Genomic DNA, 72089 nt, shown 5'->3' on the forward strand with positions numbered 1-72089 from the left:
TAAATACTTATGAATCTATTTTGATTCAAAGTATCCATCCCTTTCAGGCTATTGTAAGAATGGAGCCAAAGACAGGGAAGTTGCCTCCAGCAGATTTACAGAGAGGATTAAAGGGAAGAGTTGTTTATTTGCCTCTAGATTTGAGCAAAAACATTAACACAATTGGAATAGAAAAAGTGGAAGAGGAACCTCTGGTTATCTTGGTTAATGGGGTTCCGACAAAGAATAAGAAAATATGGCAAGATTTAGTGGATGTTAGGAAAGTCAAAAAGGCAACAGTGTATTTGAAGAAAAATAATAAGTACTATGAGAATGTATATGTTGCAGAAGAGGAAGTAAGTGATGAAGAGTATAGCGATTTGTGTGCTGGCCAAATTGAGAAAGTAGAGGCCTCTAAAAGTGAAGAAATATATGAACATTATAGTGTTCATCCTTTGCATTCCAAGGAAGTCATGGGTAATGCTATTGAGTTGTTTCAAATGAAACAAGCCAAAGGGAGTCCCATTAGTGTTTGGGAGGAAAGTTTGGAAGCTCGGTGTTTCCCACAGCTATTTCCCACAGGTCGAGGAGGAAGATATGATGAGCGACCTCATCAAATTCCTGCGTCTGAATACCGGACTTTACGATTGTATGCAGAAGATCCTAGGTTTCGTCAATGCATTCCCTATTTGTTTCATCTCCTGTTTGAAAGCGATCTGTCTGGACTGTCATATGCAGTGAACCACATCTTAAAAAGTGGTATACAGATGCGAAATATCTCGGCAAGGGACTTTATGCATAAAGTCAATGTCCAAGACAGTATTTTGGATTCTCACTTAATTAATCTCATGGCGTGTCAGCGTGGTACTAATGAGTACTGGTACCGTCGTCATGGTGATTTAAAATGTATGCTGAGGAACTTAGGAACTCCGACATGGTTCCTCACTCTCAGCTGTGCCGAGTATGGCTGGGAAGACTTACTTGAATTTCTACGAGAGGCAAATGGAAATATTGAAAACATTGAATTCAAGACACCTGGAGAACTGTGTTCTTTGGATCCTGTGAATGTATGCAGGTACTTCAATCATAGATTTGAAGCTATGATGTCTTTCATCACAAATAAGAAGAATCCACCTCTTGGAGAGGTGTTGGATTTCTTCTGGAGAAAGGAGTACCAAGCAAGAGGTGCTCCTCATATACATATGTTGTTGTGGATCAAGGATGCACCTAAATTTGGAACAGATCCGGATGACTTAGTGATGAATTTCATAGAACAGTATTCTACGTGTGCTGTTCCAAATGCAACAGAGAAGAAAAGCCTAGGAGAACAAGTTCTACGTTTCCAAAGCCATCGTTGTGGAAAGTACTGTCGTCATAAATTCAGAAACAAGGACAAGTTCTACACCAAATGTCGTTCCAACTTTCCACGACCGGTGATTTCTAAAGGAAAAGTGAACAGTTTGATGTCTTCACTGCGACATAATGTGACGAGGAAATCACCCAAAAATACATACAATTTGAAAAGGAACGAAGAGTCCAAGTACTTCAACGACTACAACCCAGTGATTTTGTCCATGTGGAATGCTAACATGGATATACAGTTTGTGGGTGACAACTGTATGGCTGTGGCTCGGTATGTGACATCTTACATCACCAAAAAAGAAAAGACAGACCTGAAGGATATGTGGGAGAACATTTCCCATGAAAAGAGCCTCAGCAAGAAGTTGTACAGTTTCAGTCTGAAGATGTTGTCGCATCGAGAAATCGGAGCTTACGAATGTTCAGATCGATTGTCTTCAGCAAGTCTCTATGCCAAATCCAGGAGTATTGTTTGGGCGAGTCTTGGTCTTGCTGCAACGCGAAATCGGGTTCTAAAACCTGTCCGTGAAATTGAATATTTGGCAGAAAAGGAACCAAACAGTACCGACATTTTGAAGACCAACATGTTGGATACATATTATCCAAATCGAAGCAGTCACCTTGAGAATGTTTGTCTATATGAGGTTCTACAAAATTATATATTCAAGAGGAACATCAAAGAAGATATTGAGAAAGGAGTGTATGCTGTAATTGGAAGTGAGGGATGCCTGGTCAAGCAAAGAAAATGCCAATTAGTAAAACATCGAAAATTGAGTGGCGAATCTTCAGAAAAAAAGGAGTTTTTCTATTTAGCACTTTTGCAACTTTTCAAGCCTTGGCGTGCAGAAGAGGAACTGCTTGGAGATTTCCTCTGTTACGAAGACTCTTTCACTGCTGCTAAGGATAGCATAGAATGTCCTGCTTTTCCCAAATATCAAGAAATGCTAACTTTGGAAATTGAGCAGGAAGCAACGATTGCAGCCGAGATTGCCAGAGACAGTTCTCAGGACAGTCAGAGTTCTGTTTCATTGAGTCAACATCCACTTGGAGGACCTATTATCGAAAATGAAGCTGCCACTGCTATGAATGAAGTGGAAAGAGCCATGGCACATGCTCAGGAGGATTCAGTTAACTTAGAAGACTTGGAAAAACAACTCAACGTTGAGCAGAGGAAAATATATGATGAAGTTACCAAGCAAATTGAGCATGGATTAAGTCATGAGAAGAAAGAGTGCTCATGTACATCATTGAAGCCTGTCCTACTGTATGTGAGTGGAGAAGCAGGAACTGGAAAAAGTTTCCTCATTAAAGCAATTTCATGCTATCTGCAGGAAAGGACTGAGTCATCGCTGTCTTGTGTTGTCACCGCTCCTACTGGACTTGCAGCACATAACATTAAAGGTATTACTTTGCATCGTCTACTGATGCTGCCGGTGGAGCATGACAACAAATTACAATATCACAAGTTATCTGGGGATGCTTGCTGTGAAGTTTCAAGAGTCTTGAGGAAAATGAAACTACTTATCATTGACGAAGTAAGCATGGTTTCCAATGTCATGCTTGCCTTTGTGCATTTGAGAATGCAAGAAGTACTTAAAACTGAATATGATGTGTTATTTGGTGGCAAACACATCATTGTTTTCGGAGATCTTCTGCAGCTGACACCAGTAAAAGGAGAACCTGTGTTCAAAATACTCACGCATGAAGATACCAGGAAGTGCCTAGGGAGCATTGGCAACGTCAATATATGGTTAAACTTCAATTATGCTGAACTGCATGAAAATATGCGTCAGGCAAAAGATGAAGATTACAAGAATATTCTACAAGATATTAGAATTGGAAAAGTGACCGAGCATGGAAAAGAAGCTTTAAATGCACGATTACTTTCAAATTTATATCCCGAACAAGAGATTGTGGCTGAGAATATTTTTCAGAAAATTACTGAGAAGAAATCCGGAATATGTTTGATGCCAACTCTTGCAGAATGTGCCATCTTCAACAACAAAATGTTGAATTTAGAAAAGCAAGAGATTGTGAAACTTGAAGCTATTGACAAAATAGAGCACATGGGATCAACGAGTCTCGGCTGGTATGCCCGAAGCGGCGTAGCCGGGGCGCGCTTTTTTTCCCGCCCTGGAGTGGGCTGGCCTAGACACTGACGCGGCCGGCCACGCCCCTCGGGGAGGCAGGGGCGGGTTTACGCCCGCCCTGAAGACGGATAAAAGGAGCAACAAGCCAAGAAAGCATCCTCTTGTTCCTGTGCTCTGAAGCTGCACCTCCTCGCTGCACGTGAGCTCGAGACGGAACGAAGAGCCAATTTTGAGCGTGGTAATCTTTCTTTTTTGTCTTACAGATACTCTGTCTGAGAATGCCCAAGAAAGCGAGTGACTACCGATCAGATGCTCCGTATGCTCATGAAAGAAGTAACCGATCTGAAGAAGCAGATGGCGGCTAAAGATGGGGAAGGTGGACCGAAACGACCTTTGTCGGGAGCAGCTCCCGGAGGGAAAGGCAAGAGGTCCAGAAGGGGGGCATCTGGGGGGGACAACCCGGTTCCCGATACCCCACTTGAAGAGCCAACTCCAGTGCCGAGGGAGGGGAATCCGATTCCCGTGGTGGTCACTCCTGTGTCCGGGGAGGATATGCCTCCTGAGTTAGCAGCACAATTGGCAGCGTGGTTGGGGAAAGATAGCGAGGGCGCCACGGCTGACGACGCACGGGTGTTAATGAAACAACTGCGTGAAACTAGGGAGGCGGTGACGGCACCAGCGCCAGTTACTCCGCTGTCTCCGGCGGTGGAAAAAGCAACAGGATCAGGTCCAGCGGCAGATGCAGCTTCTGGTTCAGGTAAGCGGCCATTGCCGATTGCGAGGGAGGGGTCTGCACCTTCACGAAGGGAAAAGGTGGGTCAGCATGTTCCTCTGGCAATTAAGGAAAAGATGTGGGCAGATGAGTATGTAAACATTTTCTCTTTGCTTACCGACCATTATGAGATGGAGCATTTTAAGAGCCAAAAGGAGCTCATGCATCCGAGTGTTTGGCGCGCAAAAATGGCCGCCTTTAAGGTTGACGAAAACATTGGCACTTGGGGCAGGGCATGGGGAATCTTTACCTCCATCATGGGCGAACGTAGGCCCGAGTTACTGACCGAATTGCCTATTTATCAGTCACGGATCATGGAGTATTATGGATCATATGGGGGCAATCAGTGGTTCTGTTACAATAATATTTTTAGAAAAGCGAAAGAACACGACAAAAACTTGACTTGGGATTGTTACGACTCTGTTTCGTGGTCAAAAATGGAGAGTACAGGTATGTTGAAGGTACCATTGGTAGGGAGTAGCGGGGGCGAATCCTCCCGCCAATATGCTGGGACACCCTTTCGATCGGGTACAGGTAACGACTACCACTCGAAGCCGAACGGCAACGCAGGTAAAAGGGGGATTTGTTGGAATTTTAACAGGGATAAATGTACGAGGCCCCAGGGGTCATGCAAGTTTAGACACGAATGTGGAGGGTGTGGGCAGCCATCCCATCCTGAGTCCATGTGCAGAGCCAAAACGGGTGATAACGGTGGTAGGGGAAGCGCCAAACAGGTCTGAAATGGTCCGAGGGGCGCCTTTACCTACTCCGATTGATTCCATGGCAATGATTCCTTGGCTCAACGAATACCCAGATCATGCTTCCGCTGGGGTGTTGCGGAACGGGTTTTCATATGGTTTCCGCATCCCAGTGGGGGATTTTCAGGGTGTAGAAAAATGTAAGAACCAACTGTCGGTCTTGCAACATACGACCGTGGTACAGGAAAAGATTGGGAAGGAGGTTACTCGAGGTCGAGTCGCCGGTCCATTTGATGTGCCACCATGTGCTAACTTTGTTTGTTCCCCTTTGGGGGTGGTCCCCAAGAAGGACCCGGGTGAGTTTTGGCTGATACATAATCTATCAGCCCCACGTGGTCTGTCCGTGAATGATGCGATAGACCCGGAAGTGTGTTCGGTGCGGTACGCATCTTTCGATGAGGCCGTTGCCATGTTGAATCGCCTAGGGCCCGGTGCGCTGATGGCAAAATCTGATATTGAGTCAGCGTTCCGGTTGCTCCCGGTACACCCAGACGATCAGCGTCTCCTTGGTTTCATGTTTCAGGGTCATTATTACATGGATAGGTGTATGCCAATGGGATGCTCTATATCTTGTGCCTATTTTGAAAAGTTCAGTTGTTTTCTGCAATGGGTCTTCACAAAGAGGACGGGTTTTCAACATGTTATGCATTATCTCAATGACTTTTTGTTTCTGGGGGCAGCCGGGGATCCAGAATGTGGACAGGCGTTGAATGAATTTTGTGTCTTAATGAAGCATTTTGGTGTGCCATTGGCACCAGGTAAGACTGTGGGTCCCTCGACTTGCCTCGAGTTCCTTGGGATCGAGCTCGATTCAGAGGAAGGTTGTTTTCGATTGCCAAGAGAAAAGGTGTTAAGATTCAGGGCATCCCTGGAAATGTGTATTAGTGAGTCTAAGGTCAAACTGCATCAATTGCAACAATTGGTGGGCCAGCTGAATTTTGCCCTGAGAGTAATGCCGATGGCCCGCCCCTTTTCCCGCTCGATCGCTCAGGCCATGGTCGGCCTGAAGGAGGGTCATCATCGCACGAGGCTATCGGCAGAGGTTCGCCAGGACATGCGCATTTGGTTGGCATTTCTGGCGGAGTTCAATGGCCGAATCATCTGGAATAAACCGGCGGTGTCCTCCGAGGAGCTGGGGCTGTGGACAGATTCGGCTGGGAGCATTGGCTTTGGTGCCATATTCGGCACACAATGGTCGGCTCAAAAATGGCCGTTATGGTGGCATGAGTGTGGGCTGACAAGTAACATTGCCTTTCTTGAACTTTTTCCCATTCTGGTGGCCCTGAGAACTTGGCCTGAGGGATTCAGAGATCACTCTGTGGTGTTTTGGTCTGATAACATGACCGTGGTTGAGTGTATCAATAGCCAGGCAGCACGATGCAAATGGATTCTGAGATTGCTCAAAGAAATTGTGTTATTTTGTATGCAATTGAACGTGCTATTCAGGGCGAGACATGTTCCGGGGGTAAAGAATCAAGCGGCTGATGCGCTTTCTCGTTTTCGTATGCAGGCCTTCTGGGGTTTTCTGCCCACAGCGGACCCGGTGGCGGCACCCTTTCCCGAAGCTCTCTGGTCTCTCGGTGCCCCGAACTACAGAACCTCGTGGGAGAGAGTTTAGCACCCAGGACAAGGAAGGCATATGAAGGGGCGTTCCGATCCTATTGGGCCTTTTTGGGGGCTGCTAGGGGAGAGCTTTGGGGCCAGGAAGAGCTAGTAGTAAAATTTCTGCTGTCTTTACATCAGGCAGGCAAATCAGTGGCTACGGCCCAGAGGCATCGGGCCGCCATTTCCTTTATGGCAAGGGCTCATGGGATCCAGGACCCAACTGCGTCTTTCGTTGTACAAAAAGTGCTACGTGGGTGGCAACGCCTTGAGGGTCGCAGAGTAGATGAAAGGCGCCCGATAGGTCTGGATAGGTTGGCTCTGTTGTTATCTGTACTTCCTGCAACGTGTTCATCCCAGTATGAAACAGTGTTATTCCGAGCCGCTTTTGTGCTAGCATTCCATTGGGCTATGCGGGTAAGCGAACTAGTGGCAAAGAACAAGCAGGATACCATGGGGGGCCTGTGCCGAGAGCACGTTCAGGTCAGGGGGGAGACAATGACTGTCTCGTTTGTCAGGTCCAAGACCGATCAGGGTGCGATTGGGGACTGCATAATCATTCAGAGGATCCCCGGGTCTTCCATGTGCCCTGTGGGGTGCGTAGAGGAATATTTAATGCGAAGGGTGGCATCATGGGGGGGGACCTTGTTGAGACACGCTGACGCCACCCGACTGACGAGGTTTCAGTTTCAGCGGGTGCTTGCGATGTCGATTTCGGCCGCGGGCTTGAACCCCGGCGAGTTTGGGACCCATTCCTTTCGGATAGGGGCTGCTACAGAGGCTACAGCCAGGGGTCTGAATGTTGAACAAGTAAAACGTGTGGGGCGTTGGTCCTCAAACTGTTATAAGAGGTATGTGCGGTTGCACATGTTGTGAAGCTGTAATGATGTACTCACGCTTCTTGTTTTGTTTGGTTTTCAGTTGCGCAAGCCTACGAGGCGGGGCGGACTGTGCAGTCGACCCGACACCGGGGGGCCAACGGTCAGACATCACCGGCTGTGAAAAAGGAGGTGTGGGTCGTGGGCCACTCATATGTGAGGCGTGCCGCGGACGTATTCAAAGCAGGTGACATGATTCACGTGGCTGGGGAATACGGGTACAGTGTGTCCTTCTACGGAAAGGGCGGGCTCTGTATTGACCAGTTTCGATCATTTTTTGAGGATTTGTTAGGGCGGACGAGGTCACCGCCGTCTGTAGTCATAGTACATCTTGGGGGCAATGATTTGGTGACCACTGGTAGACGACTCCTTCTTGAGGCGATGCTTTCCACGGTAAGTTGGTTGGCGAGAAGAGTTCCAGGGTGCACAATTGCATGGTCCCATATGATCCCACGGAAAGTGTGGCGGGGGGCTCTTTCGGTTTCTGCTCTGAACCATTCAGTAAGGAAAATTAATAATAAAGTGAGTAGATTGTTCCGTTCAAGTACACTGCATTCTATTTCGCATGGTTGTATTAAAGGGAACAGTATGTATTTGGGGGATGGTGTTCATTTGTCCCGGATGGGGAACGAGTTACTCATAGGAGACCTGATAGCTTGGCTAAAGACTATATGACATGACCTTTAGGCAGGAGTGTTGTGGGGGGTCCGGATAGCCGGTCAACTATCCGGCCTGTGGCGGTAAGGTCATGATCGGTGAGCAGTAATTGGAAGATCCCTATGGGTGGGCGCCACCCATTACGGATGGGAGCGCTCGGGGGAGGTGGCCATTGGCCCCTCAACGGGGAGGCGGTCCCTTCTAAGGAAGGGCCGCCGAAAGGAAAGGAAAGGCGGTCAAGGCCCCTTCCTGGGTAGGAGGGGCTACAGCCCCCTCCTGGGGAATTTCCCGGGGCCAGGACATCTGCGACGGCAGATGTGGTAAGTTGTGTGGGGTTTGGGAGGGGGTCTACGCTACCTTCTAGATACCTCACACGAGTCCTCGGACGACCTTTAAATGGCGTTGAGTCTATTGGGCCCCCGTCAAGTCAAGGGAAACTGGTAGATGCACTTGAGGTAAACCTCTGTGCGGTCGCCCCTCACAAGTGAGGGGGATATTTCTGGTTAGGGATCTTGACACCGGTTACGACCTTGCCGTTGGCCCTTAAACGTTAGGATGTACAATTTCAAGTTAAAATGTTTTGTAGGATGTTAGTTCGGCTAGGAGAACCTTTGTATTAGAGAATATGTTAAGGTTAGCCAAACATCGCAATGTGGAAATGAAATTGTACATAATATGAAACTGTTATTTTAATGTTTTAATTTTGTTTCATATTTTAATAAATACGGCCGGGAGGGTCACTCCCTCCCGTCTTCCAAAAGTTCAGAACTGTTTCCGGTTTCCCATCCTTGGGGATTGTGTTGAGAGGGGGTGGCGGGTATCTCAGCTATATGGAAAGGGGCGACCATTCAGTCCCCCCGAACGTATGGCGGAGTACCACGATCCCCCCGGGAAGCCATCTTGGGCTGGAGGCGAGTCTCGGCTGGTATGCCCGAAGCAGCGTAGCCGGGGCGCGCTTTTTTCCCGCCCTGGAGTGGGCTGGCCTAGACACTGACGCGGCCGGCCACGCCCCTCGGGCAGGCAGGGGCGGGTTTACGCCCGCCCTGAAGACGGATAAAAGGAGCAACAAGCCAAGAAAGCATCCTCTTGTTCCTGTGCTCTGAAGCTGCACCTCCTCGCTGCACGTGAGCTCGAGACGGAACGAAGAGCCAATTTTGACCCACCCACCAGCCCCTGAGGACAGCAAGTGGTTTTTGAATAAAGTTTGATGTGGTAACGCTAATTCTTGCAGGTTGGGATGATTATCGTGATAACTTTGAATATGCAATAAAGAATGGTCAATTGGTGGTATGTTTTGCAAATAAAGTAATTCTGCACTAGTGTTGATCAGTAATCATGCTTTTTTAGTAATTCGTAAATTGTTACTGTCTTTAGTAATTTAGTCATCTAGTAATTTAGTTAGAATTGTCGTATTTATTTCGGTCGGGCGGTAAGGTCATGATCGGTGAGCAGTAATTGGAAGATCCCTATGGGTGGGCGCCACCCATTACGGATGGGAGCGCTCGGGGGAGGTGGCCATTGGCCCCTCAACGGGGAGGCGGTCCCTTCTAAGGAAGGGCCGCCGAAAGGAAAGGAAAGGCGGTCAAGGCCCCTTCCTGGGTAGGAGGGGCTACAGCCCCCTACTGGGGAATTTCCCGGGGCCAGGACATCTGCGACGGCAGATGTGGTAAGTTGTGTGGGGTTTGGGAGGGGGTCTACGCTACCTTCTAGATATCTCACACGAGTCCTCGGACGACCTTTAAATGGCTTTCGTAATCAAAAAGGGAGGGAAGAGGAAAAGGAGTCCATTCAGTTCCCCTACGTGAGTAACTAGTAATCAAAAGGAGAATGGACACTGGTATCTGCAAAAAACCAAATAGTTTTTTATCGAGAACCCTCATAGACTTCCTGGAATCGTGTCGTAGCGGTATATCTTTTATCCGCCCCCTCAGGAGTCATGGCATAGTCATTGGGTTAACGATTAACGTGCAGGGTGCCTGCCTCACCAGAGGCTACTTCTGGTATTTACAGAAGTGTCCAGAAATAAAAAGTGGGTAGAAAAAACTGTTAAAAATAGTGAGTAGATCAAAAGAGTGAATTTTATTTACAAAGTCTAATCACTAAGCTAAAAAACGATGTGATATTAAGTAGTCGAGTTAATGAACTACTATATCGTATTCAAAAAAGGTGTCGACATGTTTCAGCTCTCGGGGCCCTACAGGGTCAGGGGAGCTTTCGTCAGGACAAGGACAAGAAACAAAATTACAAGGAAATACACACACTATTTGCGTGGTATTGGATGCTGATGGCATGGAATTTCCAAGCTGTATTCAAAGACAAAAAGAACACCAACAAATAGTGAGTTGGGTAGTGTGTGAGGTGCGGCACTGTCGGGCACACATTATGTACAAAGCATCATTAATGCTATTAACAGATTATTCTGGTTGTAGAAATAATCTCAGAAAAGGTTAAAAAAGTGGAGAAAGTTACAGGTACAAGTGAACTTCGGGGAGTGGGAACAGCCAAATCGCCGTCTAGTTTATCAATGTCTTAGAGACGGGTATCATGCAGGAGTCTTTACACGATGACAGGGTGGGAGTAGAGCATGGATTAGTGCATCATATTCATGTCTCTGCTATTAAAGACCCTAGCATACATCCAGCAGTCAGTGTTCGTCATACATGTATCCGAAGGATACCCAATCATTCAGTTAAGTTTACCTTTAAGATTGAGTTTTTTGGCATCAACAGGGACTCGGAGTCGCGCCAGGAGTTTCACTCTGGGGGAGACAACAGCGGGTCTCAGGTTATTAGTAGAGGCGTTCTTACCTTGGTAGCTGTGTGGAACATCAGGAAACGCCATTCTTACCCATGCGGCCCGGATTTCGTGCCTAGTGCTGACTCTGCCCCTGGTTCATGGTAGGTCAGAGCTCACGGCACTTATATGCTGGTTGTAGACACTAAAAAAGGACTACTAATCGGACATGTAATTGACATACCAAGATGGTGGACTCACTGGTAGGGTATCTAGGTGTAATTAGCTGAACTGATGCCAGGGGATATGGTCATTCATACCTATTACATCAGTTCTCAAGCGGTCAACCCATCTCTGTTCCTTGTTAAACAAGACTTGTTCAGCATTGTGATCTTTGAAGTCGAGCATTTCCAAAACTGTCCATTTCAGGTCATCACACGTGTGACCGGCTTCTACAAAATGGGCACATAGTTTGGTCGTGTTCTTTTTCAGTCTCACATTGCTTCGGTGTTCTCCTATACGGAGTTTGACTTTACGGCAGGTCATGCCAATGTATTGTTTTCGGCAGGGACATGTGATCATGTAAATCACATGTGAGGAGTTACAGTTCGTGTGACTCCTTTGGGTCCAGAGCAGATCATCATTTAGTTGGAGGGTTTTTGTACAGGTGGTAAACTTGCAGACCCCGCATGTACCACAAGGGTAATGTCCGGTCACTGGAGTCATGTTGATGTCTCTAATGTTGGACCTTGGCATAGGTTTCCTCGGTCTTGTATGGACCAGAACATCTTTTATATTTTTAGTTCTTCTGTTGGCAAACCTAGGTTTGGGCCAGTTTAGGTTGCCAGAGGTGAGTATTTGCCATTTCTTCTTGATGAGTTTTTGGACTTCATGGGTGGCTGGGCAATAGGTGGTTACGCAGGTTACAAGGTCTTTCACTGGCTCTTTGATCGTGCTTTGTAGTAGACAGTCTCTCGGCTGATATTTCGCACGTTTTGTGCACTTCTTTATTATTGCCGGAGTGTAATCCCTTTTCTTCAGTTTTCGGCTTAGTTCTGCTGCTTGTAGTTTATAATCAGTTATTTTGCTGCAGTTACGTTTATGTCTCAAGAATTGGCTGTACGGGAGATTGTCTTGTAACGGCCGCGGGTGGTAACTGTGGTAAGATAGTAAGCAGTTTTTGGCCGTGGGCTTGGTGTAGGTTTTGGTCTCAAGTTTGCCATTTTCAGAAAAAATGGTTAGATCCAGGAAGTCAATTGTATTTCTGCTGGATGTGAAGGTGAACTTCAGCCAAGGATCTCTGCCATTAAGCCAGTCCATGAAGTTGGTTAGATCTGATTGAGTGTCCCATAGTAGTATGACGTCGTCAATGTAACGTTTCCAATATTTGATATTGGAAAAGTAGGGATTGGTGTTGTTCAGGATGCAGTCCTCTTCCAAACGGCTCACATAGAGTCCTGCTACTGAGGGCGCAAATGCACTCCCCATGGAGGTCCCATGACATTGGAGGAATAATTGCCCATTATACTCAAAATAGTTCTCTTGTAATGCGAGTCTGCAACATTCAAGAATGAAGTGACGTGGGGTCTTGTAGTTCCAATCTTCTTTGAAGAGAAGGTCCTCCAACATTTTGAGCGTGTCTTCTTGCGGTAGACTGGTGTAGAGGGATTCTACATCTAGTCCCACTAGTAGCATGTTATTCTGGTTATATTCCACATTTGATATTTGGCCCAATAAGTCTCGTGTATCCTTGAGATATGTGGGTGTTTTCTGGACCAGGGGTTTTAAGTACTCATCTGCGAACTTTGACAATGGCTCCAAAAGGGACCCTATTCCCGAGACTATCGGGCGTCCAGGAGGAGGGAGTCTGTTTTTGTGGGTTTTTGGCAGGGAGTAAAAGAACGGAGTTTTGGGGTTCTTTGGTGTGAGGTATTCTGCCTCTTTTTTTGATATCCAGTCATTAGTCTCAGCCTCATGTACCATTATGGCTATGGTGTTGGTCAATCTTTCTGTGGGATCGGTGTCAAGGCGTTTGTAGAAAGTCTCATTCCTCAAGAGTGTTTGGCACTGTTCGTCATAGCCTTCTTTAGTGAGGATAACTACCCCACCCCCCTTGTCTGCGGGCTTGATGATGATCTCTTCGTTGTCTCTGAGCTCAGAGAGCGCCTTTTTCTCTCTCTTTGTCATATTTTGATAGACGTTTTCCTTGTAGTTCATTTCGTCTATCCCTTTCATCACGGCTTGTTCGAAAGCCTGGATCTCAATGGGTACTGCTGTAGTTGGTGGGCTGAACTTGGATTTTCTCCTCAAGTTTGTGTCTCCGTTTATCCCTGGGTTTGTGGAGTCTTTAAAGAAAGCTTTCAATTTCAGCGTCCTGCAGAATTCTGAGACTTCACACTTGAGTTTGAACCGGTCTGTTGTAGGAGTGGGGACGAAACCTAAACCTTTGTTGAGGACATTTTTCTGTCCTCCGTCAGGGAAAGGGTAGTCAGATTCACAATCAGTGTGTCATCTTGCTCGTGCTCGGTTGTGCTGACGCCATGCTCCTGGTTTGTACACTGGGCTGTTGGTCCTGCCACCTTAGATTTTTCTTTTTGCCTCTCGAAATGTTTTGGCCTCTCCCTAAAAAAGGCTGTGCCTGGTGTTGGTTCGCATTTCCTGGCATGTGTTGGTTGTCCATTTGGTGTTGCTGGTTACCATTGGGATGGAATGGATTCATCCAACCGGCAAAAGGAGGCATATACGGAGGGTAGTACGGCATTGGGTTGCCATGGTAGAAAGGTGGTCTTTGCCATCTATTTCCGCGTCTCGGGCGTTGGAATCTGAAATTATTCCGACCCCTCCTTGGAGTCGATCCATCAGAGCTTGTGTCTGAGCCGTCTGACGAAGTACCCCCGTTGGAATCTGCGTCAGATCCGTGATTCGTAACCACAAAGTCCTCTTTAGAATAAGGGTGCATTTTTTCTTGACTAAATTTTTTCAGTTCCTTTGCTAGTTTTTGAAGTTTATTTTGTGTCAAGTATTCTTGCATTTCTTCCATTTCTTTTGTGATTTCGTCCAGGCGTTTCTTGTACACTTGGGGATTTATATTCTTTTTTAGCTCGTTTTCGCACTCTTCTATTTCTTGTAGAAGGGCATCAGACAGCCTTTTAGCTGTTTTCACTATTAAGACTAAATAGTCTAGTGTACATTTCCATGAGATGGAAGACCAATCACGACGGAACACTAGGTCGTGTAAAAAGATTCTGGGCGCATTGGTCACCCATAGACCTTTTGGTGCAGATTTAGATCTGAGGTATTCAGTCATTATGATCCCGTGTATAGCTGTCCGGATCTGCTCTCGCTTTTTGTTTGTTAGCGTTTCCCACTCATCGGTTTGTGCTATGGTTTCAATGAATTCTTGGTTTTGTAATAGTGAGTTACCTGCCAGTATTTCATCGATGTCGCTCCCCGAAAAGCTTAAACCCATATTATTCTCCATTTTTAGAAAGTACAGAATCTAGTACGGTACTGTGACTATTTCTGTAGTATTCCCTGCAGCTGTGCGCTGCTTAATACATTCGTAATCAAAAAGGGAGGGAAGAGGAAAAGGAGTCCATTCAGTTCCCCTACGTGAGTAACTAGTAATCAAAAGGAGAATGGACACTGGTATCTGCAAAAAACCAAATAGTTTTTTATCGAGAACCCTCATAGACTTCCTGGAATCGTGTCGTAGCGGTATATCTTTTATCCGCCCCCTCAGGAGTCATGGCATAGTCATTGGGTTAACGATTAACGTGCAGGGTGCCTGCCTCACCAGAGGCTACTTCTGGTATTTACAGAAGTGTCCAGAAATAAAAAGTGGGTAGAAAAAACTGTTAAAAATAGTGAGTAGATCAAAAGAGTGAATTTTATTTACAAAGTCTAATCACTAAGCTAAAAAACGATGTGATATTAAGTAGTCGAGTTAATGAACTACTATATCGTATTCAAAAAAGGTGTCGACATGTTTCAGCTCTCGGGGCCCTACAGGGTCAGGGGAGCTTTCGTCAGGACAAGGACAAGAAACAAAATTACAAGGAAATACACACACTATTTGCGTGGTATTGGATGCTGATGGCATGGAATTTCCAAGCTGTTTTCAAAGACAAAAAGAACACCAACAAATAGTGAGTTGGGTAGTGTGTGAGGTGCGGCACTGTCGGGCACACATTATGTACAAAGCATCATTAATGCTATTAACAGATTATTCTGGCTGCAGAAATAATCTCAGAAAAGGTTAAAAAAGTGGAGAAAGTTACAGGTACAAGTGAACTTCGGGGAGTGGGAACAGCCAAATCGCCGTCTAGTTTATCAATGTCTTAGAGACGGGTATCATGCAGGAGTCTTTACACGATGACAGGGTGGGAGTAGAGCATGGATTAGTGCATCATATTCATGTCTCTGCTATTAAAGACCCTAGCATACATCCAGCAGTCAGTGTTCGTCATACATGTATCCGAAGGATACCCAATCATTCAGTTAAGTTTACCTTTATGATTGAGTTTTTTGGCATCAACAGGGACTCGGAGTCGCGCCAGGAGTTTCACTCTGGGGGAGACAACAGCGGGTCTCAGGTTATTAGTAGAGGCGTTCTTACCTTGGTAGCTGTGTGGAACATCAGGAAACGCCATTCTTACCCATGCGGCCCGGATTTCGTGCCTAGTGCTGACTCTGCCCCTGGTTCATGGTAGGTCAGAGCTCACGGCACTTATATGCTGGTTGTAGACACTAAAAAAGGACTACTAATCGGACATGTAATTGACATACCAAGATGGTGGACTCACTGGTAGGGTATCTAGGTGTAATTAGCTGAACTGATGCCAGGGGATATGGTCATTCATACCTATTACATCAGTTCTCAAGCGGTCAACCCATCTCTGTTCCTTGTTAAACAAGACTTGTTCAGCATTGTGATCTTTGAAGTCGAGCATTTCCAAAACTGTCCATTTCAGGTCATCACACGTGTGACCGGCTTCTACAAAATGGGCACATAGTTTGGTCGTGTTCTTTTTCAGCCTCACATTGCTTCGGTGTTCTCCTATACGGAGTTTGACTTTACGGCAGGTCATGCCAATGTATTGTTTTCGGCAGGGACATGTGATCATGTAAATCACATGTGAGGAGTTACAGTTCGTGTGACTCCTTTGGGTCCAGAGCAGATCATCATTTAGTTGGAGGGTTTTTGTACAGGTGGTAAACTTGCAGACCCCGCATGTACCACAAGGGTAATGTCCGGTCACTGGAGTCATGTTGATGTCTCTAATGTTGGACCTTGGCATAGGTTTCCTCGGTCTTGTATGGACCAGAACATCTTTTATATTTTTAGTTCTTCTGTTGGCAAACCTAGGTTTGGGCCAGTTTAGGTTGCCAGAGGTGAGTATTTGCCATTTCTTCTTGATGAGTTTTTGGACTTCATGGGTGGCTGGGCAATAGGTGGTTACGCAGGTTACAAGGTCTTTCACTGGCTCTTTGATCGTGCTTTGTAGTAGACAGTCTCTCGGCTGATATTTCGCACGTTTTGCGCACTTCTTTATTATTGCCGGAGTGTAATCCCTTTTCTTCAGTTTTCGGCTTAGTTCTGCTGCTTGTAGTTTATAATCAGTTATTTTGCTGCAGTTACGTTTATGTCTCAAGAATTGGCTGTACGGGAGATTGTCTCGTAACGGCCGCGGGTGGTAACTGTGGTAAGATAGTAAGCAGTTTTTGGCCGTGGGCTTGGTGTAGGTTTTGGTCTCAAGTTTGCCATTTTCAGAAAAAATGGTTAGATCCAGGAAGTCAATTGTATTTCTGCTGGATGTGAAGGTGAACTTCAGCCAAGGATCTCTGCCATTAAGCCAGTCCATGAAGTTGGTTAGATCTGATTGAGTGTCCCATAGTAGTATGACGTCGTCAATGTAACGTTTCCAATATTTGATATTGGAAAAGTAGGGATTGGTGTTGTTCAGGATGCAGTCCTCTTCCAAACGGCTCACATAGAGTCCTGCTACTGAGGGCGCAAATGCACTCCCCATGGAGGTCCCATGACATTGGAGGAATAATTGCCCATTATACTCAAAATAGTTCTCTTGTAATGCGAGTCTGCAACATTCAAGAATGAAGTGACGTGGGGTCTTGTAGTTCCAATCTTCTTTGAAGAGAAGGTCCTCCAACATTTTGAGCGTGTCTTCTTGCGGTAGACTGGTGTAGAGGGATTCTACATCTAGTCCCACTAGTAGCATGTTATTTTGGTCATATTCCACATTTGATATTTGGCCCAATAAGTCTCGTGTATCCTTGAGATATGTGGGTGTTTTCTGGACCAGGGGTTTTAAGTACTCATCTGCGAACTTTGACAATGGCTCCAAAAGGGACCCTATTCCCGAGACTATCGGGCGTCCAGGAGGAGGGAGTCTGTTTTTGTGGGTTTTTGGCAGGGAGTAAGAGAACGGAGTTTTGGGGTTCTTTGGTGTGAGGTATTCTGCCTCTTTTTTTGATATCCAGTCATTAGTCTCAGCCTCATGTACCATTATGGCTATGGTGTTGGTCAATCTTTCTGTGGGATCGGTGTCAAGGCGTTTGTAGAAAGTCTCATTCCTCAAGAGTGTTTGGCACTGTTCGTCATAGCCTTCTTTAGTGAGGATAACTACCCCACCCCCCTTGTCTGCGGGCTTGATGATGATCTCTTCGTTGTCTCTGAGCTCAGAGAGCGCCTTTTTCTCTCTCTTTGTCATATTTTGATAGACGTTTTCCTTGTAGTTCATTTCGTCTATCCCTTTCATCACGGCTTGTTCGAAAGCCTGGATCTCAATGGGTACTGCTGTAGTTGGTGGGCTGAACTTGGATTTTCTCCTCAAGTTTGTGTCTCCGTTTATCCCTGGGTTTGTGGAGTCTTTAAAGAAAGCTTTCAATTTCAGCGTCCTGCAGAATTCTGAGACTTCACACTTGAGTTTGAACCGGTCTGTTGTAGGAGTGGGGACGAAACCTAAACCTTTGTTGAGGACATTTTTCTGGTCCTCCGTCAGGGAAAGGGTAGTCAGATTCACAATCAGTGTGTCTTCTTGCTCGTGCTCGGTTGTGCTGACGCCATGCTCCTGGTTTGTACACTGGGCTGTTGGTCCTGCCACCTTAGATTTTTCTTTTTGCCTCTCGAAATGTTTTGGCCTCTCCCTAAAAAAGGCTGTGCCTGGTGTTGGTTTGCATTTCCTGGCATGTGTTGGTTGTCCATTTGGTGTTGCTGGTTACCATTGGGATGGAATGGATTCATCCAACCAGCAAAAGGAGGCATATACGGAGGGTAGTACGGCATTGGGTTGCCATGGTAGAAAGGTGGTCTTTGCCATCTATTTCCGCGTCTCGGGCGTTGGAATCTGAAATTATTCCGACCCCTCCTTGGAGTCGATCCATCAGAGCTTGTGTCTGAGCCGTCTGACGAAGTACCCCCGTTGGAATCTGCGTCAGATCCGTGATTCGTAACCACAAAGTCCTCTTTAGAATAAGGGTGCATTTTTTCTTGACTAAATTTTTTCAGTTCCGTTGTCCTTTGTTGGACAACCAACACATGCCAGGAAATGCGAACCAACACCAGGCACAGCCTTTTTTAGGGAGAGGCCAAAACATTTCGAGAGGCAAAAAGAAAAATCTAAGGTGGCAGGACCAACAGCCCAGTGTACAAACCAGGAGCATGGCGTCAGCACAACCGAGCACGAGCAAGAAGACACACTGATTGTGAATCTGACTACCCTTTCCCTGACGGAGGACCAGAAAAATGTCCTCAACAAAGGTTTAGGTTTCGTCCCCACTCCTACAACAGACCGGTTCAAACTCAAGTGTGAAGTCTCAGAATTCTGCAGGACGCTGAAATTGAAAGCCAAATATCAAACGTGGAATATGACCAAAATAACATGCTACTAGTGGGACTAGATGTAGAATCCCTCTACACCAGTCTACCGCAAGAAGACACGCTCAAAATGTTGGAGGACCTTCTCTTCAAAGAAGATTGGAACTACAAGACCCCACGTCACTTCATTCTTGAATGTTGCAGACTCGCATTACAAGAGAACTATTTTGAGTATAATGGGCAATTATTCCTCCAATGTCATGGGACCTCCATGGGGAGTGCATTTGCGCCCTCAGTAGCAGGACTCTATGTGAGCCGTTTGGAAGAGGACTGCATCCTGAACAACACCATTCCCTACTTTTCCAATATCAAATATTGGAAACGTTACATTGACAACGTCATACTACTATGGGACACTCAATCAGATCTAACCAACTTCATGGACTGGCTTAATGGCAGAGATCCTTGGCTGAAGTTCACCTTCACATCCAGCAGAAATACAATTGACTTCCTGGATCTAACCATTTTTTCTGAAAATGGCAAACTTGAGACCAAAACCTACACCAAGCCCACGGCCAAAAACTGCTTACTATCTTACCACAGTTACCACCTGCGGCCGTTACGAGACAATCTCCCGTACAGCCAATTCTTGAGACATAAACGTAACTGCAGCAAAATAACTGATTATAAACTACAAGCAGCAGAACTAAGCCGAAAACTGAAGAAAAGGGATTACACTCCGGCAATAATAAAGAAGTGCGCAAAACGTGCGAAATATCAGCCGAGAGACTGTCTACTACAAAGCACGATCAAAGAGCCAGTGAAAGACCTTGTAACCTGCGTAACCACCTATTGCCCAGCCACCCATGAAGTCCAAAAACTCATCAAGAAGAAATGGCAAATACTCACCTCTGGCAACCTAAACTGGCCCAAACCTAGGTTTGCCAACAGAAGAACTAAAAATATAAAAGATGTTCTGGTCCATACAAGACCGAGGAAACCTATGCCAAGGTCCAACATTAGAGACATCAACATGACTCCAGTGACCGGACATTATTCTTGTGGTACATGCGGGGTCTGCAAGTTTACCACCTGTACAAAAACCCTCCAACTAAATGATGATCTGCTCTGGACCCAAAGGAGTCACACGAACTGTAACTCCTCACATGTGATTTACATGAGCACATGTCCCTGCCGAAAACAATACATTGGCATGACCTGCCGTAAAGTCAAACTCCGTATAGGAGAACACCGAAGCAATGCGAGGCTGAAAAAGAACACGACCAAACTATGTGCCCATTTTGTAGCAGCCGGTCACACGTGTGATGACCTGAAATGGACAGTTTTGGAAATGCTCGACTTCAAAGATCACAATGCTGAACAAGTCTTGTTTAACAAGGAACAGAGATGGGTTGACCGCTTGAGAACTGATGTAATAGGTATGAATGACCATATCCCCTGGCATCAGTTCAGCTAATTACACCTAGATACCCTACCAGTGAGTCCACCATCTTGGTATGTCAATTACATGTCCGATTAGTAGTCCTTTTTTAGTGTCTACAACCAGCATATAAGTGCCGTGAGCTCTGACCTACCATGAACCAGGGGCAGAGTCAGCACTAGGCACGAAATCCGGGCCGCATGGGTAAGAATGGCGTTTCCTGATGTTCCACACAGCTACCAAGGTAAGAACGCCTCTACTAATAACCTGAGACCCGCTGTTGTCTCCCCCAGAGTGAAACTCCTGGCGCGACTCCGAGTCCCTGTTGATGCCAAAAAACTCAATCTTAAAGGTAAACTTAACTGAATGATTGGGTATCCTTCGGATACATGTATGACGAACACTGACTGCTGGATGTATGCTAGGGTCTTTAATAGCAGAGACATGAATATGATGCACTAATCCATGCTCTACTCCCACCCTGTCATCGTGTAAAGACTCCTGCATGATACCCATCTCTAAGACATTGATAAACTAGACGGCGATTTGGCTGTTCCCACTCCCCGAAGTTCACTTGTACCTGTAACTTTCTCCACTTTTTTAACCTTTTCTGAGATTATTTCTACAACCAGAATAATCTGTTAATAGCATTAATGATGCTTTGTACATAATGTGTGCCCGACAGTGCCGCACCTCACACACTACCCAACTCACTATTTGTTGGTGTTCTTTTTGTCTTTGAATACAGCTTGGAAATTCCATGCCATCAGCATCCAATACCACGCAAATAGTGTGTGTATTTCCTTGTAATTTTGTTTCTTGTCCTTGTCCTGACGAAAGCTCCCCTGACCCTGTAGGGCCCCGAGAGCTGAAACATGTCGACACCTTTTTTGAATACGATATAGTAGTTCATTAACTCGACTACTTAATATCACATCGTTTTTTAGCTTAGTGATTAGACTTTGTAAATAAAATTCACTCTTTTGATCTACTCACTATTTTTAACAGTTTTTTCTACCCACTTTTTATTTCTGGACACTTCTGTAAATACCAGAAGTAGCCTCTGGTGAGGCAGGCACCCTGCACGTTAATCGTTAACCCAATGACTATGCCATGACTCCTGAGGGGGCGGATAAAAGATATACCGCTACGACACGATTCCAGGAAGTCTATGAGGGTTCTCGATAAAAAACTATTTGGTTTTTTGCAGATACCAGTGTCCATTCTCCTTTTGATTACTAGACCTTTAAATGGCGTCGAGTCTATTGGGCCCCCATCAAGTCAAGGGAAATTGGTAGATGCACTTGAGGTACACCTCTGTGCGGTCGCCCCTCACAAGTGAGGGGGATATTTCTGGTTAGGGATCTTGACACCGGTTACGACCTTGCCGTTGGCCCTTAAACGTTAGGATGTACAATTTCAAGTTAAAATGTTTTGTAGGATGTTAGTTCGGCTAGGAGAACCTTTGTATTAGAGAATATGTTAAGGTTAGCCAAACATCGCAATGTGGAAATTAAATTGTACATAATATGAAACTGTTATTTTAATGTTTTAATTTTGTTTCATATTTTAATAAATACGGCCGGGAGGGTCACTCCCTCCCGTCTTCCAAAAGTTCAGAACTGTTTCCGGTTTCCCATCCTTGGGGATTGTGTTGAGAGGGGGTGGCGAGTATCTCAGCTATATTGTAGGGTATCAAGTACTACTAGTGTAGACTCAGAAAGATTTATATATTTAACTTTGCCAGACAGTAAATCAGTCTCCTTTAATAAGCTAGTAAATGCAGCGGATCACAACATGGAGTGTAGCCAATGTAAATCTGAAATGATGTCAACATTATTTATACGTAGATATGGACAGTATGTCATTTTAATGATTCAACGATGTAGGCCTGATGGATCAAAATTGTCAACTTTAATAAAAAAAATTGTGGCTTCTCAGCTTTCAATATCAGGAAGGACTTTTGTAACTGTAGCAATTATCTATCACGATGGTCCTTTAACAACATCAGGACATTATACAGCTTAATTAAAGTCTCGAAACGGCTGGTCATTCTGCAATGATTCCGTTGTAACTTTCAAAAAAAAATTGCCGTGTGACCTTAAAAATTCTTACCTGGTGTTTTTAAAACCAAAATTTTAATGAAAGAATCTCGGGATTTCCTGTGAAGAATTGCAAAAGGTTCATGAAGTAGAGGGAATGTAAGTCTGCAATGCTGTCTAGATTATTGGTCCAAAACTTTTAATTATAATGTCAATTTAAAAATCCAACTATATAAACCTGATGCAAGTAAGTCTGCTTCATAGTAAGCAGTATCAGTGTCATAGGAAAAGGAGAACATGAGTGACAAAGAAGGGTAAGATATTAGTAGTCCAGGATTGTGAAAATAATCTTAAATGTATTCTTTTTGAAAGTTGCGAAAATAGAAAATGTCGGGATTTGATTGGAAGAATTACAAGAGTTGCGAATCGCGGCAACATGATTTGGCCTAGTGGAAACATGTGATAGAATGAGAGAAGTCTTTTCTTCTATGTAACATATTTTTCGTATCGATGGAGGTTTTCTTTCAGAAAGTGGCAGGCTGAAAATATTTATAGCACAACAGAGTGGATGCTGTTCATAGGAGATCCTTCGACGTCATTGAAAGTAAGTTAATTTTAAGGAGTTTTGAAATCAGATTTCTTAGGTTGTATGGGTTTTTTAAACACAGTCATTTTGATTGTGTTTTTTTTCCCCGCTGTTACATGATGAATACCTTCAAGTCACTGATTTAAGTGAAATTTGATACATTCTGAGAACAGCAAAAATAAACCATATAACATGTATAATTAATGTTCTTCTGTTTGTACTTATCATATACATTTAGAAATGTGAGGTAGATATGGAGAAACTGAGTCTTCTGTAAGTGTCAATTTTAATGCTTACAGTGCTGTACTTCTGGGTACTGTTTTATTTAAAAAAAAGGAATAGGCCTCACCTCAAAGAAAGCTCTTCAAAGCACACATCTTATTTGCATCCTGAAACTATCATTTAAAATATTAGACACAATTTTATGATGGCTTTACATCTTTTTTGCGCTGCTATTGCATCACTATTGTGAGACATCAGCAGTGCAAAAGAAGTACCATGTTCCAAAATAGGTCTCAGTTCATCAGCATGAAGACACTGTTTGTTTAAAATATATATCTTTAGGATTGTGTAGGGGACGTAGAGAAGCAGAGGCTTCTGTAAATGTCAAAGTTGTTGAAAAAGTGTTTCTTCTTGAACCTTTTCCCTTTTCTTTTCTAATTTTTAAATACATGTTGTAATATTTTTGGAAATGTTTGTTCTCTCTTTTACAGATTGAAAGTATGAAAAAATATTTTAAAAAGGTAACAAGAATTATAAGGTAAATGTTTTCTACTCTTTTTACCCGCAATGCACTGCTGATGATGTCACTGACCAGGTCATGAATGATGTAATAAGAGGACATGATTTACTTCATTGGTAGGCCTTCACATGCTTTATCTGCTCTGTATTCTTCAACAAGTGTAAAATTGATCTGTAACCCTGAGTAGGTCTCACCTTAAACAAACCTCAGGAGACATCATACCTTATCGTCATCCTGAATTAATAAATAGATCTATTAAACACTATCTCTGATTTACTCCCTATAGCTGTCTTTCTTTTTACATTACTCTCTGTTTACTTCCCTTATACTAACTCTTCTTTTTTTAAAAAAAATATTTTTTTGGCTCGCTTCAAGTTCGCGAACCGGGCAGCGAACTTGAAGCGAACCAAAAGAAATAGAGCTTGCCAGAGTGCTAAACATTCTAGCAATTTTATTTGAAAGGGGAGGTAGTTCTGAAAAGAACTTTTTTATGTTTTTGTATTTTTTTTTTTTTCTGAACATTTTTTGTTTTTTTTGTATTTTTAGAACAGTTTTATGTTTTTTTTGTGTTTTTCATGGAGGGGAAACAACAAAAAAGCAGGCATTTAAAAGGGCTCAACAGGAGCAAAGAAAAAATTACTGCTTGGGTGGGTTAGGGCAGTTATGGTTATCAAACACCAAGTTGATTAAGTTTACGCTCATGTTGCCACATGAGAGCATAGCACCACAATGTATGCACGTAAACTTCATGTGCTTGAAGTTTGGCTGTATGTTTGGCACAGTTTCCTGTGCCTCTCTTGCAGTCAAAGATATATTTGAAGTTGATTTGGCCACAGGAGTTGTCGGGGGATTATCTTGCAGGTCCCTTAACTCTGCCCGGCTGTAATTTAATGGATGCCACCTGACCATATGGCGATGCATAGTATAGTTGCCCATACTATACTTTTTCTCTGTGCCTCGAGATAATCTTTTTTTGCAAATTAGGCAGGTGGCATATTTGGCATTAACCTTCTTCTCCCCTCGAGGAATTGAGAAAAACTGCCAAATAAAACTTGTTTTCCTTCGGGAAACACGGGGCAACTCCTGAATAAATTCAGGTTCATCAGTGTCCTCTTCTTCTAAGTCGTCCTCTTCCTCCTCTCTGTTGGAGATGAATTGTGATGGTGGTCCTCTCTTGTCATGAGGAGGTTGAGGTGGTGGTGGGGGTCCACCAGCTGAAGCAAAGATAGAAGCCATTGCAATCAAAATGGAAAATGGTCTTTCTCTCACCAAGATGAAAGTCAGAGTGAGGAAAGAAGAAGGGGTTTACATGATTAGGGAAAAGCAAAAGTTCTGAACCAATGAAAAGTGTTATTTTTAGGTCACATGACCTAGTCATACATCATTTGGAAACCAAAAGTGAAATGAACCAATGAAAACTTTGATAAACAAGTCACATGACTTGTTCCGCTTACGTTACACGGTGCGCGCCGCGTCCCGCATCGTTTCCGGTTCGCGGTCCCGAGCACTTTCGGGAGCGCTAAAGCGGCGCGTCATAAGACGCATTACGCGACAATGATACGTTGCGCTTCCGCGACGCGTCACAGTTCCGCTAACGTAACGTTTATCGGTTCGCGTACTAGATCGCGGCATCAAGATGAGCTAACGGAAAGCTTCCCGGTTCGCTTACCGGAAGCGAAGAAAAAAAATATTTCAATAAAAATTATCAATAAACATCTAAAATATATTTTGGGTTTTAAAGAAGAATACATTTTACAGCTACAGATGTTAGCTTTTAAAAAACCAATGAAATTCACAGAAAAAACCATAGGTTATAGTCCATATATAGTTAGGAATTTGCATTTACAAAACCTTGAAAATTCAATGAAAAAACCATTGGTTATAGAACATATATAGTTAGGAATTTGCATTTACAAAACCTTATTTTACTCGCATAAAACCATTGAAATTCCATATATAGTTAGATGCGCTAACTATATATCGCGCACCCGCAATCCACTGCTGATGATGTCACATATTACATCATTCATGACATGGTCAGTGACATCACTGATGACATCACTGATGACAACATCCAGTGACTGTATGTTTCTGTAAAGTTAAAATATGTCTTACATATTGAAGAATGAGTGGATGTATAAATGTCTGGATGAAGGATTTAGTAGGTGCATGACTGATTGTATGAGGGAGTGATTAAATGTGTCTCACTGAGTGCATGGGCTAGTGATTAAACTGTATTAATTTGTGCATCATTATATCTGTAGTTCTGTAAACTGCTGCATGTGTTGATCAGTAGCTATATGAGTAACTATATGGGTTATTGATTGGTTGCTCAAGTATTTGTATGGGAGACTGAGTATGTGTGTGAGTGGCTGGGAGGTGTGTGACTCTGTGCATAGATGTGTGAACAGCTGATTCACTAGATGTATGGGTTCAAAACTGCATGTGGAAACAGCTGTATGGGTGGTTGACTGTGTGCATGAGTGTATTGGTGAGTGATTGGATATCTCAATGCTACATGTCAAAGTAAGTATATATGTAAAACACAGTACATGCGAGAGTTGACATATATAAATTACTGTGTTTAAGAGCCAGTGAATGTGTGAGTGGCTGCATGGATCATTGAAAACTTGTATCAGTGATTGTATAAGAGAGTAAATATGTGTTAGAATATGTTTCAATAAGTAAGGTGTGTATAACTGCATAGTTGAGGAATTGGAGGTGTGATTGATTCTTTGCATGACTGTCTAGGTGTATGAGTAACTCCATGGATGAGTGACAATCTGTGAGTGTCTGTTTTCACTGAGTGTATCTAAGGATATATCAGAGTCTGTAGAGGTTCATCGTATTAACACATGAATGATGTCATCTGTGATGTTGTCAGTGATGTCATTTGAGTTGTCATCAGTGATGTCATCAGTGATGTCATTTGAGATGTCATCAGTGATGTCATTTGAGTTGTCATCAGTGATGTCATCAGTGATGTCACTGACCATGTCATGAATGATGTAATATGTGACATCATCAGCAGTGGATTGCGGGTGCGCGATATATAGTTAGCGCATCTAACTATATATGGAATTTCAATGGTTTTATGCAAGTAAAATAAGGTTTTGTAAATGCAAATTCCTAACTATATATGTTCTATAACCAATGGTTTTTTCATTGAATATATATATATTTACTAAAAAACCATAGGTTTCACACATGTTATAGTTAGCTGGACATTTCACTCATACAAAACCATTGAAATTCCCCCATTATAGTTAGTTCAGCTAACTATAACGCGCGCGCCCGCAATGCACTGCTGATGACGTCACATATTACATCACTCATGACATGGTCAGTGACATCACTCATGGCATCAGAGATGAAATCTCAAATGACCTCACTGATGACCTCACTGATGACATCATCCAGTGAATGTGTGTCTTTCTGAAAAATAAATATGTTTTATATATGTATATCTAAAGGTCGATGGAAGAATAAATGTATAAATAAGTGTCTAAATAGATGTTGTTGTTTTTTCTAAAATGATTGTATAACTGACTTATTAAGTGTATCTTAGTGAATACATGTATAATCGAGTAAGGTTTAAATATGTAAATATCTGTATCAGTGTCTCACTTTGTGTATAAGTGGTTGCAAGGGTTAGTGACTAGCTACATGAGTGTCGATATGGGTTATTAGTTGGTTTTTAGAGTATCAGTATGAGTGTCTGTATGGTTTGGTGGGGGGTAGTACTTACCGCATAGATGCATGAATGGGTGACTCACTGTTTGTATGTGTTTTGAAGACAGCATGTGTGCAGGACTGTATGGGTGGATGAGTGTCTGTATGGGTGTGTTAGTGAGTGAATCACTGTCTCAATAGTATCTTTATGAGTAACTACATATGTTTTAAACTAGTATATGTGAGTATTGATGTATATAAGTGAGTAAATGTGAGAGCAAGAGATTGTAAGAGTTCCTGTATAAATAAGTATTTGGTTCTATAAGTGATTGTTTAAGAGCGTAAGTATGTGTACGATTTTGTAGAAGTAAGTGTAGTAGTGGGTGTATAGATGTATATGCAAGTAAATGGATGTTTGATAGTTTATTTGCATGTGCGAGTATGTGTGTGAGTAACTCTACAGATGAGTGTTGGTGTGTAATAAGATCTATAGGTGTATGAGTACATACGATGAGTGAGTACATGTATGAGTGCCTATATAGGACTGTTAGTGTATGACTGGATGTTTATGTAGATTTTGGAATTACTGAATAGTTTGTTCTAACTGGTATTGGAATCTCCATTTGTTTGAAAATTTTTGTTTCTATTTTTGAATGTGTCTATTAAGGGTTATATTACGCTGAGAGGAGGTCTGCCACTCTTTCACAAGGATGATGTCATCAGTGAGGTCATCAGTGATGTCATATGAGATGTCATCAGTGATGTGAACCAAATGGGAGTGTGACTCTGCACTCTCGTGTCTGCGCGATTGTAGTTCGTTTGAACAAGATTTTTGGGAGTGTGATTGGTGCTTGATGTGAGTCCCCTTCTGAGTCACAGGGTCATATATCAATGTCAACACGTGTTTCTTGAGCCTCAAGATTCACTTTCACATCAGCACTCAAGTGTATTTCACACAGAGGTGAAAAAGATTTTCTCAATAGCTTTTGAAAAAATTGTCACAAGTTCATTGATCTGTTCATTTCATTTAATTCTCATGAAATCATCAGTTTTCATATTCTTTAAATTGTTTCAAATTGTCATGATAATGTATCACATTTTATCAATTTTTCATATTGCCAGATGCATTTCGAGCTACACAGCTCTTCCTCAGGGGACTTTTTAATCTGCAAAAAATACGTTTCTTTACTAAAGGTGTACCAGATATAATCAAAGCAAAAGTTCATTCAAATGACATTAAAATAACAATATCGTAATCATCATGCTCCCTCAACATGCGTTGCATGCACAATAACGTATATTTTTGTATCACCTTATAACCCTGCTGTTTGTGGGTTTGTGCGTGATTATATAACCACGTGTGTATTGATACGTGTCTATCTGAGTTTACATCACTAACCTGAACCCTTGTGGCTTTAGGCTGGTTAAGGAGCTGTAACGATAAGCGAAGGTTGTTGTAACTGGTGGACAAGGTTTTTTACCTAAAACATTACCAAAACAAATGCCTCCCACCACCTGGGATGTTCTGTCTATCTCTTACCGTGTTTGAACTTCGTGCGGTTTCCCCGTTCTCGCTGTTTGGCGTGCGACGCTCTATCTGTGTGTATTTCTATGGTTATGTGTGCCGGTCACGTGGTGTTCACGTACTGGGTGAAAACGCGCTGTTTACTTCCTACTTTTCGTTGCGTTTCACTGTTAAACAAGTTACGTATTACGTTGTGACAACCTCTTTTTGTCTAAGTGGATTTATATTTATGATAAACTCGATCAATTTGATGTAGTAATAAAAATGTGTGGCATGAGGTGAATTACAAAAAGGTGATAAATATTTAATAAATACCCAATTTAGCTGGGGAACATGATGTGATATGATGTAATGATTTCGTTGCTGGAGCATGTCATATGAATACATGTTGTATAAAAAACTGCACATATCAAATTGGATCACTATAAATGCATCGCAACCAACTTGGTCAATGCATGTCTAAATAAAATGTTACAGAAAGCAACTCAGTTCAATCCATTCATTTAACCCTTTCGGGTGTAAGGTACACAGAAAATTAATCCAAAATGTTTCTCTCGCTAACAGATGATTGTTATTGTCTCTTCCCGGTAAAATTGCAACTGTTTCCAAAATACAAAATTTCAGTTGGGATGGATTGTGTTTAGCTTCGTTGAAATGCGCTGCCACTGTGGATTTCTGATTTTTTAACCTGATGTTGCTTTTATGTTCAACCAATCTGGTTTTGATTTTTCTCTGGGTCTTCCCCACGTATGACAAACCACACGGACGAATGTCTGACATAATATCGACAGACAGAATATCGAAATGCAAAAATATCGGAGCAAAAATATCGACATCAAAAATATCGGAATCCTATCTTCATAAAGGTAAGTACAAAAATATCGAAAAAATAATATCGTAGTACAAAAATATCGGAATCAAAAATATCGTTTTTTAAAATGTATTAATAATAATGTAAAAATAACTTTAAAATACATATAATTTTACAAATATTAAATAAAAATATTAAAACAAAATTAAAACTAATACATATACATTTAAAATAAATAAAACACTTAATAATTTAATGTAATTTTTTTTAATGTTATTTATTTGATTTAATGTAATATTTTTTTGTTTTTACCCTGTACGCCTGTACCCCAAAAACCCCAAATTGACCCTGAACCCTAAAAATATCCCTGTACCCCAAAAACCCAAAACTGACCCTGAACCCTAAAAATACCCCTTTACCCAAAAACTGAAAACTGACCCTTATCCCTAAAAATACCCCTTTACCCAAAAACTGAAAACTGACCCTGAACCCTAAAAATACCCCTTTACCCAAAAACTGAAAACTGACCCTGAACACTAAAAATACCCCTTTACCCATGAACTGAAAACTGACCCTGAACCCTAAAAATACCCCTTTACCCAAAAACTGAAAACTGACCCTGAACCCTAAAAATACCCCTTTACCCAAAAACTGAAAACTGACCCTGAACACTAAAAATACCCCTTTACCCATGAACTGAAAACTGACCCTGAACCCTAAAAATACCCCTTTACCCAAAAACTGAAAACTGACCCTGAACACTAAAAATACCCCTTTACCCATGAACTGAAAACTGACCCTGAACCCTAAAAATACCCCTTTACCCAAAAACTGAAAACTGACCCAGAACCCTAAAAATACCCCTTTACCCAAAAACTGAAAACTGACCCTGAACCCTAAAAATACTCCTTTACCCAAAATGTATTAATATTATTTAATTACCAATTAATTATTAATTAACAATAACAATAAAGTAAATATATTAGCACATTAGCTGTAATTAACTTAATTTAATAATTAATATTATTTTTCCAAATTAATTAATTAAGAATAACAAAAAATTATATATAAAAAAATTACTATAATTAATGTAATTAAATAATTAATATTAATTATTTACCAACTAATTAATAATTATAAATATGTACAACATTATATTAATTAATTAACTAATTAATATAAATTTATTACCAATTAATTATTAATTAAAATATGTACAAACATATATCAATTAATTAATTATTATTAAATTACTTCCCACCCTATTCCCCTATAAACCCATAACCCGCTACAGAACATATTTATCAATTAATCAATTAATTTAAATTAATTAAAAATTATTTCTCAATTAAATAATTAATAATTCCTACTAATTAATTATTAATTTAACATAATTAAATTACTTCCCACCCTATTCCCCTATAAACCCACAACCCGCTACAGTAGTAAAAGACAATATTTAATTAAATTACATTAAAAATAAATAATAAAACATAATAAATACAATATGATATACACTAAATTTATTTAAAAATTGATATTAGTAACATTGAAGTTATTTATTTCGATATTATTGACATCGATATTTAAAACTTCGATATTACTGATATCATACTAATATCGATATTAAGACTGTCAATATTACTTACCTTCGATATTTTGTCCCATCGATATTTAAACTTCTACTTTTTTTAGTATATCGATATTTAAAAATCAATATTTTGTCTGTGTACCCACACGGACATCTCAATAAGTATACAACATTGCTGGTATCGCATGTACCTGATACTTTAAGTTTGACCGGTGTACCTTTCGTAGGGTGATTGATCACGTTCCCTTTGAGGATTGCTGAACAATTTCCACAATTGTGACAAGGTATAGTTCCTTTGTATGTCTCTGTTTCCTTATGTTGTGGTTTTTTGATTAATTCTTTGAGGTTTTTTGTCCTCTCATATGCAAATATGGGAGGTTTGATAAATGATCCTTTGAAGTCTTCCTCAAGGGCCAATAACGGCCAGTGTTTCATTATTGTTTATTTGATTGAAAAACTTCTAGTTGAAAATTTCGAGACAAACACAGTTCTTTGTTCCTCTAATTTTGCTTGTGTGGATAACAAATGTTGTCTTTGTAATTTGTCAGCTCTTTCTGCAGCTGCTTCCAGAATGGACTCGGGATATCCTCTGTTTTTGAACTTAAGTAAAGTTTCTTGTTTGTGTTTGCTATACAATTCTGTAGTTGATGCTATTCTCTTAATCCTGACCAGTTGTGAAAACGGTAAATGCTTTTTTAGTGATGGCTGATGAAAGCTTTTGTAGTGAAGTAGGTTATTTCTATCTGTGGTTTTTGTGAATACACTGGTGGTTAGTTCTCCTTCATGATTTGAGATGGCTACGTCCAAAAAGGATATTTTGTCTTTGTTGATGGAAAAGGTAAATTGAATTCTTTCGTTAATATCATTGAGTTGTTGCAGGGAGGTTTGTAGAGTGTGTGTTGTGCCTTTCCATAATACGAATATATCATCGATATACCGTTTGTAGAGAATTAGATTATTTTGCCATACTTGTTGGTTCAATATATGATCGAGTTCAAATCTGTGCATGAACGTGTTGGCATACGTGGGCGCTGCACAATTGCCCATCGAAGTTCCAGACGATTGTACGTAGAACTTGTCTTTCCATATGAAGTAACTGTGGAACAAGGTGAAGTGGATAAGCTCCATTATAAATACCTTTAAATCCTCACTCTTTTCTTCATTTACCAAAAAACTCTCAACCGCAGTCATGCCCAAATTGTGCGGTATAGAAGTATACAATGACTTCACATCTACTGTAGCCATGATCATATCTTTGGTGAAATTGATTTTGTGTTCTTCAAGAATGTTCAAAAAGTGGGTGGTGTCTTTGACGTACGTGGTGGATGTTTGAACAATGTTCTGTAAATGTCTGTCAATGAACTTCCCAATAGGCTTGTGTATCGATCCCACTGTGGATACGATTGGTCATAGTGGCGGTTTGGTAGGGTGCTTATGAATTTTGGGTATCATGTAAATATACGGTGTTGAGGGATTTGTTTTCAAGAGGTAGTCTTTTTCTTTTTGGCCTATCACGCCCTTTGTTATTATGTTTTCAATGATGTTGAATAGAATTTTCTCGAATTCCTTGGTGGGATCTGTTTCCATCTCCATGTGTGTCTCTTGGTCTTGAACGTGCTTGTCCACTTGTTGTTCATAGTAATCTGTGTCCATGATGATGAGGGCACTACCTTTATCTGCTTGTCGTATTGTTATTTGTTGATTGTTGGCCAGGTTTTGTAGTGTTTGTTTGTCTTTTTGAGTTAGGTTGGTTTGTTTTGATCTTGGTTTCTTGAAAATGTCTTCTATTTCTTTTGTTAGTACCTTTTCATATGCATTGAGCACTTTATGGCTTACTGGTGGGGTGAATTTGCTTTTTGATCTTAAGCCCATTAATACATTCACTCGAGGTGGTGTAGGTGTCTCCATAACATTTGAAAAGAAATGGCGTAACCTTAGTGATCTAAGGAATTTGTATAAACAAACTTTTGTTTCCAGTAAATTTGAATGGTACGTGGGTACATATGATGATCCTTTTTGTAACGTTTGTATCTCATTAGCTGTCATATTGTACTTATATATGTTAATAACTAAGGTTTCTGGCTCCTGGTATTTTGTGCCACTGATTCTGTGCTTGTTGGTCTTTTTCCCCCGCCGGGTTCTGTTTGAGGTCCAGGGCCTCTCTCTAAAAAGGAACTTGATCCGATATAGCCTGGTTGGTAGATGTACCAGAGGTGCTAGGTGTAGTTAGTTCCGTGATGTTTGTTTGTCCGCCACCTGGGGTGTTTCGTGCTCTTCTGTTGTCAAAGGGTTCACGTCTTTGTTGAGAGTCATCAGAAGATGTTTCATCAGAGGATTTGTCATTATTTGTATGGCTGAGATACCCGCCACCCCCTCTCAACACAATCCCCAAAGGAGGGAAACCGGAAACAGTTCTTGAAGTTTTTGGAAGAGGGAGGGAGTGACCCTCCTGGCCGTATTTATTAAAACAAAATTAAAACATTATATTAATGTACAATTTCATTACCACTTCGCGATGTTTGGCTAACCTTAACAGATTCTCTAATACAGAGGTTCTCCTAGCCGAACTAACATCCTACAAAACATTGACTTGAAATTTTGAAATTGTACATCCTAACGTTTAAGGGCCAACGGCAAGGTCGTAACCGGTGTCAAGATCCCTAACCAGAAATACCCCCCCCACTTGGGAGGGGCGACAGGACTGAGGCGTACCTCAAGTGCAACTACCAATTTCCCTTGACTTGACGGGGGCACCAATAAACTCGACGCCATTTAAAGGTCGTTCGAGGACTCGTGTGAGGTATCTAGAAGGTAGCGTAGACCTCCCCCCAACCCCACACAACTTACCACATCTGCCGTCGCAGACGTCACTGGCCCCGGGAAATTCCCCAGGAGGGGGCTGTAACCCCTCCTACACAGGAAGGGGCCTTGACCGCCTTTCCTTTTCTTTCGGCGACCCATCCTTAGAAGGGACCGCCTCCCCGTTGAGGGGCCAATGGCCACCTCTCCCGAGCGCTCCCATCCGTGTTGGGTGACGCCCACTCATAGGGATCTTCTAATTAGTGCTCACCGATCATGACCTTACCGCCCGACCAAAATAAATACGACAATGCTAACTAAATTATTAATTGACTAACTATAAAAGACAGTAGCAACAACCACTTTATTAAACGCATGCTTACTGATAAACACTAAAGCAGAAATACTTTATTTGCAAAACATAACACAAATTGACCAGACTTTATTGCATACTCAAAGTCATCACGATAATCACCATAACCTGTAAACGAAAAATCAGAGTTATCCATCAAACTTTTATTCAGACATTATTAAAAACCACTTGCTGTCTTCAGGGGCTGGTGGGTGGGTCAAAATTGGCTCTTCGTTCCGTCTCGAGCTCACGTGCAGCGAGGAGGTGCAGCTTCAGAGCACAGGAACAAGAGGATGCCTTCGGGTCTTGCGTCCCCTTTTATCCGTCTTCAGGGCGGGCGTAAACCCGCCCCTGCCTGCCCCGAGGGCGTGGCCAGCCGCGTCAGTGTCTAGGCCAGCCCACTCTAGGGCGGAAAAAAGCGCGCCCCGGCTACGCCGCTTCGGGCATACCAGCCGAGACACGCCTCCCGCCCAAGATGGCTTCCCGGGGGGATCGTGGTACTCCGCCATACGCGCGGGGGGACCGAGTGGTCGCCCCTTTCCATATGGCTGAGATACCCGCCACCCCCTCTCAACACAATCCCCAAAGGAGGGAAACCGGAAACAGTTCTTGAAGTTTTTGGAAGAGGGAGGGAGTGACCCTCCCGGCCGTATTTATTAAAACAAAATTAAAACATTATATTAATGTACAATTTCATTACCACATTGCGATGTTTGGCTAACCTTAACAGATTCTCTAATACAGAGGTTCTCCTAGCCGAACTAACATCCTACAAAACATTGACTTGAAATTTTGAAATTGTACATCCTAACGTTTAAGGGCCAATGGCAAGGTCGTAACCGGTGTCAAGATCCCTAACCAGAAATACCCCCCCCACTTGGGAGGGGCGACAGGACTGAGGCGTACCTCAAGTGCAACTACCAATTTCCCTTGACTTGACGGGGGCACCAATAAACTTGACGCCATTTAAAGGTCGTTCGAGGACTCGTGTGAGGTATCTAGAAGGTAGCGTAGACCTCCCCCCAACCCCACACAACTTACCACATCTGCCGTCGCAGACGTCACTGGCCCCGGGAAATTCCCCAGGAGGGGGCTGTAACCCCTCCTACACAGGAAGGGGCCTTGACCACCTTTCCTTTTCTTTCGGCGACCCATCCTTAGAAGGGACCGCCTCCCCGTTGAGGGGCCAATGGCCACCTCTCCCGAGCGCTCCCATCCGTGTTGGGTGACGCCCACTCATAGGGATCTTCTAATTAGTGCTCACCGATCATGACCTTACCGCCACAGGCCGGATAGTTGACCGGCTATCCGGACCCCCCACAAAGCTCCTACCTAAAGGTCATGTTTTAACGTTTTTAACCATGCTAAGAAGTCTCCTATGAGTAACTCATTCCCCACCCGAGACAAATGCACACCATCCCCCAAATACATACTGTCATCACTAATACAGCCATGCGAAATAGAATGCAATGTCCTGGAACGGAACAACCTACTCACTTTGTTATTAAGCTTTCTAACAGAATGATTCAAAGCAGGAATAGAAATAGCCCCCCGCCACACTTTTCGTGGGATCATATGGGACCACGCAATTATGCACCCCGGAACTCTCCTCGACAACCAACTTACAGTGGAAAGCATTGCCTCCAGGAGAAGTCGTCTACCGGTGGTGACCAAATCATTGCCCCCTAGATGTACTATGACTATAGACGGCGGTGACCTCGTCCGCCCTAACAAACCCTCGAAAAATGCTTGAAACTGGTCAATACAGAGACCGCCTCTTCCGTAGAAGGACACCCGGTACCCGTATTCCCCAGCTACGTGAATCATGTCACCTGCTTTGAATACGTCCGCGGCACGCCTCACGTGTGAGTGGCCCACGACCCACACCTCCTTTTTCACAGCCGGTGATGTCTGACCGCTGGCCTGGTGTTGGGTCGACTGCATAGTCCGCCCCGCCTCGTAGGCTTGCGCAACTGAAAACCAAACAAAAACAAGAGGCGTGAGTACATCATTACAGCTTCACAACATGTGCAACCGCACATACCTCTTATAACAATTGGAGGACCAACGCCCCACTCGTTTCACTTGTTCAACATTAAGACCCCTAGCTGTAGCTTCTGTAGCAGCCCCTATCCGAAAGGAATGGGTCCCAAACTCGCCCGGGTTCAAGCCCGCAGCGGCAATTGACATCGCAAGCACCCGCTGAAACTGAAATTTCGTCAGTGGGGTGGCGTCCGCGTGTCTCAACAAGGTCCCCCCCCATGATGCCACCCTTCGTGCTAGGTATTCTTCTAAACACTTTACCGGACACATGGAGGACCCGGGAATCCTGCGTATGATTATGCAGTCACCCATCCCACCTTGATCGGTCTTGGACCTGACAAAGGAGACAATCATTGTCTCACCTCTGATCTGAACATGTTCCTGGCACAAACCCCCTGTCACATCCTGTTTGTTCCTTGCCACCAGTTCGCTTACCCGCATCGCCCCATGAAATGCCAGCGTAAAAGCGGCTCGGAACAACACTGTCTCAAACTGAGATGAACATGTGGCAGAGAGTGTGGCCAACAACTGGGCCAACCTATCCAAACCTATCGGGCGCCTCTCATCTACTCTGCGACCTTCAAGGCGTTGCCACCCACGCAGCGCTTTCTGTACAACGAAAGACGCTGTCGGGTCCTGGATACCATGAGCCCTGGCAACAAAGGATATGGCAGCACGATGCCTCTGGGCCGTAGCCACCGATTTCCCAGCCCTACGTAAGGACATCAGAAAATTCACTACCCATTCCTCGTGGCCCCACAGCCCCTCTCTATTGGGCCCCAGAAAGGCTAAATAGGACCGAAACGCCCCTTCATATGCCTTCCTCGTCCTTGGTGCTAGACTCTCTCCCACGAGGTGACGAAGTTCGGGGCACCGAGAGACCAGAGAGCTTCGGGAAAGGGTGCCGGCTCTGGGTCCGCTGTGGGAAGGAAACCCGAGAAAGCCTGCATATGAAAATGAGACAGTGCATCAGCCGCCTGATTCATCACCCCCGGGACATGTTTTGCTCTGAATAGCACATTCAGTTGCATACACAGTAAAACAATTTCTTTGAGCAATCTTAAAATCAGTTTACATCGTGCAGCCTGGCTATTGATGCACTCGACCACGGTCATGTTGTCAGACCAAAAGATCACAGAGTGATCTTTGAACCCTTCGGGCCAGGTTCTCAGGGCCACCAAAATGGGGAAAAGTTCAAGGAAAGCAATATTACTTGTCAGACCATTGTCATGCCACCATGTCGGCCACCTTTGTGCCGACCATTTTGTGCCGAAGATGGCACCAAAGCCTATGCTACCTGCTGAATCGGTCCATAGCCCCAGCTCTTCCGAGGACACGGCTGGTTTGTTCCAGACGACTCGACCATTAAAGTCCGCCAGGAATGCTAACCAAATGCGCATGTCCTGGCGGACCTCAGCCGATAGTCTCGTGCGATGATGGCCCTCCTTTAGGCCGACCATAGCTTGGGCAATTGAACGGGAGAAGGGGCGGGCCATTGGTATAACTCTCAGGGCAAAATTCAACTGTCCCACCAACTGCTGTAATTGATGCAGCGTAACTTTAGATCCATTTATACACACTCGCAGAGCTGCCCTGAACCTCAACACTTTGTCAGCTGGCAAACGAAAACAGCCCTCACTGGAGTCTAACTCGATCCCCAGAAACTCGAGGCAAGTCGTAGGACCCACCGTCTTACCTGGTGCCAATGGCACACCAAACTGCTTCATTAACATACAAAATTCGGCCAAGGCCCGGCCACATTCGGGATCCCCGGCTGCCCCAAGGAACAGAAAATCATCAAGGTAATGCATTACATGGTGGAAACCCGTCTTCTTTGTGAAGACCCATTGTAGAAAACTACTGAATTTCTCGAAATAGGCACAAGATATAGAGCACCCCATCGGCATACACTTATCCATGTAATAACAACCCTGAAACATGAAACCCAGGAGACGCTGGTCGTCTGGGTGTACCGGGAGCAATCGGAACGCTGACTCGATATCTGACTTCGCCATCAGCGCCCCGGGCCCCAGGCGATTCAAAATGGCTACGGCCTCATCGAAGGATGCGTACCGCACCGAACATACTTCCGGATCTATTGCATCGTTAACAGAAAGACCACGTGGAGCTGATAAATTATGAATCAATCGGAACTCACCCGGGTCCTTCTTGGGGACCACCCCTAAAGGAGAACAAACAAAATCCTGCACCGGGGGTACACTAAACGGGCCGGCGACCCGACCTCGGGTAACCTCTTTCCGGATCTTATCCTGTACCACGGTCGTATGTTGCAGGACCGAAAGTTGATTTTTACACTTCTCCACACCCTGAAAGTCCCCTACCGGGATGCGGAAACCATACGAAAATCCGTTCCGCAGCACCCCAGCAGAAGTACGATCCGGGTATTCACTGAGCCAGGGAATCATCGCCAAGGTATCAATCGGGGTAGGTAAAGGCGCCCCTCGGACTATGTTAGACCTGTTTGGCGCCTCCTCTCCCCCCGTTATCACCCGTTTTGGCTCTGCACATGGACTCAGGATGGGGCGACCCGCACCCACTACATTCATGTTTAAATTTACACGATCCCTGGGGCCTAGTACATTTACCTCTGTTGAAATTAAAGCACAACCCCCTTTTTCCTGTATTGCCGGCAGGTCTCGACTGATCGTCGGTACCCGTACCTGAACGAAAGGGCGTCCCCCCATATTGGCGGGAGGATTCGCCAACATTACTTCCAACCAATGGCATTTTCAACATACCTGTCTCCTTCATTTTATCCCATGTCAAAGAATCATAACAATCCCAGGTTAAGCTTTTATTATGCTCTTTAGCTTTTCTAAAAAGATTATCGTAGCAAAACCAATGGTTACCCTGGTATGATGTCGAGTACCCCATGATTCGCGACTGATAGGTCGGCAACTCGGAAAGCAACTCGGGCCTACGTTCCCCCAATATCGACGTAAAGATTCCCCATGCATTGCCCCAATTGCCAATATTTTCATTCACTTTAAAGGCGGCCATTTTTGCGCGCCAAACACTCGGATGCATGAGGTCTTTCTGACCCTTAACATGCTCCACTTCATAATGATCAACAAGCAACGAGAAGATGTTCACATATTCCCCCGCCCAAATCTTCTCCTTAATTGCCAAAGGCACATGTTGACCCAACCTTTCTCTATGAGAGGGTGCTGACTCATCCCTCGCAATCGGCAATGGCCGCTTACCTGCACCGGACGCTGCCTCTGCGGTCGCAATCGTCCCTTGTGGCTTGTCAACTACTGCAACCGGCGCGGACACCTTGGCTGCTTCCCGTTTCTCGCGCAATTGCTTCATCAGCGCCTGCGCCTCGGCAGCCGTGGCGCCCTCACTACTTTCGCCCAACCACGCTGCAAGTTGTGCTGCCAGCTCGGGCGGCATATCTTCATTGGACACCGGGGTGACCACCACGGGAATCGGATTCCCCTCCGCCGGTACTGGGGTTGGCGCTTCGAGCGGGGTACAGGGAACCGGGACGTCTCCCCCAGCTGGTCCCCTCCTCGGCCTCTTGGCTCTCCCTCCTGGAGCTGCTCCAGCCGACGGACGTTCCGGCCCCCCTTCCCCGTCTCTCTCCGCCACCCGCTTCTTTAGTTCGGTCATCTCCTTCATGAGGACCCGAACCATCTGTTCGGTCGTCATTCTCTTCCCGCCTTTTTTGGGCATTTCTCCGACAGACAAAAGAAAGATTACAACGCTCAAAATTGGCTCTTCGTTCCGTCTCGAGCTCACGTGCAGCGAGGAGGTGCAGCTTCAGAGCACAGGAACAAGAGGATGCCTTCGGGTCTTGCGTCCCCTTTTATCCGTCTTCAGGGCGGGCGTAAACCCGCCCCTGCCTGCCCCGAGGGCGTGGCCAGCCGCGTCAGTGTCTAGGCCAGCCCACTCTAGGGCGGGAAAAAGCGCGCCCCGGCTACGCCGCTTCGGGCATACCAGCCGAGACACGCCTCCCGCCCAAGATGGCTTCCCGGGGGGATCGTGGTACTCCGCCATACGTGCGGGGGGACCGAGTGGTCGCCCCTTTCCAGTCTTTGCTGTCTCCTTCTAGCATAAATGTCTGCCCATGTATATACCTCTCCTAGGCGATAATCGGTGGTGTCTCTCTTGAATTTCCTAAGTTTGCGGTCATTTATTTCTTTGGTGTATTCCTCCACTTTTTTTATTGGTTTCTATTAGTATCTGATCCCATTCTTCTTTAGTTACCATTTTGTTTAAGTCATCTTTTAGGAGGTTGATTTTCTTAGTCAGATCTTCCAGTACTTTCGCTAATTCCTCCACGATTAACAATATGAGATCCAAAGAGCATTTATTTAATATTGCGTACCATCTCTCGGTGAATCTTGCGTTGTTTTTATATAAGGTTGACTTCAGTGATATCCTTAGACCACGTGGAATTCGCTGCGATTTGTGGTATTTTATTAGTGTACTTGCATACAATTTCTGATTCATGATCTTTTTTGACATGTACAGTAGTTGTTTGATATTTGCTTCCCTTGTTTCGGTACCTGGACGTATTTCCTCAGATTCCTCTATCAATGAGTATATCCTGTTAATATCATCTTCGTTGAACGCTAATGTTTCAGCTCTTTGTGCTGTGGTGTGAGCTATTTCATCAAATTGCATTTTGGCGGTGCCGGGAGTCACTTTATGCTCAGATGCTATATATGTGAACCAAATGGGAGTGTATCTGGTACACCATTAGTAAAGAAACATATTTTTTGCAGATTAAAAAGTCCCCTGAGGAAGAGCTGTGTAGCTCGAAATGCATCGGGCAATATGAAAAATTGATAAAACGTGATACATTATCATGACAATTTGAAACAATTTAAAGAATATGAAAACTGATGATTTCATGACAATTAAATGAAATGAACAGATCAATGTACTTGTGACAATTTTTTCAAAAGCTGTTGAGAAAATCTTTTTCACCTCTGTATGAAATACACTTGAGTGCTGATGTGAAAGTGAACCTTGAGGCTCAAGAAACACGTGTTGACATGTCATCAGTGATGCCATGAGTGATGTCACTGACCATGTCATGAGTGATGTAATATGTGACGTCATCAGCAGTGCATTGCGGGTGCACGAGTTACAGTTAGCTGAACTAACTATAATGGGGGAATTTCACTGGTTTTGTATGAGTGAAATGTCCAGCTAACTATAACATGTGTGAAACCTATGGTTTTTTAGTGAATTTCTAAGGTTTTTTAAATGCTAATTCCTAACTATAACGTGTGTGAAACCTATGGGTTTTTCAGTGAATTTCTAAGGTTTTTAAATGCTAATTCCTAACTATAACGTGGCTGAAACCTATGTTTTTTTTCAGTGAATTTCAAAGGTTTTGTAAATGATAATTGTTAAATGTATTAATTGTTATATTTTTTTATACTGATTTACTACATTATTTTAAATTATTAATTTTTAGATATTTCATTTTTTAAATTACATTACATATTTTTACTATAAATTGTAAAAAACGTTTTTAAAAACATTGAAATTGTAATCTTTTTTTATTTAATATTTTTTTAATTAATATATATTTTATATATCAGGAAATGATATCCCATGGAAGGAAATTCAAGTTACTGGTAAGTACAGTTAAATTTACTTTTCAGGAATAGTAGTGAGCTAGATTGGGGAATTAATTCCTCTTCAATCCTGAGGTACCCTCTGAGCCAACTAGCCCACCAGGTACCTCCAGTATGCCCCAGGCAGCTGTGTTGTAGAGAGGTGTTCAAAGGGCACGCCCCCTTTTTACAACACTGTGCAACACAGCTCCATGACACTTACTGGAGATACCTGTTGGACTAGTTGCCTCCTAGGGGACCTCTGGACTCTGGATTGAACAGGAATTAATTCCCCAACTTAAAATGCGTCTCAGGGCATGTTTGCACTCACATCACCTCAAGCCCCGCCCCTACCTTCACCACTGTGCAAACGCACCCTGTAGAGTGTTCTAAGTTGGCGAATTAAGTCCCCTTTTACACCTCTCTGCAAAGCAGCCCCGGGGCACGTTTGCAGAGGGGGAACTAATTCCCCTTGCATACTGGGGGTCCCTGGGGGCCAACTAGCCCACCAGGAATCTCCAGTATGCACCAGGGGGTTGCATTGCAGAGAGGTGTAATGAGGCCACGCCCCTTTTTACACCTCTCTGTAATGCAGCCCCATGGCGCATTTGCAGAGGGGGAACTAATTGCCCTTGCATTCGGGGGGTCGCTGGGCACCAAGTAGCCCACCTGGTACCTCCAGTATGCGCCAGTGGGCTGCATTGCAGAGAGGTGTAATGAGGCCACGCCCCTTTTTACACATCTCTGCAATACAGCCCACAGGCAAGTTTGCAGAGGGGGAACTAATTCCCCTTGCATACTGGGGGTCCCTGGGGGCCAACTAGCCCACCAGGAACCTCCAGTATGTACCAGGGGGCTGCGTTGCAGAGAGGTGTAATGAGGCCACTCCCCTTTTTACACCTCTCTGCAATGCAGCCCCCTGGCACTTTTTCAGAGGGGGAGCTAATTCCCCTTGCATACTCACCTCTCTGCAATGCAGCCCCCTGGCACTTTTTCAGAGGGGGAGCTAATTCCCCTTGCATACTGGAGTTCCCTGGGGGCCAACTAGCCCACCAGGAGCCTCCAGTTTGCGCCAGGGGGCTGTGTTGCTTTGCCCCGGGGGTGCCGGTCCCTGAGGCAGTGTGGGGGGGATTGGGGCCCCCCTTCACTTCTTTTTCACTATGCCTCTGGGATTTGGTCCCCCGGGGGGGTAATTTAAAAAAAAGCAGACCGGGTTTTTAAACATTTTTTGGGGGGGGCCCTTGTGGGAAAACCTGAGCAGGCCTAGGGGGTCAGGGTGTTTCTACCCTGCCGCCTTTTTGCATTCTACATATATGTTTTTCTGCTTTATTGTGCCTCGGTCTACCGAGCACAAGATGGCTGCCAACACTTCCTGGTTTGGAGTGTTCACAGCCAATGAGCATGCAGCTCGTGCTCGGAAAGGTACGAGTACGTACGCGTACCCCGCAATTTTTGTCCCAAAAAATATTTTTGGGGTGCCTTGGGGGTCCTTGTGGGACACCCTGAACAGGCCTAGGGGGTCAGAGTGTTTCTACCCTGCCCCCTTTTTGAGTTCTACACGTTTGTCTTTCTGCTTTCTTGTGCCTCAGTCTACCAAGGCACAAGATGGCTCCCAACACTTTCTGGTTTGGAGTGTTGACAGACAGTTAACAGCTGATCAGCATGCAGCTCGTGCTCGGAAAGGTAGGCGTACATCCGCGTATGGTACGCGGACCTGTACACGTACGGTACGCGTACGCTAAGCGCCTATAGATATACTTATGATTTTACTTATGATTTTCTCAGGAACTACTGAACGGATTTACACCATTTAACAAAAAGCACGATCTGCGAACCGAACTCTAGCTTTTTGCCAAATTTGGTGTAATTCCATTCAGCCGTTCGGGCTGTAGCCCTGGCTAAAGGTCCTATGGAAAATTGCATTGGGAAAACATGTTTTGGGACTCTCTTTTTTCTCAGCCCCTGCTTCACGAATCACCCCCAAACTTTTAGAGAAGGAGCGGAGCGGAGCAAGCCATTTTCTTGGAGAAATTTGCGAAGATTCGTTCACCGGCGCCAAAGTTATTTCAAATAGAATGTTGCAGATTTCCTATGGAAACTTGGTCCTAACTATAACTACCTACTGGCGACCGCCAGTAGGTAATATATATATATATATAACTGGCGGTCGCCAGTAGGTAGTTATAGTTAGAACCTAGTTTCCATAGGAAATCCACAACATTCTATTTGGAATAACTTTGGCGCCGGTGGACGAATCTTCGTGAATTTCTTCAAGAAAATGGCCTGCTCGGTTCCTCTCCTTCCATGAAAGTTTGGTGGTGATTCGTCAAGCCGGCCGTGAAAAAAGGGGGTTCCCAAAACGTGTTTTCCCCATGCAATTTTCCATAGGGACCTTTAGCCAGGGCTACAGCCCGAACGGCTGAACGGAATTACACGAAATTTGGCAGAGAGGTAGAGCTCAGTGCGCAGATTGTGCTTTTTGTTAAATGGTGTAAATCCGTTCAGTAGTAGTAGGCAGCCATCTTGTTAATCGCTAGAAGCGAGTCAATCAATCAATCAATCAATCAATCAATCATATCATTTGTAAAGCGCACTACTCACCCGTGAGGGTCTCAAGGCACTGGGGTGGGGAATGCTGCTACTGCTCGAAAAGCCAGGTCTTGAGGAGTTTTCTGAAGGTCAGCAGGTCTTGAGTCTGCCGTAGGTGGATGGGGAGGGTGTTCCAGGTCTTTGCGGCGAGGTGGGAGAACGATCTGCCGCCTGAGGTCGCTCTTCGGAAGCGGAGGACTGTAGTGAGGGCGAGGTCGGCGGAGCGGAGCTAGCGGGTGGGGGTGTAGAAGCTGAATCATCTGTTGAGGTACGTTGGTCCGGTGTTGTGGAGTGCCTTGTGTGCATGGGTGAGGAGTTGAAAGGTTGTCCTCTCATTGACTGGGAGCCAGTGCAGGTCTCTCAGGTGGGGTGTGATGTGGCTGCAGCGAAGGATGTCGTGCAGAGGCGTTCTGGATGCGTTGGAGCCGTCTCATGAGTTTGGCCGAGGCTCCAACGTAGAGTCACAAGAAAACAGTAAAACAAAGTTGCGAAGTAAGGGTAGGGGGCAGGCTAGAAACATTCTGACCCTCTAGGCTTGCTCAGGGGGTCGTACATGGATGTTTAGGCTCTTTTATTTATTTATTTTTTTTAAAGAAAAAGCGTGACAATCACGTACGGAAATCTGTGGAATTACGAGCAAGAGCTGCATGCTGATTGGCTGTCATCTGTCTGTCAGCACTCTAAACCAGGAAGTGTTGGCAGCATCATTTATTTTGAAGTATGCAGGGGGTCTCGGGTCTCCTACATTCTCCAGGGACCGCCACCTTCCTGGGGCAGTAATATTTAAAATAGGGGGTCTGTGATGAAACGGATTTCCCAGCTCGGGGACTTCCACTTGTCCGGACTTTTAAATGTTGGGAGAGGGTCGCGCTGCCTCCTTACTGGAACCCTTTATGGCCCTGGGGACCATCATTTCCCAGGGTCGGCTATTGCAGTGGCTCGGGGTGCCTGTCCCCGGGACACTGCTGTTTGCTATGGTCAAGCGAGAGCGCCACGTCTCCCACTTTAGCACAGCAAAACGGTTTCCTATTTGAAAGAGAGAGCAAGTTAATCTGCTATGTCTATCAAGTAGGAAAGCAGATTGCTTTTCATTACAGAGAGCAGCATGTAAGCTGTTCTTTCTGAGAAAACAATGCCTGCTCTCGAAGGATGCGGGGAGCCGGCTCCGACTGTGGGGGCATTGGCGTTCTCTCCACGGTCCCCAATGTTATTTTTGAGTCCCTGGGGATGGGGTCCCTTTGCAGCTCCTTAAACATTTGTTGATATAACTTTTCCAAAATCTTTTTTTGTGTTGGGGAACAGAGTATTACTCCAGTGACTTTGTCATCCATGTATCTTTTTTACTTTTTATTTATTTGAATTCCGCTTTATTTACAGTATGTTTCTACCTCTCTTCAGAATGAGTTCCACAGCGTAGCGTCCGTTGCACTGTTGTTAGCTTTTTTGTTCTTTTGCCTACTTACCAGTTTGTGTTCAAGATTCGGGGTCCTATTTGTGTAGCTTTCCTCTGTGTACCTTTTGTGCAGCCTTCTTTTGTGTATGTGTTTTTAATCTGACTTTGTTTATTCAGTGCTTCATCCAGTGTTCTGAATATAGCAGTACATCTGTAGACATGTACTCCTTTTCTTTGCCTCCCTCCACCCTAATTGACAACGTAATGGGGTGAGTCAAACTAAGGCAGTGCTGTCGTTAAGTTTGCAAAACAGTAGGTAGTATAAATAAATAAATAAAGCACTTGACACAATGCAGAGTGACACTGTATTTATTGTATTTAATTTTAGAATATTTTGAAAATAATATGCACTCATGTACAAAATATTGGTTTAATTGTAAGATATTTTATATAAATCATCAAATATGCTGATATTACCGTGAAGATAAAATTAAGTGTTTATGTTTTTGTACAAGGACCTATAACATAAGAAATTCAGTATGGAAAATCAACAAAATTTGAAAGACGGCTTCAACATTAGTAACAGTGTCATAGAAGAGCTAAACATAATTTTTATAAGTAGGGAGAATGAAGAGGAAGATATAAGTGCTGTAGATATCAGGTGTGATTTTCTAAACTAAACTTTAGATGCTGATTTTGTGGAAGTATTAGATGAGATCGAGTATAATCATATGAATTTGTGTAATCAAGAAATTGAAGTAAATCATCTCAAGCATAGTCAGCAGAGCTTAGCGTAAGGAACTATGTAGGAGTTTCTAAGTTCCTTAGCATACATTTTTGTTGTCCATGACAACAGTACCAGTACTCATTACTACAACGCTGACATGCCATGAGATTAATGAGGTGAGATTCCAAAACATTATCTTTCTGCTGTCCTTTATGCATAAATTTGTTTGCTAAAACATTTTGCAGATGTACACGTGTTTTCAATGCATTGTTTTGTACATAGGAATTCCAGATAAATCACTCTCAAACAAAAGATGGAACAAATATGAAATACATCATTGAAATCTTGGATTTTCTGCATATAACATTTATGTCTGGTATTCATATGCAGGAATCTGCACAGGTCAGTCATCATATCATCCTCATTTTCGTGTGGGAAGGAACTGAGGGAAAGAACGAACTTCCAAGAATTTTTCGCATACAATAATGGGACTTCCCTTTGCTTCTTTCATTCAATAACTCTATAGTATTCTCCATCACTTCTTTAGAATTAAGTGGATGAATACTGTAATGTTTGTAGATTTCTTCAGTTATGGAAACATGCAGTTTTTAAATTTGTCCAGATGGGAAGACAGTATCTTCTACTGTTATTTGTTTTTTTTCCCACAAACACATTTTTGTGATATACATTTTTTTATAGCAGATAGAACAGAACGTTGCCTTTTTTACCTTTCTAATATCTGGTAATTTTTGCCATATTTTCTTACTCTTAGTAGGAACGCCATTGACAAGAATAACTAAATGTTCATACTGTAAATTTTCTACACCAATTGTCTGTGTTCTAAGTAAATCAAGATTGTATTGAATGATTTCTGTAGTGCTAGCGTTCTTGGTGTCTAGTTGTGAACTGTACTGAAGGCACTTCTAAGCGCACATAGTGAAGAGAAATTTACATTGAAAGCTTAATTAAAGTTGTGAACTCCGCTGTGTGTAATGTGTGTAATGTAGATCAAAGGTACTAAATGATACAAATGTTAACGAATGCTATTTTGTACTGTTAGCAGAATCTGAGGACAGAGTACAATTGTCTCTATGTTAAGTAGCAAGGGTAGATGTAATGCTGTACTTACTGTACAAGGAAAGCTGAATTGAAGTTGTGAATCTGGCTGTCTGCAGTGTACATTTAATGGTGGACTGTATCATCTGTAATCATGATTGAAATGAAAGATAGAACATGTATGGAATGCATTGTCAAAATGCGTATGTTTCAGGGACATAATAGTTCAAATTGTGACCTGTGTTGTTTGTAGTGTAGACTGTCATTCAGTGTTCTTTTGGACTTGTAGGACGAAGTTTGATATTGTACTAAACCTATAACTGATATAAATCAAGTTCATGAAATGCAAAAATAATTGATAACCTAAGCCAAATAAGATAGCAAGTGTGCACATTTTTAACTGTGTTTGGGTGGGGTAGTAGCTACATCAAAAAGGTTCGATAATGGGCCTCGAGTTTGAATCAGAATATGAAATTGAAGAATAGTTGATAATCACAGTGAAAAAAGGCATGAAGTAGGTTTGTGTATGTGTGGATGATATGTTGATTGAGTGAAAGATGAATAAGGTGAAAAATAAGAATTGCTGAAGAAGTGCAAGCTATCCATTTCCTTGTAAGGGAAGTGGGTGTGCTAGTTTTCCAGTCCATTACACAGACAGGGTATTGGATTCTGCAGTGGGAGCCTGAGAAATGGGTACCATATATAAGGAGGCAAGCTAGTGCAGAAAGTACACACACTGTGCGGTAGAAAGGACGCAAGAAAGGACGCGAGTGTGCAAATTACCCACTCCTATTTATGTGTAGTAGTTACCAAGAAGGGTCAATGAAGGGCCTGTAGTTTGAATTTCAATTTCAAGAAGAATAATTGATAACTCTAGTGTAGAAAGGCTGCAAATGTGGAAACTTCTACAGAAAAAGGTTTATTAAAGGGCCATGACTTTGAATCAGCATATGAAATTGAATAATAATTGATAATCCTAGTCAAGGAAGGCAGCAAGTGTTCACTTTTAGTACAATAAATATATTAGTAGATAGTGCTGAAAGCTTTACTATTTTTCAATAATAAATGTATTTTATTATTATCTCATAATTTAAGAGACATTTCAATGCAACTTCATCAGATATGTCATTCGGATAAATTTCCTCGTCAGCAGTTTCGGTTTTAATTTGTACTAAAATGTAAACATAATTTAAAACTTTCAGAAAATCTTCATCAAAGCTTTTGTCTTCAAAATCACAATTCATGTCTGCAGCACTAATTTCTCCATCTTCACTCTCATTGCCTGTGACAGATACGATTAATTCTTCAATTATACTCAAACTAATATCCAAAATCTCCTGAGTATGAGGCTCAATAAAGAGCCTATAGTTTGAATTTCAATAAGAAACAGAAGATTTGATAAGCTTAGACTATACTGGCTCTTTTTTAATATTGTTAGACTTTTAAGCTTTTGTTTATACATGAATGGCAGGAAGTACGCAAATTACCCACTGCCATTCACGAGTAATAGTTACCAAGAAGGTCAATAAAGGGCCTGCACTTTGAATTTGTATTACAAGAAGGACAATTGACAACCCCAGCCAAGAAAGGCAGCAAGTGTGCAAATTTCCCATTGCTTTCGGCCGGGGTAGTAGGTACATCAAAAAGGCTCAATAAAGGGCCTCGAGTTTGAATCAGATTATGAAATTGAAGAATAGTTGATAACCACAGCCAAGAAAGGCAGCAAGTAGGTTTGTGTATGTCTGGACGATATGTTGATTGAGTGGAAGATGAATAAGGTGAAAAATAAGAATTGCTGAAGATGTGCAAGCTAATCATTTCCTTGTAAGGGAAGTGGGTGTTTTGATTTTCCAGTCCATTACACCGATGGGGTGTTGGATTCTGAAGTGGGAGCATGAGAAATGGGTACCATATATAAGGAGGCAAGCTAGTGCAGAAACTACACACACTGTGCAATAGAAAGAACGCAAGAGAGGAAGCAAGTGTGCAAATTAGCCACTGCTATTCTTAAGTAGTTAACAAGAAGAGTCAATGAAGGGCCTATAGTTTGAATTTTAATTTCAAGAAGAATAATTGATAACTCTAGTGAAGAACGGCTGCACATGTAGAAACTTCTACACCAATAAAGGTTTAATGAAGGGCCTTGACTTTGAATCAGAATATGAAATTGAGGAATAATTGATAATCCCAGCGAAGAAAGGACACAAGTGTGCATCTAAAGCAACAAAGTTCTGTGGAGTGTGTGATGATGTGTGGTGCAAGCAGCACGGATTGGTAGGAAAATCTTTAAAATCCAGTTTTCTAATAAATATTGGTTGTCTATTCACAGAAGTAAGTTGAAGTATATTTTCAAAAAGTATGATGGATTTTTTTCTAAATAAGTCATCTCATTCAATATGGTGACATGGTGATGATTTGTGATGCACTGAGTTAGTAATACCTTTGGCGCTGAGCTTGAATGTACCCTGTGATGATGTGTGGTCGGGGTAAGGTACAGTAATTGAAGTAATGTCTTTTGGTGATTAAATTCTGCATCAATTCTATTTAAAAGGGACAGTGTGCCTCACTGTTACATAAAAGGGTTCACTCTTGTTTGTGAATATTTATGGTGCGCTGAGTAAGTAGTATCTTTGGCGGTGAGCTTGTATGTTACCTCTGCAGTGTGGATTGAAGGCAGTTGTTAACAGACATTTATGAATGTTTTTGTCACTTATTTAAACAAAATGTGAAACACATATAGTAGAATTTTGTCTGCATTAAATGAATGAAGGTTGAATTTCCTAGTGTTCAAAGTTTATGAAAATGTGAGGATATTGTGCAATGGTCTGTGTTTTATGTAAATCAAGATTGTATTGAATGTTTTCTGTAGTGCTGGCACTCTTGGTATCTAGTTGTGAACTCTACTGAGTGCAGAATGGAAAGGGGCGACCACTCGGTCCCCCCGAATGTATGGTTGGGGGCCCGGATCCCCCCCGGGAAACATTTTGGGCGGGGGGCGTGTCACGGCTGGTATGCCCGAAGCGGCGTAGCCGGGGCGCGCCTTTTCCCGCCCAAGAGGGGTTGTCCTAGACACCTACACCGTCGGCCACGCCCAGTAGGCGTACCGGAGGAGGGTACACGCCCTCCCGAAGAGGAATAAAGAGAGCAGAAATCCGAAGAAGCATCCTCTTGTTCCTGTGCTTGGAAGCTGCACCCACTCGTTGCACGTGAGCCCTCGACGGAACAAGGAGCAATTTTGAGAACTTGTAATTCTTGTGTTTCTCTTTCAGCGACTTCGAGCCTACAGATCCAGGACCGTGTTGAGCAACCGGGATCGATTTCCAATAACAATGCCTGGCAGGAAGGCGGGAAAGAAGTCCGGGACTGACCAGATGCTTCGCATGCTGATAAAAGATATGGCGAGCATGAAGAAGCAGATGGCAGCGATGAACAATACTGGTAAACCGAAGAAAGTTATAGGCCCGGCATTGCCGGGAGTTGTCCCCGCAGGGAGGGGTAAAAGGGTCAGAATAGGATGGCAGGGGGGGAGGTCCCGGTTCCCGAGTTACCCCCGGCAAGCCCGGTCATTCCAGTCGAGACCCCGGTACCGATCCCGGACGCGGGCCAACCGATTCCGGTTGTTGTTACGCCTGCCAGCGAGGAGGACATGCCTCCGGAATTAGCCGCCCAGTTGGCCGCATGGCTTGGCAGAAAAACAGGGGGTGTTACGGCACCGGGAGACACGGCCGAAGAGGCCAAGTTACTAATGCAGCAGTTGCGGCAGTCGCGAGATGCCGCGAATCTCCCTCTTGTCCCCCCACAGGTGACCTCGGAAGGACTGGCAGCTGGCGTGGAAAAAACAGCGGGAGCAGCAATGGAGCCGGGTAAGCAAGCATTGCCAATGGCAAGGGAGGGGTCTTTGCCCTCAAGACGGGAAAAGGTGGTCCAACATATACCGTTGGCCACGAAAGAATTAATATGGGCTGATAAGTATGTGAATATGTTTTCTCTACTGACTGACCATCGCGAGATGGAGTATGTTAAGACACAGAAGGATTTGTGGCACCCGAGTGTATGGAGAGCCAAAATGGTGGGTTTCAGGGTTGATGAGACAATCTCAAATTGGGCCAAGGCCTTTGCGATGTTTACTGCAATTATTGGGGAACGTAAGCCCGAGGTTTTGCCCGAATTGGCCTGCTATCAGGCACGAATAATGGATTTTTACGAAACGTATGAGGGCAATGAGTGGATGGGTTACGATATGAAGTTTCGTAAGGCCAAAGAGTTCCATTCATCTCTGACGTGGGATTGTCTCGACTCGATCTCGCAGAAGCAGCTCCTGCCGGGCGCGACGAAGTCGTCCTCGCTAGGCGGGAATGGGTCGGGGCCTTCCCGCCAACAGCCTGCGGCACCCTTTCGAGCGGGCCCCACTGCCGACCACCAACCAAGGAATGGTGGGAATGGGGGTAAGAAAGGGGTCTGTTGGAATTTTAACAGGGGCAATTGTACAAGGCCACAAGGGACATGTAAGTTCAGACATGTGTGTGCAGGTTGCGGAAATTCTGCACACCCCGAGAGTTCGTGCAGATCCAGGAATAATGATACGGGGGTAGAGGGGGGGCCAAACAGGTCTGAGGAGGACCATTGTGTATCGCTACCTACCCCCGTTGATATCATGGCAATGATCCCCTGGCTAAACGAATACCCTGATCATGTCTCCGCTGGGTTGTTGAGGAACGGCTTCTTATATGGTTTCCACATCCCGGCGGGGGATTTTCGAGGGGAACCACTTTGTAGAAACCAACTGTCGGCTCAGCATAATCCAGCGGTGGTTGAGAGGAAGATTGCAAATGAGGTTGCCCTTGGCCGGGTTGCTGGCCCATATGGGCACCCGCCAGTAACTAATTTCATCTGTTCCCCGTTGGGAGTGGTTCCCAAGAAGGACCCGGAGGAATTTAGGCTGATCCATAACTTGTCAGCTCCGAGGGGTCTTTCGGTGAACGATGCGATTGACCCAGGAGTTTGTTCGGTGCGGTACGCATCCTTTCGATGAGGCCGTCACCATGTTGAATCGCCTGGGGCCCGGAGCGCTGATGGCGAAGTCAGATATCGAGTCAGCGTTCCGGTTGCTCCTGGTACACCCACGGGATCAGCGTATGTTAGGCTTTGTGTTCCAGGGCCATTACTACATGGATAGATGTATGCCAATGGGTTGCTCCATCTCTTGCGCCTATTTTGAGAAATTCAGCTGTTTTCTGGAATGGGCATTCACAAAAGCCACTGGCCATAGCCATGTTATGCATTACCTGGATGATTTTTTGTTTTTGGGGGCAGCCGGCGACACAAAATGTGCGCAGGCCTTACATGAATTTTGCACTCTCATGAAGGAATTCGGGGTGCCATTGGCACCAGGTAAGACGGTTGGACCATCTACTTCACTCGAGTTTCTGGGAATTGAGCTCGATTCTGTGGAGGGATGTTTCCGTTTGCCAGTGGGGAAAGTAGCGAAATTCAGGGCTTCCCTGGAACTGTGCATTAGCAAAGAGAAAGTTACTCTCCATCAGTTACAACAAGCAGTGGGTCAGCTTAACTTTGCCCTAAGAGTGATACCAATGGCCCGCCCCTTTTCCCGCTCCATTGCACAAGCCATGGTTGGTCTCAAGGAAGGGCACCACTGCACGAGACTGTCGGCAGAGGTTCGCCAGGACATGCGCATATGGTTGGCGTTTCTGGCGGACTTCAACGGTTGAGTGGTGTGGAACAAGCCGCCAGCGTCTTCGGACGAGCTGGGTTTGTGGACCGACTCTTCGGGGAGCGTGGGATTTGGCGCCATCTTTGGTAATCGATGGTCGGCACAGACATGGCCGACGTGGTGGCACACCAGCGGTCTCACAGGTAACATCGGGTTTCTCGAGTTGTTCCCCATTTTTGTGGCTCTGAAGGCATGGCCGGATGAGTTCGGAGATCGCTCTGTGGTGTTTTGGTCCGATAACATGACTGTGGTTGAATGTATAAATAATCAGGCAGCACGCTTCAAGTGGATATTAAGATTACTGAAAGAAATTGTACTACTTTGCATGAGACTGAACGTGCAATTCAGGGCGAAGCATGTGCCAGGTGTACTGAACCAGGCGGCTGATGCACTCTCTCGTTCACACATGCAGGCTTTCAGGGGTTATCTACCTTCCGCGGACTTAGCGGCGGCACCATTTCCCGAAGCACTCTGGCTACTCGGTGCCCCGGATTACAGGACCTGGTGGCAGCAAGCTTACCCCCCAGGACAAGGAAGGCATACGAAGGAGCGTTTTGTTCCTATTGTGCATTTTTGGGTCCGGCAGGGGGGACAATTGGGGTCAGGAAGACTATGTCCTGAAGTTTCTAGTAGCACTGCACAGGGAAGGCCGATCAGCGGCAACGGCCAATAGGCACCGTGCCGCCATTTCATTCATGGCGCAAGCGCATGGCATCAAGGACCCGACATCGTCCTTTTTGGTAAAGAAAGCCCTTCGTGGTTGGCAACGCCTTGAGGGTCGTACAGTAGACGAGAGGTGCCCGATTGGGTTAGACAAGTTGTCCCTGCTGATGTCGATACTCCCCACGACATGTTCCTCCCAGTTCGAGGCAGTGCTGTTCCGGGCCGCTTTTGCATTAGCGTTCCATGGGGCTATGCGGGTGAGCGAGCTGGTGGCAAGAAATAAGAAAGATGTGGAGGGAGGTCTGTGTCGGGATCACAATCTGATTAAGGGTGATTCAATGGTGGTCACAATAGCCAGGTCCAAGACTGACCAGAGTGCTATGGGAGACAGTATTGTTGTCCAGCGCATACGAGGGTCCCCCATGTGCCCGGTGAAGTGCGTTGAGGAATATTTGGCGCGAAAGGGCGGACACATGGGGGGAAGCCTGCTGAGACACATCGACACCACCCCACTGACGAGGTTTCAGTTTCAGAGGGTGCTAACAATGGCAATCGCAGCGGGGGGCTTGGACCCGGGCGATTTTGGGACCCATTCCTTTAGGATAGGGGCTGCTACAGAGGCTACAGCCAGGGGTCAGAGTGTTGAGAAGGTGAAACAACTGGGACGATGGTCCTCGAACTGTTATAAAAGGTATGTGCGGTTGCACATGTTGTGAAGTCAATGTCATGCACTCACGCTTCTTGTCTTCTGTTTGGTTTACAGTTTTGCAAGCATGCTATGTGGGGCGGACTGTGCAGTCGACCCGGCACCTGGGGACCAGCGGTCAGAGATCACCGGCTGAGGAGAGAGTGGTGTGGGTCGTGGGCCACTCATACGTGAGGCGGGCCGGGGACGTATTCAAAGCAGGTGACGTGACTCACGCAGCTGGGGAATACGGGTAGAGAGTGACCTTCCACGGAAGGGGCGGGCTCTGTATTGAACAGTTTCAATGTTTTGTCGAGGAACTGTTAGGGCGGCAGAGGTCACCGCCATCTGTAATCATAGTACATCTGGGGGGCAATGACTTGGTGACACTCGGTCGTCGAGTACTACTCGAGCGAGTTTTATCTACTGTTAGCTGGCTGGCGAGAAGGATCCCGGGGTGCACGATAGCATGGTCCCACATGATTCCCAGGAAGGTGTGGCGGGGGGGCCTCTCGGTGTCAGCACTGAACCATTCAGTGAAAAAGGTCAATAACAAACTTGGTAAGTTGTTTCGCACGGCGCAGTTGCACTGTATTCCGCATGGATGTATTCGGGGGGATCACATGTATCTCGATGATGGGGTCCATTTGTCCCGGGAGGGGAATGTCTTACTCATAGGAGACTTCATAGCATGGTTAAGGGGTTTGTAAAAGCATGACCTTTAGTAGGAGTTTGTGGGGGGGCCGGATAGCCGGTCAACTATCCGGCCTGTGGCGGTATGGTCATGATCGGTGAGCAGTAATTTCAAGGTCCCTAGAGAGGGGCGCCACCCACTAGGGATGGGAGTGCCCGGGGGGGAGGCGGCCATTGGCCCCTCCCATGGGGAGGCGGCCATTGGCCCCTCCCACGGGGAGGCGGCACCCACTAAGTATGGGTCGCCTAAGTGAAGACGGCCATAGGCCCCTTCCAGGGGAGGAGGCGGCTAGATGCCCCTCCTACGAATTTCCCGGGGCCCGGATATCCGCGACGGCGGATGTGATAGACAGTGTGGGGTGGGACGGGGGTCCACGCTGCCTTCTTACAGACACCCCACACGGGTCCTCGGACGACCTTTAAGATGGTGTCGAGTTAAAATGGGGGCCCCCGCAAGACAAGGGAAATTGGAGTTAGCACAGAGGGTACAGTCCTTCTGCACGACCGCCCTCACACCGTGAGGGGGAGAGTTCTGGTAGTAGGGATCTGACACCGGTTGCGACCTTGCCGTTGGCCCGTAATGCTAGGATGTACAATTTTAATTTAGAAAGTATGCATTTGCAGGATGTTAGACTCGGCTAGGAAAACCTTTGTACTAGAGATTTGTTAAGGTTAGCCAAAGAACATGTCTTCATCAAAATGTAATAAATGAAAATTGTACATGATATGAAACTGTTATTTTAATGTTTTAATTTTGTTTCATATTTTAATAAATACGGCCGGGAGGGTAACTCCCTCCCGCCTTCCAAAAGTTCAGAACTGTGTCCGTCTTCCCATCCTTGGGGATTGTGTTGGGAGGGGGTGACAGGCATCCCGGCCATATTGATTGAAGGCAGTTCTCAGGACACATAGTGAAGAGAAATGTACATGGAAACGGGAATTGAAGTTGTGAACCCTGCTGCCTGTAATGTAGATCGAAGGTACTAATTGATAGAAACATTGATGAATGGTATTTTGTACAGTTAACAGAATCTTTGGACAGAGTAGAATTATATCTGCGTTAAGGAAAACAATGTTGAATGTAATGCTTTTTTTAATGTAGAAGGAAAGCTACATTGAAGGTCTGAATGCAGTTGTCCGCAGTATAGATTGAAGGCATATGTTGACACAAAGATTGATGAATGGCATTTTGTACAGTTAACAGAATGTGAGGACTCAGTATAATTGTCTCTGCCTTAAGGAAAGGAAGGCCAACTGCATTGTTGTCCTTTATGTAGAAGGAAAGCTGATTTGAGGTTGTGAACCCAGCTGTCTGGAGTGTAGATTGAAGGTTGTTGTTGACAGAAAGATCTGTCAATGCAAGTTGTCCAAGTTAAGAGTACCTGAGGACCCAGTATAATTGTGTCTGTCTTAAGGAAAGTAAAGCTCAATACAATGGTGTCTTTAATGCAGAAGGGAAGCTGAATTGAAGTTGTGAACCAGGCTGTCTGCAGTGTAGATTGAACGCAGTTGTTGAGACAAAGATCGAAGAATGCTATTTAGTCACAGATAACAGAATCTAAGGACACAGTATAATTGTCTCTGCCTTGAGGAAAGCAAGGAAGAATACAATGCTGTCCTCAATGTAGAAGGTAAGCTGAATTCAAGTTGTGAACCCAGCTGTCCGCAGTGTAGATTGAAGGTAGTTGTTGACAGAAAGATCTATCAAGGCAAGTTGTACAAGTTTACAGTATCTGTGGACGCAGTATAATTGTGTCTGTCTTAAGGAAAGTAAAGCTCAATACAATGGTGTCCTTAATGTAGAAGGAAAGCTGAGTTCAAGTTGTGAACCCAGCTGTCTGCAGTGTAGATTGAAGGCAGTTGTTGACACAAAGATCGATGAAAGCTATTTTGTCACTGTTTGCATAACCTGAGGACACAGTATAATTGTCTCTGCCTTAAGGAAAGCAAGGCTGAATACAATGCTGTCCAAATGTAGAAGGAAAGCTGAATTGAAGTTGTGAACCCAGCTGTCCGCAGTGTGGATTGAAGGTAGTTGTTAACAGAAAGATCTGTCAATGCAAGTTGTACAAGATAACAGTATCTGTGGACGCAGTATAATTGTGTCTGTCTTAAGGAAAGTAAAGCTCAATACAATGGTGTCCTTAATGTAGAAGGAAAGCTGAGTTCAAGTTGTGAACCCAGCTGTCTGCAGTGTAGATTAAAGGCAGTTGTTGACACAAAGATCGATGAAAGCTATTTTGTCACTGTTTGCATAACCTGAGGACACAGTATAATTGTCTCTGCCTTAAGGAAAGCAAGGCTGAATACAATGCTGTCCTTAATGTAGAAGGAAAGCTGAATTGAAGTTGTGAAACCAGCTGTCCGCAGTGTAGATTGAAGGTAGATGTTGACAGAAAGATCTGCCAAAACAAGTTGTAAAAGATAACAGTATCTGTGAATGCAGTATAATTGTGTCTGTCTTAAGGAAAGTAATGCTCAATACAATGGTGTCGTTCATGTAGAAGGAAAGCTGAATTCAAGTTGTGAACCCAGCTGTCTGCAGTGTAGATTGAAGGCAGTTGTTGACACAAAGATCGATGAAAGCTATTTTGTCACTGTTTGCATAACCTGAGGACACAGTATAATTGTCTCTGCCTTAAGGAAAGCAAGGCTGAATACAATGCTGTCCTTAATGTAGAAGGAAAGCTGAATTGAAGTTGTGAAACCAGCTGTCCGCAGTGTAGATTGAAGGTAGTTGTTGACAGAAAGGTCTGTCAATGCAAGTTCTGAAAGTTAACAGTATCTGTGGATGCAGTATAATTGTGTCTGTATTAAGAAAAGTAAAGCTGAATACAATGGTGTCTTTAATGTAGAAAGAAAGCTGAATTGAAGTTGTGAATCGGCTGTCTGCAGTGTAGATTGAAGGCAGTTGTTGAGACAAAGATCGAAGAATGCTCTTTAGTCACAAATAAAAGAATCTAAGGACACAGTATAATTGTCTCTGCCTTAAGGAAAGCAAACAAGAATACAATGCTGTTCTCAATGTAGAAGGAAAGCTGAATTGAAGTTGTGAACCCAGCTGTCCGCAGTGTAGATTGAAGTTAGTTTTTGACAGAAAGATCGGTCAATGCAAGTTGTGAAAGTTAACAGTATATGCAGATGCAGTATAATTTTGTCTGTCTTAAGGAAAGTAAAGCTCAATACATTGGTGTCTTTAATTTAGAAGGAAAGCTGAATTGAAGTTGTGAGCTGAGCTGTCCGTATTGTAGATTGAAAGCTCATGTGAGCAGTTATAGATGAATACTATTTGTGACATTCTTTTACAAAATCGGAAGACATAAAATCCATTAGTCTCTACCTTAAATAAAGCTAGGCTGAATTCAACGTTTTCTGTAGTAGTGGTGCTCTTGGTATGAAGTTTTAATTTTTACTGACCGCAGAATATATTGAAGGTTGTTTTAAGGACAGATATTGAAGATAATTTTAGTTCTAAAGCTGAGTTGAAGTTGTGAACCCTTCTGTCCGCAGTGTAGATTGAAGGCAGTTGTTGACACAAAGGTCAATAAATGCCATTTCATCACAGATAATAGAATCTCAGGATACAGTATAATTGTCTCTGCCTTAAGGAAAGGAAGCAAGAATACAATGTAGAAGGAAAGCTGAAGTGAAGTTGTGAACCCTGATGTCTGCAATCTATATTAAAGGTACTACTCAACACAAACATAAATGAATGTTATTTTGAACAGGTAACATAATCTGGGGACATAGTACAATTGTCTGTCCCTTAAATAAATTGAGACTAATATGCCATACTCTGTTTTAAAACTTTGCAGCATTCTTAAATGCTCAAAGGCAAGCATTAAGTTTGATACCATGCTTATGTTATCAATAATGAGAAGTTTCATTTTCTTCAAGAGTCTTCACAACAAGCTTCTCCAGATATCTTGTGGTATTGTAATTTGTTGTTATGCTCCATAAGTAGTATAAGTAAATGATGTAATTTAGCATTGGTAATGTTATAATTTAGTTATATGTTTAATATAAGGAAGTTATTACAAATATGCAATAAGGATATGATGCTAAATATGGAACTATTCTACTAGAAATAAGATTTGGAGAAATGACTTAACATGTCAAAGAAGTTTTACAGAGACAATTAGTTTGAAATTTGTTTCCAAAAGAAAATATTGCTGCTAAGCTTGTAGGTACTTTTAAAATAATTCACAACCCCAATGAAGAAAAGCAGCAAGTCTGAAAATATCCTACTTTGTTCGGCTGGGCTATTAGCTACAATGAAAAGATTTGATAAAGGTCCTTGACTTTGTATCAGAAAATGAAATTGAACAATAATTGATAACCCCTTGCCAAGAAATACAGTTAGTGTGCAAATTTTCACTGCCTTCGGCTGGAGTTGTAGGTACAACAAAAAGTGTTAAAGTGCACGAGTTTGTATCAGAATATAAAATTCATGAACAATTGATAACCCCTAGCCAAAAAAGGCAGTTAGTGTATACATTTTCACTGCCTTCGGCCGGAGTCGTAGGTACAACAAAAAGCCTCAATAAAGGGCCATGAGTTTGTATCAGAATATGAAATTCAAGAACAATTGATAACCCCATCCAAGAAAGGCAGCAAGTGCACAATTTTTTACTGCCTTTGGCTGGGGTACTTGTTACAACAAAAAGGCTTGATAAAGGGCTTGTAGTTTGAATACGAATATGAAATAGAATAGTTGATACCCATAGTCAAGAAAGGCAGCAAGTAGATGTGTGTACGTGTAGATAATGTGTTCATTGAGTGGAATATGAATAAAGTAAAAACTAAGGAAGGCTATAAGTGTGCAAATTAGCCACTGCTATTCACGGGTAGTAGTTTGCAAGAAGGCTCAGTAAAGGGCCTGCACTATGAACTAGAATAACAAAGAAAAGATTTGATAAGCATAGACTATACTGTTTTTTTTTTAAATATTGGTAGACTTTTGTTAAGCTTTTTGTCATACATGAATGGCAGGAAGTGCGCAAATTACCCACTGCCATTCATGAGTAATAGTTACCAAGAAGGCTCAATAAAGGGCCTGCACTTTGAACTCGTATCACAAGAAGGACAATTGACAACCCCAGCCAAGAAAGTCAGCAAGTGTGCAAATTTCCCACTGCTTTCGGCCGGGGTAGTAGGTAGAACAAAAAGGCTCCATAATGGGTCATGAGTTATATGAAATTCAAGAGTAATTGATAACCCTAGGCAAGAAAGGCAGCAAGTATGCACATTTTCAACTGCCTTTGGACGGGGAAGTTTTTAGTACAAAAAAGCTTGATAAATGTCTAATAACTAATGTTGAGGACAGCGCTGCTGCTGTTTCTTGTTTTTGATGATGTTGATATAGTGTTTGCATAACACAAAAGGTCATTACAATAAATGCATAGAAGTTTAAGTTTACGAAACTCAAGAACAATATGCGACTATGGACTGTTTGCTAAAGATGGTGTTGCAGCTGTTGATGTGCTTGGTGTAGTAGCAAGTGGTTGTACTGCAATCTCTGTGTTGCAGCTCAAGCAAAGCTGTTGGGGTGCAAGTAGTTTATGTGTTTTGTATTATATTTGATTTCCCAAAGAGTCTTTTTTGGATGGATCACACCTTCAAAGATTTGGTTGGCAAATGTTATAGGTTACTATTGGTTGGTGTGTTTCAGTTAGTATGTGTTTGGACTTCGCTTGAATGTTTAAGGGTCGCATTAGGGATTCCATAATAGAGAAATACTTTGTACTTAGTGACATCCAATTCTATTTTATGAAGAACGGTTGAATTCTACATCCACCTCTAGGACTAGTGGGAGGGTAGTATTTCAAAGTGTTTGACAGGTTACACTACATGTTTCTATGTAGCTAAAGAAAAGTTACCTTGGTTATGTATGGACATGCTCTCACACAAAAGTCAGCACTCAGCATTCAGGATTGTAAAGGCTTACCATAGGAGTGACTGATGAGTTTACTTATGTCAGTTTACAAAAGAGTAAACAAGTATGATTATTTTACATTAGAGATATACAGACCTGAAAGACTATGCATGTAAATTCATGAAATCTTTTTTGAAGGTTTGGAAGAAAGCAGTGAAAGGGCGTTTAGAAGCAATACTGTCCAGCATAAAAAGTGCATAAATATTTGGACACTCCTGCAGTCTAGTCTTGTGTCCAAATTATCTTAAAAAGTTATGTTGAGACACACTTTTTTCACCTGTTACGATTTCCACAATGCTTTTAGAGTTGGAGCAGACTTTGACTAACATTCCTACTTAATTTTCTTTTTGAAATGGAGTATTTTCTTTGTTTATCTGTTGAAATATAAATTTAAATCTTCCTCTTTGAAGGTGAAAAAGTAACACCGCTCCTCTACACAATATTGTTGTCTAAAAAGTAGTGCTACTTCCACTATCACAAAGGTAGATATCTGGCAATAAAATGAATTATATTTTTATACCACTATTCCATAGTCCTAATACAAAAGGTGTGTTTTGAGTCAACACATTTAATACATTTTTTAAATATACAGGCAGAAAAAGACAAGTATGATTTACATTTGATTTTGTTAATTGAAGGGGGTCATCTGCTGCATTCGAAACATTGGGCCTGTTGAGAAGAAAGTGAAAAGTATGTTGTAATTAATGTTGCATTGTTTAAAGGTGAATAGCTTTTTGAAATAAAAACTGTATATGTATTTATATGGTAAACATAGATCCAGGGTCAGAATGGCCTTTTGAGTCTGTGCAAACCCACTAACTTCCATGTTTTATGCGTTTTTAAGAACTCTTCTCTAATCTTTTGTTATAGTGAAGAATGTTGGAAATTTTTTCCCGACGATGGCAAACATCAACCTTCTTTCTGAGTGTGGAAAAAAGGTGTTGGAGGAAAAGTGAATTTGTAAATATTCAGATTTTCGCTTGAGCATATCTACACATGCAAATTTACTCATGTTAAAATGTAGTTCACAAATATTTTCTAGGAGTACTATTTCTTGTCCTACTTGTGTACATTTTTGAGAATTCACAAAAGCTGTATAGCAGCACTTAATGCAAGGACATATTCCATGGGTGCACTTTTGAGACTTTATTGAATAGTTGCGCCTCAATTTGGTCTGGCATTAACCATGACCTTTTGCTTTTATTACATCTCTCTCTCTCTCTCTCTCTCTCTCTCTGTTCCCTCCACTCTCATCCACTCTGCTCTCTGTCCTGTCTCTCTCTCTCTCTCTCTCTCTCTGTCTTTGTATCGGATGGCTTCACTGTGAGTCACAGCATTATGCTGTTTCACAAGGAGTATATCAGCACACAAAGTAGTTTTGTTCAGTGCCAGTAACTACTGTGGAAGTGTGTGCTTTTTAAAACCAAAAATATTTTTTGCTTTTCCAAAGTTTGTTATAATAGTGAGGGGGCAGAAGCTTACATGGCAATTAAGTTTTACATGAGGTTATGATGGGTTTTTGGACCCGTCAAATCGGGCACTGTTCACTTGGCGCTCCGCGCCTTAATTATGCTTAACACACTTTTTAGACTTTGTACTCGTTTTTATTCTTGTTTTTAAGTTTTTTGGTTAGTTTCAATTACTCATGTATTATTTGCATTTCTCATAATACAAACATATGATTCAATTCATCAATTTTGTAAACATTATGTCATAATTACATATTCAATACTTTGGCTTCATATTTATGCAATGAACAGTACACAAAAATTTCACAAAAGAGCCCAATGCATTTCGGCGCCTCTACGGTGCCTTCATCAGGGGCGTGTCTGAAAATAAAGCATATGAAATTGTATGAGAATCTTAATTGAATGTAGTTCATGGGGGATATATAACTAGGCTCTGTGATGGTATCATACCTGATGTGTGTCATAACAGGTGGTAATATGAATTCGCCTCACTTGCTGGACTCAGTGTTCAGTCACTACAAGTAATAATGAATAAGCTGTGTTGGTTATGAGATTTAGACAGCATATGGATATTTAAATGAGTCTTAAGAAGACTAGTGAGGACATACCTGTGACGGATGATATGTAATCGCTGTAAGGATAAAATAACATAAGTTAAGACTAAAGGTTTTCCTGTCCTGTATATCAATTGCTCAAACAACGAGGGTCTGAGAACCCTTACCTTATCTTCACCAGGACTGTTAATCTGTTTGGTGAAAAAAGCGCAATTACTACAGTGTTTATGGGCATCTGAACGATAATGTCAATGCACTCCGGGAAAACGGGTCAGTTCATACCTGAATTGCCAAAGCTTTCCGCCGTATCTGGGGTTCCTCTGTCTATCGATCTCCATGCACTGAGTGCTGAAAAAACGCCATTAAAAACTCTGCGAACTCCGTCTGGGAACGGAGTTTGTAGACATAAAGAAAGGACTAAGTCTTAATGCTATAACCATTCGGATAGAAAGTTTGGGCGCCATACTGGAAAACGTATAATACCGAGCTGACTGCCTAAGTTATTGGCTTTATTCGTGTAATATTAACATCTGTGAAATATGTTTGTTCTTAAGGTCATGACGATGAATTGTAATTTCATTATCTGACTGACAGTCAGAAGTTGTCAAGAAGTGATAACTCGCAGTTATACATCCAGTTAATCAAACTTAATTAGTGGTCGATGGGATTGCGTGAAAAATAATCCTGAGGTTCTTTGTGACTGGCACGCTTTTCGTGTTAACGCGTCAAATAAATGTCTTGGGGTGTTGTCATTCACTAAATGTCTCGAGGGTTGGTTGGTTCATATGATAAATTGATCATACAAACATCAACCTTCTTTCTGAGTGTGGAAAAAAGGTGTTGGAGGAAAAGTGAATTTGTAAATATTCAGATTTTCGCTTGAGCAAATCTACACATGCAAATTTACTCATGTTAAAATGTAGTTCACAAATATTTTCTAGGAGTACTATTTCTTGTCCTACTTGTGTACATTTTTGAGAATTCACAAAAGCTGTATAGCAGCACTTAATGCAAGGACATATTCCATGGGTGCACTTTTGAGACTTTATTGAATAGTTGCGCCTTAATTTGGTCTGGCATTAACCATTACCTTTTGCTTTTATTACATCTCTCTCTCTCTCTCTCTCTCTCTCTGTTCCCTCCACTCTCATCCACTCTGCTCTCTGTCCTGTCTCTCTCTCTCTCTCTCTGTCTTTGTATCGGATGGCTTCACTGTGAGTCACAGCATTATGCTGTTTCACAAGGAGTATATCAGCACACAAAGTAGTTTTGTTCAGTGCCAGTAACTACTGTGGAAGTGTGTTCTTTTTTAAACCAAAAATATTTTTTGCTTTTTCCAAAGTTTGTTATAATAGTGAGGGGGCAGAAGCTTACATGGCAATTAAGTTTTACAGACACGATGCCAAAACGAGTCACACAATGACAAAAGCAAAAAGGTGACTATCAATTTCAGACCTGCTGTGTTTGCCAATGGTTGTTGAATTGTGTTTCCCATAATGTTATTTAAAGTAATTACAGAGATTTTCCATAATGAATATTTTTTGGAAATACTAGCATGGATGAACATGTTATTAAATGATGCTGCAAAAAAAAAATTGTAACAGAAATGTTATAGTAGTTTAGCAAAATGTTTTTTTTCCTGCTTTCTCTTTTTTATGAACATTTTATTTTGAAAGCAAAGTATTATCAAACTTGCTTTTAAGCTTTTGCAATTATTTGCGTCAAATAAATGCATTCAACTAATGAACCGTAAATACAGGTTTGAACAGTATTAAAATATGGGCATACATATTACGTTAACTATAGACAGTGCCCTTCTCTGATCCATTATGTGGTACTGCTAACTGTCAGCCGAAGGGTTTGTGCTGCTGGGAGTTGGGCCTACTTGTGCCAAGGACACAATACACATGAAAACTTGTTGACCGTGACATCAAACAATATGTGCTGTGCGTCACGCTATAGGTATTACACATCCTTGACGGTGCATAGTCAGCTTTCAAATAAAGTGTACGCAACTCAGAAAAGATTCTTACCATAAAGTTTTCCATATAAGTTGCTGAAGCTTTTTGGTTGCAGACACCACAATACTTTTCAATAGACTGTAAATGTAAAAAAGATGTATATTAGGGAATCATAATAGCAATGCTAACCATAGAAAAGGTAGTTTACAAAATAAATGTTATCCTTGAAACCCTCTTTGGTATTTATAAGTATTTTAAAGAAGTTGCATCAAGCAAAAATCTGAATCTTTCTATTTGTGACCGGTATTTTTGCATTTGGGATGCATCATCCCAAATGCAAAAATCGCAATTAAGGAATCTCTAAATTGAGATTCCTTAAATTGTGATTGCATTAAGACGCCACGGTAAATAAAACGAATTTCATTACCCGTGCTGCATCGCCAAATGTGATGCAGCGCGGGCAACGAAATTAGTTTTATTATTTTTCTTCGGTACTTACCTGACATCGTCCATATCCCGCATTTTACAACCCCCCACCCTGCCCCTCCTCTGCCTGACGTCACCGCCCGGTGTAACGCCCGGCACAAGCCATGGCTGCTGACGTCACCGCCTGGCGTAACGTCCTGCACGAGCTGTGGCTGCCAGTTACATTCGTTTAGACTTACAAGTTTTCGAAAACGAATACAGGCATGGGAGTGTCACGTGACGCAGTAATAAATATTACAACTAATGTGAGAATTTGGAGGAAGCAAATACGATGAACCAGAAAGCAAATATTCCAGAAAAATAAAGCAAAGCAGCGCTGGGAGGGGCACGTGATGGATAGAAAGAAACTTTTGCGCAATAACTCTCTGTTCACAACTTCTTGGTTAGCAAGAAAAGCCACTTTATTAAGACAGGTGCTAATTAACTTCTAATCAAACATCTTGCAATTCATTATTTAATAAACCAAAAATTCCTTCAACTTATCTTAGCATCCTTATGAAAGATGAAACCCACACCAGGTTAACCCAAACAAACTCAGGAGCATCTGACTCTTGTTGATACCCCCCTGCTTTCCTTTAACTGCCCTTTAACTTGTAGGTATACTTATATAGCGCGACCTGTCACCACAAAGGGCATCCTGGCGCTTGCCTAGGGAACCCGTCCTGGTATTCCCCTGTGAGAGGCCCCGGCAGGGTATCCACAAGGTGAAAGCCAGGCATCCCGCCGCGAGGGGCCTTTAAGGATGGACCAACCTGCTCCAGGCTGCCCACCCCCCAGAAAAAGCACCTACCAACTAAAATTGCACCTAGACCTGTCTTAGCGTGGCAACCAGGAATAAACCATTTTGGCAGTACCCAAAGCACAATAAAACAACTAACAAATAGGACCTGAAAGAGCAAGAGCGTGGGTGGTGCAAAAACAACCTTCGCCACCCGCCACCCCGGCACAGCTCCTTTTCCTGCCCTTTCCACCCCTATTTATCCCTTTTCCCTTCTGCTCCAACTAGCTAATCACCGCCCCTTGCACCTGTGGCCAGTTCCCTTGTGCGAACCAACCCAAGGCAGAGAGCGGCTCGCGCACGGCTCACCCTGGGTCCTCCCTTATACTATGTACATATAAAATCAATGAGGGGTAGGAGGGGCACGTGATGCAGAAAAGAATACCATCATGAACATACAATAAAAAGAGCACATTGTAAAGAACGTGAAACACTTCAAAAATAGGATACAGAAATTCATGGAAGCTCAATTTATAAAAAAAGGCGTAGTAGGAAATTTTAGGATCAACAAAGGAAGATCAATAAGAATAGAGGCCTGGGACCAGGCCAGACTGGGTACCAAAACCGGCCCTGGCAAAGTGCTCGGCCGCCCCCAACCCCCTCCCCCGGGAGGAGGGGAGTTGAGGATGCGACCGAGCTCTTTCGTGTGGCCAGTTTTCGGCCGATTTTGTTACAGGTCCGATTTTGCAGCTATGCTCCAAAAATGGCCCTGTAACAAAATCGCCCCCCAGGGGCCCAAAACCGGCCCCCACTCTTGCGGCGTATCGGGGTATTGCCTTTGCTCGCAACAGCCAGTCCGGGCCTGCCTCGGACATCCTCGTGAGGCAGAACAAATAATATCATGATGGACCCACAATTAATAACAATAGAGGCCTAAGCACGTGGCGTAGTACAGAAATACGACACAGAAATTTATGGACGCATAATTTATAAAATTAGAGGTGTATAGGAGCTCATGTTGCAGATAGAAACTTTTATACTGTGTGCATACAATTTTAAACCATTAAGGGGTAGGAGAGCCATATGTTGGAGAAAGAAATTGCATCATGCATATACAATTTACAGCAGCGTCTGATGTTGTGACGGTTTCTCTTATCTTTGCTTCTGTCATCTTTTGTCGTGTCTTCAAAGGCTGCGGTTTAGCTGGGTCTGGGGTGTTTTGGGTGCGGGCACCACCGCCTCCGCGCCTATGGTATTGTGGCTGGGCGGCATCGGTAGTGACACCACGTCGAGTGTCAGGAGTCTTCCTCCGCTCGAGCTGTGAGTTTGTAGTAAAATCGATGACGACACTCTGTCTGTCACCACAGCACAGGCAGGCAAAAGAGAGCGTGCTCATGTCAGTGTTCGTATAATATGGGAACCGCTGGGGCTGAGCAAACCAAGCCCAGGAGCATCATTGGTAGCATTTTCACAGTCTATAAGAATGATGGCCTTGGGGGACATCACATTGGCTAATGTATTGGTTTCCAGGCTTAGTGATAGCAAGCATGCTAGGTGGTGGCATGTGGGGAGTGTGGGTGGACGTGGACCGCGCATGTGCAAGTGTGAGTGTGTGCACCAACAAATAACAACAGAGAGAGATGGGGGCGGTGTTATCATGTGCGCAGAGGCAGGCCCAGAATCGGATCTCCAATGAGTGACTACTTCTAATCATTCTCGTTAGCGCGTCCTGTGCTCTGATTTGTCACTGAGAGGGTGATCGCACCATACATGTACTGCTAATGATAGTCAGCAGCATATATTTATATATTTAATGTCCATACTAAGGGAAGATATTATTTGGGATAACTATGAACATTTTTTTTACAGTTTTAACAATCATATATTGCTTTTAAAAACAATTACACAAATTGCGGTAGAACATCATGTGTACTGGTATTGAAACAGCTGCGTAAGTGCATCATAAGCGTACGTAAAGTCATGCGACTCTAAAAGGAGAGATTTGATTGGTTCATAAGTTTTCCTATTGTAACTGCTGAAAGTTCTGTCCCATTATAATCATTCAACTTTGACTTTCTAAGAAGAATCATTTCTTCTGACAATTTTTTCGAATAGAAGGACCATCATTATAAGAGCAATGGGCTCATCTTCCAGCAGTTCTTCAGAGGGAGGTTTTATTCCTAAAGAACCTCCAAAGAAGAGGAAAGAAGCTCTAATTTGGCAATTTTTTACTTTTCCTGAAGGGCAAAAAAAGATTAATGCTCCAAAAGTAACCTGTAAAATTTGCCAAACAACTCTTTCAAGGGGTGATCCATCTAAAAAATACTCTTTTGGCACAGCAAATATGGTGGAACACATGAAGAACTTGCACCGCAATAACTTTGCTCAAGATGCAAGACGGAGGCTGCAGGAGAACCCACCTGATTCTGCACCAAGCAAATCAACGACTGCAGCAGAATATTCAGCAAGCAGTCCACTCCCACAAATTGATCCTGATTTTGCTGACGTTATAATTGTATGCATTCATTGCAATAGACTTTTATGTTATAGGGAGCAGTCTATTGATCTGATGAAACGCCGGATGCAGGAGCATCGCTGTCCTCAACATTAGTTTTTTGGTGTTTTTCATTCTTTTGTTCCTGTTTGATACTTTTTGGGTTCCAGTTCAATTTTTTTTAGTTTTAAAAAAAAACTTGTTGACAAAACACAAAAAACATTGAAAAGTAAAAATAGAACCAAAAAATAGTTATTTTTAGAACTACTTTCACTGGTCAAAGAAAGAACTATATTTCAATGTTAGTGTGCATAAGTTTGTCAGAATGAATGTGTAGTTTATAAATGAATGAATGAATATATTACTAGTGTATGGAGAATGTGAACGTGCAGAACTATAAGTAAGTGCTACAGCATAAATCTATAAAGTGTTTACCTATAGTATACTGTAGTATGTCTGAAGCACTTGAATGTAACATATGTACATAAATATGTTAAAAGTCTGTGCTTCAATTTGCGCTGCTGGTGAAACTGTCTGGGTGAATTTGTATGTGTGAGGGGCGGATATACAATCCCCTTTTGTCTCTTTTACACAGCTGTTGCATCACTTTTGTGACACAGCGGTGGTGCAAAAGATGTGCCATGGTGTGTTGCATTAATAATGTGATGCATCTGGAGAGTGCATTACATTGTAAAGCCCTGCGCCAGAAGGAGGCTTTCCTGTGCAGGAGGGGGTGCAGCAACGCCTCCTAAAAGTGACTGAGTGAAATGTATAACATTTCATTCAGTTACTTTTGATCTTATGCTGCGTCAATACCTTGTATATGCTTGAAGCAGGTGTAAGGATTGATACAGCATTTTGAGCAGTAAGTAAGAAGTATAAAAAGAAAGACATAATAATTAATACATTTATGAAATATTATTTAAAAAACCTTTGAAATTCACTGAAAAAAACATAGGTTTCAGGTACGTTATAGTTAGGAATTATTTTTTAAAAAACCTTAGAAATTCACTGAAAAAAACCATAGGTTTCAGCCATGTTATAGTTAGGAATTAGCATTTACAAAACCTTAGAAATTCACTGAAAAAACCATAGGTTTCAGCCATGTTATAGTTAGGAATTAGCATTTAAAAAACCTTAGAACTTCACTGAAAAAACCATAGGTTTCATCCATGTTATAGTTAGCTGGACATTTCTCTCATACAAAACCATTAAAATTCCTCCGTTATAGTTAGTTCAGCTAACTATAACTTGCGTGCCCTCAATGCACTGCTGATGACGTCACATATTACATCACTCATGACATGGTCAGTGACTTCACTCATGACATCACTGATGACATCACTGAGGATATCATACTTGTGAAAGAGTGGCAGACCTCCCCTCAGCGTAATATAACCCTTGATACACACATTCAAAAATAGAAACTAAAATTTTCAAAAAATGGAGATACCAATACCAGTTAGAACAACCTATTCAGTAATTCCAAAATCTACATACACATCCAGTCATTCACTAACAGTTCTATATAGACACTTATACATGTACTCACTCATCATGTGTACTCATACACCTATACATCCTATTACACACCGACACTCATCTATAGAGTTGCTCACACACAAACTGAAACATGCAAATAAACTATCAAACAGCCATTTACTTGCATATACAGCTATACACCCACCACTACACTTACTTCTACAGAATCGTACAAATTCTTACTCTCCTAAACAATCACTTATAGAAACACATACTTATTTATACAGGAACTCTTACAATTTCTTGCTCCCACATATACTTACTTATATACATCACTTTTATACATCAATACTCACATACACTAGTTTAACACATATGCAGTGACTCATAAAGATACTATTGAGACAGTCGTTCACTCACTAACACAACCATAAACACACTCATCTATTGATAGAGTCCTGAACACATGCTGTCTTCAAAATAAATACAGTGAGTCAGTCATTCATGCATCTATGTGCTAAGTAATACCCCCACTAAACCATACAGACACTCATACTGATACTCTATGGCTGAGATACCTGCCACCCCCTCTCAACACAATCCCCAAGAATGGGAATACGGAAACATTTCTGAACTTTTGGAAGGCGGGAGGGAGTTACCCTCCCGGCCGTATTTATTAAAATATGAAACAAAATTAAAACATTAAAATAACAGTTTCATATCATGTACAATTTCATTTCCACATTACGATGTTTTGGCTGACCTTAACACATTTCTAATACAAAGGTTCTCCTAGCCGATACTAACATCCTACAAATGCATTTTCAAATTGAAATTGTACATCCTAACGTTAAGGGCCAACGGCAAGGTCGTAACCGGTGTCAGATCCCTAAACCAGAACTCCCCCCTCACTTGTGAGGGGCGGCCGCACAGAGGACTGCACCTCATGTGCACATACCAATTTCCCTTTTCTTGACGGGGGCCCCAATTAACTCGACGCCATCTTATTGGTCGTCCGAGGACTCGTGTGAGGTGTCTAGAAGGTAGCGTAGACCCCCCTCCCCACCCCACACAACTTACCACATCTGCCGTCGCAGATGTCCTGGCCCCGGGAAATTCCCAGGAGGGGCCCATAGCCCCTCCTATCCAGGGAGGGGCCTTGACCGCCTTCCCTTTCCTTTCGGCGTCCCATCCTTAGAAGGGACCGCCTCCCCGTTGAGGGGCCAATGGCCACCTCCCCCCGGGCGCTCCCATCCGTAATGGGTGACGCCCCCCCCTAGGGATCTTCCAATTACTGCTCACCGATCATGACCTTACCGCCCGACCAAATAATAAATACGACAAACTAAACTAGAGAGACTAATTACTAAAGAGGAAAAGACAAAAAGATATTCAAAGTATGAACTGTCTAAACATCACTGATCAACTCTGGTGCAAATACTTTTATTCGATAAAACATACTGTAAAAAATTATCCACTTTATTGCATACTGAATCACAACTTTATTCAGAACAACCTGTAAAAAAGTGAATTACCACGTCAAATAACTTTATTTCAAAAACAACTTGCTGTCTTCAGGGGCTGGTG

The sequence above is a fragment of the Lissotriton vulgaris genome, chromosome 2_1, assembly GCF_964263255.1.
Source record: "Lissotriton vulgaris chromosome 2_1, aLisVul1.2, whole genome shotgun sequence".
Classification (NCBI taxonomy): Eukaryota; Metazoa; Chordata; class Amphibia; order Caudata; family Salamandridae; genus Lissotriton; species Lissotriton vulgaris.